A 72,089-nucleotide genomic window follows, 5' to 3' on the forward strand; every position below is an offset into this window, starting at 1 on the left:
GCATATGGTGATGATCATAGGATTCAAACCCTTTTGGTATCAAATGTAATGACCTGCGATGTGATCTGCGATGTCATGTAATTTTTCAGATGCTTGCATGCATCTTATTTGATGTTTTGAGAGGCCTGCGTGCCTCCTAAAAGGAGATGTAATTTATTTTTATTTTTATTTTACATCTGGTTGTATTTCTGTGATGTGATGTACGTCAACGATCAAGTCGAAGATGATGCATGAGATGAACAGGGGTCTAAGCGGTTGATGGCGATTGGATCAAGAGTTGGTCAAGGATCGAATCAAGAAGGCTTGGAACCAATTCAAGAGTTGAAGACCAGTTGATCGATTGACGTGCATGTGCTTGTAATACGACCTAACTAGAATCCATGATCATCACCTATTTAAAGTTTAGCTTTAATTATTGCTGCGATTATAACAGCCTGCAATGTGCCGTTTGCATGTGATGTGAATGTGAGTCGGGTAGATAGGTTTACATATGATGTATTAAACCCAATTGAGACCTAAATCAAAACCTCCTCAATCAAGTCGAGAGTGAACCGACATGAGCAAGTCATATTAGATTAATTGATCTAATTGGTGTCTAGGAAAGCATGAAAGGTGGTTACTTAATTAGGACCTTACTCTCTGAGTAAGGGGAGCCTCCCACCTGCTTACCTGGCCAATTGTTCGATTACCTCTTATGAAGAGCTCAAGTTGCAAACACTAAGACCTGATTGACCAATATTAAGTCAATAGGTCTTCCACTGTAGTAGAGCTGCCAAGGCCTTTCTGATGTTGATTTGTCTCGGCTGGACACAGTGGTCAAGTTGCATCGGAGGGCTGGACCTCTCTATAGACATGAGATGTTGTAGGGTAAAGGTGGGGTTGGGCACCAATAACTGTTAGGTGAGGACCCAATGACGACTTTATTCCTACGCTTATACGGTGGGTCTGACTTAACTAAGCGATGGGACCAATAACTGTTAGGTGAGGTCTTCATGGCTTAGAGACCGAGTTGCACTGCAACATGTTTTAGTAGCATTGTACAAGAGTTGTACACTCATCCATCTATGTGTCACCAATAACTGTTAGGTGAGGTGCCATGTAGATCGGTGGGACCGCAGTACCCACTAGAAACCCTAGTCGTGTAGGTTTTCCGTTTTCCTACCAGGGGAGTGTGAGGAATTCGAGAAAATAGTGGGAGTTACATTTGTTCTAAAAGTCCTTAGAACAGATTAGGATCAAGTACAAAAGTCTAACTAGAATCTTTACTCTCTGCAGATACAATGTCAGCTTCAAACCCTTTGACCCGTATTCTTGAGACCAACCGATTGACCGGAACTAATTACAAGGACTGGCTTAGAAATCTCAAAATTGTTTTGAGTTGTGAGAAAATAGGCTACATACTCGATTCAGATATCCCCACACTACCAGCACGTCCTACTGATGTTCAGCGACAGATGCATGAAAAATGGCTGGATGATGACATTAGAGTCAAATGCTATATGATGGCATCCATGTCTAATGAACTCCAATGCCAGCATGAGAATCTCAAGACTGCTAGGGACATACTGGCACACCTGCAAGAGTTGTATGGTGAGCAGAGTCGCACAGCTCGTTTTGAAGTGTCCAAGAGGCTCTTCAAGACAAAGATGCGCGAAGGGCAGTCTGTCCATGATCATGGTCTGAATATGATCAAGGACCTAGAGGAGCTTGAGAAGCTCGGAATGAACATGCACAAGGAATTGCAAGTGGATTTGATCCTACAGTCACTTCCTGATTCATTTGGTCAGTTTATAGTAAACTACCACATGAATAAGATTGAATGCACTAAGACTGAACTAATCAACATGTTGGTAACTGCTGAGGGAGCCTTGAAAAGTTCAAGGGGCAATGTCCTTGCTGCTGAGTTGACTTCTGGTTCCAAGAGAAAGTCTACTTGGAAGAAAAAGAAGCCTGCTAAGAAGCAGAAGAAAGACAAGAAGCCAAAGAAGGAAGTTCAAAAGAAAAAGGCTAACGACAAAGGAAAATGTTTCCACTGCAATGTCGAAGGCCACTGGAAGAGAAACTGTCCTTCATACCTCGAGAGCCTAAAGAACAAGAAAGGTGACACACCTTCAGAAGGTATAAACTTGCTCATAATTGAAACTAATCTAACGGTTTCTTCTACTTCTAGTTGGGTTATAGATTCTGGTTCTAGTGCTCATTTGTGCACTACCATGCAGGGTCTAAAGAAAAGTAGAAGGCTGGCGGAAGGTGCGGTAACCCTTCGGGTTGGCAACGGGGCAAAAGTTGCTGCTGTGGCTGTGGGCACCTACCATCTGCGACTACCGTCTGGATTAGTTTATTACTTAGAGACTGCTATTATGTACCTGCTGCTAGCAGAAATTTGATTTCTGTTTCATGTCTAGCACAGGAAGGTCATGTTTTTACTTTTGACAAAGACTGCTGTTCTATTTATTTGAGAAATAAAATAGTCGCACGTGGTTTCATGATCGACAGTCTCTATCATTTACCTATGGATGTATCTGTGAATATTACCGAGCAAGAAGTGAGTGCCAAAGGATCCAAAAGATCTAGAGATGAGATAAACCAAAGATATTTGTGGCACCTCAGGCTTGGCCATATTGGAGAGGACAGAATGAACAAAATGGATAAAGATGGGCTTTTAGGCACATTGACTTCCGAGTCATATCCAGTTTGCGAGTCCTGTCTTCAAGGAAAAATGGCTAGACTGCCCTTTGTAGGACATGGGGAGAGGACCACTGAAATACTTACCCTAGTACATACAGATGTATGTGGCCCATTCGATGTGCTAGCCAGGGGACGTTATTCTTACTTCATTACCTTTACCGATGATTATTCACGGTATGGGTATGTGTATCTTATGAGACACAAGTCTGAATCTTTTGAAAAGTTCAAAGAGTTCAAGAATGAAGTAGAAAAACAAACTGGAAAACCTCTTAAGGCTCTTCGATCAGATCGAGGAGGAGAATACCTTAGTGGGGAATTCCGGGACTATCTCAAAGAAAACGGCATAGTCTCACAATGGACACCTCCGGGTACACCTCAACTCAACGGGGTGTCAGAGAGGAGGAATCGGATCCTATTGGATATGGTCAGGTCCATGATGAGCTTCACTGATTTACCTATGTTTCTTTGGGGAGATGCCTTACTCACAGCGATTTATTTATTGAATAGAGTTCCCTCTAAATCCGTTCCTATCACACCGTATGAGATATGGCATGGTAAGAAACCAAGTCTGGGTCATCTCAAGATTTGGGGATGTCTGGCCCACGTCAAGAGACTACAGGCGGACAAGTTAGAGGCTAGGACCATAAGTGCTCGTTTTATAGGATATCCTAAAAAGTCATTAGGATACAATTTTTACGTCTCAGAGGATCACAATGTGTTTGTGAGCCGTCATGCCATCTTCTTGGAAAATCAGTTTATCTTTGATAGAGGCAGTGGGAGGAAAATTGAGCTTGAAGAGAAAGTCTCTGAAAAGCAACGAGTCATGGATCCTATCGAACCCATTCATACAGAGCCAGTACACGATGTCCCTCGACCACCTCGTAGATCTAGTAGGGTCTCCCATCCTCCCGATAGATACTTAGGTATACTAGAAGAGGATACCGAGAAAATGTTCCTAGTGGGAGATAGGGATCATACACAAGATCCCAAAACCTACGATGAGGCGATATCTGATATCGATTCTGAGAAATGGCTGGAAGCCATGAAGTCAGAGTTAGACTCCATGCATTCCAACCAAGTCTGGACCTTAGTAGATCCACCAGAAGGTATTGTACCTATTGGATGTAAATGGATCTACAAAAAGAAAATAGGTTCGGATGGAAAGGTAGAGACCTTTAAGGCAAGGCTGGTGGCGAAAGGGTATAGTCAACGCGAAGGCATTGACTATCAGGAGACCTTTTCACCTGTAGCCATGCTGAAATCCATCCGAACACTGCTTGCCATTGCAGCATTTCATGATTATGAAATCTGGCAGATGGATGTGAAAACTGCTTTTCTGAATGGATATCTTAATGAAGACATCTATATGGAACAGCCTTTGGGTTTCACTTCCAGTGATGGAGATCACAAGGTCTGCAAGCTGCAAAGGTCCATCTATGGACTAAAGCAAGCATCTCGGAGTTGGAACACTCGTTTCGATGACGCAATCAAAATGTTTGATTTCATCAAAAATGAAGAGGAACCGTGTGTTTACAAAAAGGTTAGTGGAAGTGCTGTCGTTTTTCTCGTACTGTACGTAGATGACATTCTCCTGATTGGAAATGATATTCCCATGCTAACCTCGGTCAAGGTCTGGTTGTCAAAAGAATTCTCCATGAAAGATCTTGGGGAAGCATCCTATATTTTGGGAATAAAGGTCTATAGAGATAGATCTAAAAGGATGCTTGGCCTTTCACAGAAAATGTACATAGAGGAGGTGCTGAAGAGGTTCAGCATGGAAAACTCCAAGAGGGGTCTCTTACCCCTTAGGCATGGAATTCATCTCTCCAAGAAGATGTGCCCCAACACATCTGAAGAGATTCAACGCATGAGCAAGATTCCCTATGCATCGGCAATAGGAAGCCTCATGTATGCCATGCTGTGTACACGACCTGATATAGCTCTTGCTGTGAGTGTCACAAGCAGATATCAGTCGAATCCAGGTGAAGAACACTGGACAGCTGTGAAGAATATTCTTAAGTACTTGAAAAGAACTAAAGATTTATTCTTGGTTTTTGGAGGATCATCAGAGTTAAAGGTAGAAGGGTACACAGATTCAGACTTCATGACTGATGTCGATGACAGGAAGTCAACATCTGGATATGTGTTCTTGTGCAATGGTGGTACGGTAAATTGGAAGAGTTCTAAACAACCGATCATTGCTGATTTTACTATGGAAGCTGAATACATCGCCGCCTCTGAAGCTGCTAAGGAAGGCTTCTGGTTCAAGAAATTCATTGCAGAGTTGGACGTGATGACATCAGATGCCATAACACTCTACTGCGATAATAATGGCGCCATAGCCCATGCTAAGGAGCCAAGGTCTCATCAGAAGTCTAAGCATATAGAGCGGCGCTTCCATCTCATACGCGACTATGTTGAGAAGAAATATGTAAAGATGCAGAGAGTAGACTCCGTGGATAACGTGGCGGACCCGTTCACTAAGCAGCTGAGTCAGCAAAAGACTGAAGCCCACCTTGAGAAGATGGGCCTAAGATATATGACTAATTGGCTTTAGTGCAAGTGGGAGATTGTTAGATGTATGCCCTAGAAGCCAATTTGGCTGACACATTGTTGATTCTAGGGACATAATTTTGTACTTGACTGTTTATTATTGAATAAATAAAAGACATCTTTTTCATTCATATTATTTATGTGTCTATGAATCGTCCAAGAAATTAATAAGATGATGATACATATTCTCAAGAGTTGAGAATTTGAGCCATGTATCATTGGTGATTAATTTCTAAATGCTCCTGATCAATGGATCATCACGAGGACGGTGATCGATCCGATCAGTGCACAGATCACTTTCCTTCTGGATGGACGAGACTTGAGTCCACAGTGTAGGGACACTGAAGTGATAGTGCAGGTGCTTGTTAGAGAACAAGGGTACTGAGCGTGACCAAGACAAGAAGTCACTTGGATGTCTATCCACTCGTCAGTGACTTGCTTGATGTTGCAGTAGTGTGACTGGTCCTTTGACCTGCGGTGCTTCGGCTACTCATAGTGAGGTTATTGTAGTTTGACTGCACACATACATGGTCTCTAGCCATATGGGTCCATGCAGTGTAGATTAGCTGCAGTAGGTTCACTGTAAGAGTAGGGTATGCACCTACAAGGAATCTATCGACCTTGATAGAAGAGGAGTGATCCTATGTGATTTGTTAGACTGAGTTCTAAGACCTTGGCCAGGGCAGTAATATAAAGTGGAGAAAGAGTTTTTCCACTATCGAACTCGAGTCGAATAAATCTTGACATATGACAGACGATGGGGTTTGACGAGTTGTCCATGACCTCCGTCCTGTAGGGATCCACGATAGTAGGACTGTATCACACGTTAACTGCACCTAGAGGTTCATCTTTCTATTCTACTGGGTAGCCACTACATGCTGCTAGGTGTCACTGGTGGATGGTGGGACTCATAGGAATTATCTTGATGATCGATAAACCCTAATGAGTTGAGTTGGAATCGTTCCAACCCATTGAAAGGAGTTTTCAATGATATTGTGATAGAGATCATAATATATCTCACTACCAGTCAGAGTAGAACCTATGGGGTCACACACACTAGAAGTATTGACCGATCCGATGGTTGAATAGTGATTATGAATCACGAGTAATCAATTCGATTGATATTCGGTTGAAGAAGGAACAAAGGAAATTAATTAATTGGACTTAAATACAAATCCTACTTCGGGTAGGATTTCTAGAGTCCTAATTGGATTAGGACTGGGAATCCTAGTTGGAGTAGGACTGGGATTCCTACTTGGAATAGGATTCCTGCAATCCTAATGAGATTAGGAGTTTTGAATCAAAATTGGATTCCTACTTGGAGTAGGACTCCTAGAGTCCTAATCGGATTAGGACTTCGGATTCAAATAGAGTCCTAATTGGATTAGGACTAAAATTAAATATGTCCTAATTTGGATTAGGGTTTCTTAAGTCACAATTAATTATTAATCTAATGAATCAATAAGACTCCTAATTGGATTAGGATTGAAGAGTTCAATTGAGTCAAAATTGATTTAAGTTCTAATTGGATTAGGACTTACCTAGATTGGATCCTAATTGGTTCACCCTTGGGCTAAGCCTAATTGGATTAGGGCTTGACCACATTAGGGCATTTCAAATCCTACTTAATATGGATTAGGGTTAACCATGAGGAGGGGAATATGCCCCTCCCTTTTCCATGTGGAGAAGGGAGAAGAGAAAGGTAATTACTCTAGGGCTCCTAGATTGTAGGAGCCCTAGATGGTTATAAAAAGGGGCAAAGGGGGCCGGCGCCCTAGAGGAGCTCTCCCTCTCCTCTTCCAAGCCGTGGCCACCCCTCTCCCTTCCTTGGTTCAGCCGCCATCAGCAAGGGAAAAAAGAAGAGGAGGCGTCTCCCTCCTCTTGGTCTTCTTCCTTGGCTCCAACGCAGGGAGAAAAAGAAAGGCTGCAAGGGGCTTCGTTCTTCTTCCTCTTCTTCATCCTTCTTCTTCCTCCTCTTAAGCACAATCAAGGGTTGATTGAAAGAGAGGAGATCAGCCATCAAAAGAAGTCTTTGCAAGGGAGCTAGCACCCCGGGAAGACAAGAGAGCTTTGATCGGATCACTGCTTCGTGTGGATACCCGTAGAGGCCGGGCACTTGAACGGCTCCAAGCGAACCTTCATCCTAGACCACGAACTTCAGTTTGCAGTGATCATCTACCCGCACAAGGTGAAGATCTGATCTTCTAAATGCATTTAAAAGTTTTAATTCTTATCTAACTACGAACGGTTCATGAAACAACGTTCATGCGATGAACGTCGATCCCGCTTATGCCGATTCCGCTGCCATCTGAATTTTTTTGAAATATCAGCGGCATGGGCGGGTTCCCAACAGAGTCGACTCCCAGGATTGACGAGTCGACTCGAGTGGACCAAATTCAAAAATAAATCCACGGACTCCATGGGATGAGCCGACTCCGAGAAAGCCAAGTCAGCTCCAGAAGTTGGCGAGTCGACTCTGGGTCAAGACGAGTCGACTCCCAGTCGCGAAGGCAACTTTAATTCAAATCTGGAACAGTTGCCGAGTCGACTCCGGAAAAGTATGAGTCGACTCCCGCTACAGACGAGTCGACTCCTGATCGTGCGAGTCGACTCCAACCCACCAACGGACACATTGTCAGGCTGTGCAGAGTGTGCAGAACGGGCAGAAAAAGGTGTCTAACGGCTAGTTTCCGTGGGGGTTGGTTTAAATAGCCACAGAAGACTGTAGCAAAGTAGAGAACAACCATTCCACTCCAAGTATTCAAGCATTCAATCTCTGCAACCTATTCTTCAACGAAAAAAGAGGGAAGAGCTGCATTAACTGCATCCACCTACATCTTCCCAGCAATTAAAGAATCCTCCTCCTGCATTCAAGTCGACTACACATTCAAGAGGAGACCCGAAGTTTAAGAAGCCATTCCTCTTCTCCAACTTAAAAGCGTTTGAGGGCTTCTAAACTCTTTTCAGATTATATTATTTTCCATCTGCTTTTGAGAAGCTTAGTTTTCTGTTTGTCTATTTTATTTACAACTTGTATCTGCTTGGTTCAATCGGAGGATTGAATCAAGGGTATTGAGGTTGGTTGGTGAGCCGAGTGTAAAACCAACGTGTGTAAGGGTTCGATTGTGATCCCGGAAAAACAATCGGGGTGGTTCTAGTCGGTGAGCCTGGGAAAACCGACCGAGTTCGTTGTGAGCTCGTAAAACAACAAGTTTGGTTGTGAGCTTGGAAAACAACCGGCTGTAATCCAAGGGGGTTATAGTGAATTTCCAAGTGAGACTTGGGGAGTGGACGTAGGAGCAAGGGTTAGCTCCGAACCACTATAAAACTTGGTGTTTGTGATTGATTGTCTCTCTTCTTCTTCCTCTCATATCACTCACAGCACATAGCATTTAATTAAACAACTTGCAATAGTTTTAATTAGTCCTTCACAACGTTTTAAATAGCTAAATTATTTTAAAACCCAATTCACCCCCCTCTTGGGTTGTCTATCTGGGCAACAAGTGGTATCAGAGCCTAAACTCTTCCACCCAAGAGTAAAAGATCGAAATGATAACTCCATTTGGATCTTCTCACATTGAGGATCAGTCCACCCAAAGACCCCCATTCTTTAATGGATCCGACTACTCATATTGGAAGGCTAGGATGAGAATATTCATCCAAGCCCAAGACTATGAGATGTGGACCATTATAGTAAATGGCCCCCACATCCCATCCATATATGTAGAAGGTGTCACGGTACCCAAACTAGAAAAGGATTGGGATGAACATGACATGAGAAAGGCACAACTAAATTCTAAAGCTATGAATGTGCTTTATTGTGCCTTAGATAGAAATGAATTCAATAGGGTCTCAACTTGCAATTCTGCAAAAGAGATTTGGGACAGACTTGAAGTGACCCATGAGGGCACGAATCAAGTCAAAGAATCCAAAATAAATATTTTGGTTCATAAATATGAACTATTTAAAATGGATTCTAATGAAACAATCACATGCATGTTCACTAGGTTTACTGATATTGTCAATGGCCTAAAAAGCCTTGGCAAGAACTATACTAACAGTGAGCTTGTCAGAAAAATCCTTCGGTGTCTACCAAGGTCATGGGAAGCTAAAGTGACGGCAATCCAAGAAGCCAAGGACTTGAACAAGTTACCACTTGAGGAGCTTCTTGGATCCCTAATGACGCACGAGCTAACCATGAAACAACACAACGAGGAAGAGTCCTCCCATAAGAAAAAGGTAATAGCTCTAAAATCTACTTCATCTAACAAGGACTTATCTTGCAGTAGCAGCAGTGAAGAAGAAGAACATGAGGAAGATGATGGTGAGGCACTTCTTGTGCGCAAATTCAGAAAATTCATCAACCACAAGAAGTCCTATCATCAAAGGAGAGGCCCCTCAAATTCCTACCGCAAGGACAAAGGTAAGGAAAGGAAAAATGAGGGGATTGGGTGTTACGAATGCAAGAAGTCGGGTCACATAAGAGCTGAGTGCCCTTTACTGAAGAAGAGGAGCAAGTACAAGAAGAAGAAGGCTCTTGTCACGACACTATCCGACTCGGACTCATCATCCTCTTCATCGGATGAGGAACAAGAGGAAAAGGCCAATTTCTGCTTCATGGCCAATGAAAATGAGGTAACGCTCGAATCGCCTTTAGATTTTACTTTTGATGAGCTTTATGATGCTTTTAATGAACTAATGATTGAATATAAGGCTATAAATGTTAAAAACAGAGAATTAAAAGTAACTAACCAAACTTATATCCGTAAGTATGATTCATTAGTTAAGGATAAGGATTTAATCACCAAAGAAAATATAGACCTTAAGACAAGCAACCAACTTTTAACTAAAAAGACTAATACCTTAACTAAGGATAATGAAAAACTAACTAAGGAACTTTCAGAACTTAAAAACCATAAACAAATCTTAAACAAGGATCTCACAAAAGAACTAAATGATCTAAAGGCAGAAAATCAAACACTAACCAAAGAACTTAACAAATACAAACCTTTGGTTGAAAAATTTACATGTAGTTCTAAAAAGTTAAATATGATACTCAATAGTCAACGAGCAGTATTTAATAAAGCGGGTTTAGGGTATAAACCAAGAAATAAACAAAAACTTCTTAGTAACTTCTTTGTTAAAGCTGGAAAAAGTAAAACTAAGAAAATAACCTGCTTTTGTTGTGGAACTATAGGTCATAAAGCAAATGTGTGTAATTTTAGGAAAGATAAAACAAAAAGGAAAATTAAAAGGGTATGGGTTCCAAAAGGAACCAACATGACTAACCATGAAGGACCCAAGAAAACTTGGGTACCTAAAATTATATAATCTGCTTGTGTAGGAGTGTCTTGCAGCCAAGGTCAACAAAAACTGCTGGTATTTGGATAGTGGCTGCTCAAGGCACATGACGGGTGACAAGGATCAATTTTTCACCCTTGAAGCTAAGAAGGGAGGTGCTGTGACTTTTGGAGACAACAACCAAGGTCACATCATTGGTATTGGTAAAGTTCAAATCACCCCTTCTACTTTTATCGATAATGTTAGATATGTTGATGGTCTAAAGCATAACTTATTAAGCATTAGTCAACTATGTGATAAAGGGTATGATGTTATGTTTAAACCATCACTATGCATTATAACAAACCCTAATGACAATAGTTTAGTTTTTAAAGGAATTAGACGTGGAAATGTATATGTTGTAAACCTTGAAGATCTTGCAAAACATAACCAATGTTTAGTTGTTAATGAAACTAAAGATAATGATGCTAGTTGGTTATGGCACCGCAAGTTAGGTCATGCAAGCATGGACACAATAACTAAACTAGTGAAAAGAGATTCCGTGATAGGTTTGCCAAAATTAAAATTTGAAAAGAACAAAATATGTGAAGCATGTCAATTTGGCAAACAATCTAGGAACTCATTTAAATCCATAAAATGTGTCTCTACCTCTAGGCCTCTAGAATTATTACACATGGACCTATTCGGACCAACTAGAACAACAAGCCTAGGTAGAAATAAATATGGTCTAGTTATTGTAGATGATTATTCTAGGTACACATGGGTCATGTTCCTAGCACATAAGGATCAAGCATTTTCTGTTTTTAAGAAATTCCATAAAGAAGTAACCAATGCTAGAGATACCTCTGTAATAGCTATTAGAAGTGACCATGGTACCGAATTCGAAAATCTGTCATTTGATGAGTTTTGTAGTAAAAAGGGGATAACCCATAATTTTTCTGCACCTAGGACACCACAACAAAATGGAGTTGTGGAGAGGAAAAATAGAACTCTAGAGGAAATGGCTAGAACTATATTATGTGAAAGTAACCTCCCTAAGTACTTTTGGGGAGAAGCCATTAATACCTCTTGTCATATATTAAATAGAGTTCTATTGAGACCCATCATAAAGAAAACACCTTATGAACTTTGGAAAAACAGAAAACCAAAAGTCAATTACTTTCATGTTTTTGGATGTAGGTGTTTTGTTCATAATAATGGAAAAGATAATCTAGGTAAATTTGACTCTAAATCTGATGAGGGAATATTCTTAGGTTACTCTACAACTAGTAAAGCCTATAGAGTCTTTAATAAAAGAACGTTAGTTATAGAAGAATCTATACATGTTGTATTTGATGACTCTAGTGATTTTTCCTCTAGTAAGAAAGTTAATTTTGATGATGATGTTGAAATTCTTGAAGAAAAGATAGATGAAATGGCATTACAAGATGATAATCAAAAGTTGAGTGAAGGAGCATCATCAAGCCAAGAGGCTATTGTGGATCATGGGCTAACTAAAGCTTGGAGGTATGCTCACGGGCATCCTAAGGAACTAATTCTAGATGATCCATCTCAACCGGTTAGGACTAGAGCATCCCTTAGAAATTTAAATAACCATCTAGCTTTTGTCTCACACTTTGAGCCCAAACATAGAGAAGAAGCCGAAAATGATGTAAATTGGATAAATGCAATGCAAGAAGAATTAAACCAATTTACTAGAAATAAGGTATGGAATCTAGTAGAGAGACCTTCTGAATATCCAATTATAGGTACTAAATGGATTTATAAAAATAAACTTGATGAAAATGGAATTGTTATAAGGAATAAGGCTAGACTAGTAGCAAAGGGTTATAATCAAGAAGAAGGTATAGATTTTGATGAAACCTTTGCTCCAGTAGCTAGACTTGAGGCCATTAGATTATTATTAGCGTATGCATGCTCTAAGGACTTCAAACTATTTCAAATGGATGTAAAAAGTACATTTTTAAATGGATATATTAATGAGGAGGTATATGTAGAACAACCTCCTGGTTTTGAAAATCATCAATACCCTAATCATGTATATAAACTGAACAAAGCACTTTATGGTTTAAAACAAGCACCTAGAGCATGGTATGAGAGGCTTAGCAAATTCCTATTAGAACATAAATTCTCTAGGGGAAATGTAGATACAACACTGTTTCTGAAAAAGCAAAATAAAGATATGTTATTAGTACAGATTTATGTTGATGATATCATTTTCGGTGCTACTAACAATCGCCTCTGCGAAGAATTTGCTAATTTAATGTAGAGTGAATTTGAGATGAGCATGATGGGAGAGCTGAACTACTTCCTCGGGCTTCAAATCAAACAGTCTGAAGGAGGCATCTTCATCAATCAAGCCAAATATATCAAGGAGATGCTCAAGAAGTTTGATATGGAGGGAAACAAGTCAATCAGCACCCCCATGAGCTCATCATGCAAATTAGACCAAGATGAATCAGGTAAATCTGTAGATCAGAAACTGTATAGAGGTATGATAGGATCCTTATTGTATCTTACTGCAAGTAGACCTGATATTATGTTTAGCGTTTGCATGTGTGCTAGATATCAGGCTAATCCTAAAGAATCACATCTAGTTGCAGTTAAGAGAATTTTTAAATACTTAATAGGAACTAAGAATATAGGATTATGGTACTCTAAAGAATCTAGCCTAAACTTAATAGGATACACAGATTCAGACTTCGCTGGATGTAAGCTTGATAGAAAAAGTACCAGCGGGTCTTGTCAATTTCTAGGAGAAAACCTTATCTCATGGTTTAGCAAGAAACAAAACTCGGTTGCATTGTCTACTGCTGAAGCTGAATATGTTGCAGCCGGGAGTTGTTGTGCTCAAATCTTGTGGATTAAACAACAACTAGAAGATTATGGCATTAAACAAGATAAAATTTCCATTAATTGTGATAATACAAGTGCCATTAATCTAACTAAAAATCCAATTCAGCATTCAAGAACTAAACACATTGAGATAAGACATCACTTTGGTATAAGAGATCATGTATTGAATGGTGATGTGACACTCCAATTTATTTGTACTGATGATCAATTAGCAGATATTTTTACAAAACCCCTAAGTTAAGAGAGGTTTAGTGTGCTTAGGAGGGGATTAGGAGTGATTGATCCATCCTAGTGGTAGTTTCCACTAGATTCATTGATTTTGATGATTAGATTGTGGTTAAAATAGAGTTTCTTTTCACTGATCATCAAATCAGATCATACTTTAGTGTTTTTCCCTCATTTGGCACGAATGTAGCATGATTTTTAGGTGCGTGCCAAAGTTAGAGACGACTCGAGTAAGTTTCAGAGTCGGCTCCTGAGGAAGAGTCGACTCGCGCATTTGCGGGAGTCGACTCACAGAGATGGCAGCTGAGGGGGAGTCGACTCACATATAGTCGGGAGTCGACTCGAGGTCTACAGGCGCATAAGGAGAGTCGACTCGCGCATATTCTGGAGTCGACTCGAGGTCGAGTCGACTCGCGACTCAGTGGAGTCGACTCGCAGTCGGGATCCGACTTTTTAACCCTAACTTTGTCGTTTCGAAAACACTTCTTTCTCAAGCCGCCACTGTTCACAAGCCCTAGAGCCGACTCCTAGGTCGTCCCCAAGGCTTTTTCCGTCGACCCTTCACCGTCCCCTAGGGTTTTCCTCCCTTTCTAGGTCGTCCTCGGTCGTCCCCAAGACTTTCCCGTCGGTTCTTCACCGTTCATTAGGTTTTCCTCCCATTTTAGGTCATTATGCCGCGTAAGACCGTAGTCCGGAAGAGGTCCCAACCCGAGGCCGGTCCCGAGCGACGCTCCAAGGCTCGGCACGATCCCGCGAGGCCACAACCTCCGGCTCGTTCCCCGCCTAGGGCGGTTCCCGCGAGGCCATTAGCCGGGAAGGCCGTCACCGCCGGGAGATATGTCGACTTCGACTATCTCTCCCGGGAAGGGTTCACTATAGGTGATAGACTCAGGGCCCAGGGCTTAGAGTACTTCCTCACCTTAGATCTCCCCACATATCCAGGGCTCATTAGAGAGTTCTACGGTACCGTCCATCGGGGAGATGGGGGTATCGAGGGCACAGTAGCCGGTGTCCCTCTGTTCGTTACGGAGGATCTTATTGTCCACATCCTCCACCTTCCACTAGTAGGGGTGGCTCCCACACACCCTGAGGACAGGGTTGAGGCCCTTACGGTCGTTCTAGGGCATCCACCCCAGTCACCCATAGACGAGGTATCCGCTAGCTCACTACCGATTGAGATGCGGATCCTCTTGAGTATATTGTCTAGGTCCATCTTTCCTAAGACCGGGAGATTTGACTTTGTATCTGAGAGAGACCTAGCTCTCATGTTCTATATGCTTCATGACACCCCAATCAACTTCCCCAAACTCATATATCGATACATGTGTGAGCCACTAGACAGACCTAGGCTCACCCTACCCTACGGCATGGTCTTCACATTATTATTTAGGGAGTACGAGATTCCTATCCCTGAGGGGGAACCCTTTCGCGCATTGCGATGGACTGATCGCACGCATGCAGGGACCCTACACAGGATGGGGTTTCGGAAGAGAGAGGGGATTTGGGTTAGGAAGTCATCCATCACCACACAGACCACCAGACCTTCCCCCAGTCCTGAGCCCGATTCTGACTTTCCTGACGTACCAGACTTTCCACCCACTTCTGCTCCTCCCACTTCCGCCGGACCCTCCTCCTCGGCTCCATCACCCATGGAGGTCCGCATTGATCCTGAGCAGCTCCGGGAGCTGCGGCAGGAGATAGTCCGAGATCTGAGGGATGAGTTGCTTCGGGAGCTCCGAGGTTCGATGCCTACTCCCTCTCCTACGCCCACATCTTCCGCGTTGGTTCCTTCCCTGACAGCCGTGACTGACATGACGGCTGAGGTGCGGCAAGAGATATACAACATGAGGACCTTGATGCAGGCCCAGTTCCATAGCATGGGTGAGGTCACGAGCACCACTCGACAGATGCGGGATGACATCGGCCGTGACATGTCCACCACTACCGCGGGGGCCGAGCGCTTGTCGAATGTGCTCATCGACAAGCTGGGCGGACTGCAGAAGTCGGTGCTCGAGCTGGATACGACACAGAGCAGGGCCATCCAGGCCATCATTCGCCAGCTCGAGAACGTCACCAATGCGGTCCAATCACTCGTGGAGCGCATGCCTCGAGGAGACACATCCTCGAGAGGAGGAGCCACATCCTCGAGAGGAGGAGATACATCCTCGAGAGGAGGAGCTACATCCTCGAGGAGACCATAGCTACTTTTTGTGTTTTGTTTTGACATGTATTGTTTTGCTTTACTTATTGTATTCTGAAATGTACTTACATACAAATTAATACAATGAGTAGCCGCATTTTTCTTCAATACTGTGCCTTTTGATCTATGTTTGATTGTGTGTTCTGATTACCTCCTTTTTGATATGATGACAAAAAGGGGGAGAAATATGTATAAAATATGTAAAAGGGGGAGAAATATGCATAAAATATGTAAAAGGAATCAATGGAAATCAATAAAAAGATAAACTCTTAAAACACACAAATTTGTTCTAAGTGGATTCGGTACCTCGAGGCTCATTATCTCTCTTTTGGGGCTCCTAATGGAGTAATCTCCAGAATCTATTCAAGGGATATTCGGAGATTAGCTGAATCCTACTCAAGAACAAATTGACAGATTTTCCCTCTAAAAACCAAAATTTCAGTTCAAAAACTTCAAAGCATTAAAAGGAAATTCAAAGAATCAAAACAAAGTAGAATGCATATGTTGAGGGGGAGAATCTGAAATTTTAACAAAGCTAAATCATTAAAGATATATAAGCCAAACAATTGATTGCATAATATGAAGGCTTATATAATTCCAAATGAAAGGGGGAGCTTTAACTCCGAAATTTACTGTTTCACTCCTTTCAAGCTTGGATAAATTGAATTACCAGACATTTGAATTCATTTATGGATTTTATTTCATTGTTTATTGTGCAATTCACTTTACATATACTCAATGTTTTGTCATCATCAAAAAGGGGGAGATTGTGGAGTGATTGATTAAAACCCTATTTGATTTTGATGAGCTCAAAGCATTTGAGTATATTTCTTGTTTACTAATGAATTCAATTAAGTGTTTTCAGTGAAAATCTTCTCTAAGTGTCTCTAGACTTGGTTCATAGTATTTTGGATAAGTTAAGAAGTCAGCTTGAACCAAAGTCTGAGACTCGAGTCGACTCCAGAGTATCACGAGTCGACTCCAAGCGTATCAAGTTCACTGGCATGGGCTCGAGTCGACTCCGGATCGGTACGAGTCGACTCCGACTGAGAACAGACAGACGAACAAAAAGCTTCAATTCAAAACCTGTCAGCGAGTCGACTCCCGAAGTGCGCGAGTCGACTCCAATGTTTACCGAGTCGACTCCGGAGAAGTATGAGTCGACTCCAAGGAGTCACAGGCAGAAAAGTCAGAGAGCAGTTTTCGGGTCTGAGATTCGAGTCGACTCTAGTGGAACGCGAGTCGACTCCGATGGTTGGCAAGTCGACTCCAAAGAAAGTGAGAGTCGACTCTCAGAGGAACACAAGGAAAAAGACAGAAAGCATTTTTCGGACTCTGAGATTCGAGTCGACTCCCGCAATACGCGAGTCGACTCCGAGACTCCGCGACCACAAAGAAGACAGAAGACCAAGTTACAGCCTCTGAGATTCGAGTCGACTCCCAGACAGCTAGAGTCGACTCCAAGGCAGCTTCACATCAAAAAGGCAGAAGACCAAGTTTCGGAAACTGAGAGCCGAGTCGACTCCGAGGAAGTTCGAGTCGACTCCAAGACTGGACGAGCCAAAAAGACAGAAGATAGGGAGTTCGGGCTCTGAGCGCCGAGTCGACTCCCAGGATTGACGAGTCGACTCGAGTGGACCAAATTCAAAAATAAATCCACGGACTCCATGGGATGAGCCGACTCCGAGAAAGCCAAGTCAGCTCCAGAAGTTGGCGAGTCGACTCTGGGTCAAGACGAGTCGACTCCCAGTCACGAAGGCAACTTTAATTCAAATCTGGAACAGTTGCTGAGTCGACTCCGGAAAAGTATGAGTCGACTCCCGCTACAGACGAGTCGACTCCTGATCGCGCGAGTCGACTCCAACCCACCAACGGACACATTGTCAGGCTGTGCAGAGTGTGCAGAACGGGCAGAAATAGGTGTCTAACGGCTAGTTTCCGTGGGGGTTGGTTTAAATAGCCACAGAAGACTGTAGCAAAGTAGAGAACAACCATTCCACTCCAAGTATTCAAGTATTCAATCTCTGCAACCTGTTCTTCAACGAAAAAAGAGGGAAGAGCTGCATTAACTGCATCCACCTACATCTTCCCAGCAATTAAAGAATCCTCCTCCTGCATTCAAGTCGACTACACATTCAAGAGGAGACCCGAAGTTTAAGAAGCCATTCCTCTTCTCCAACTTAAAAGCGTTTGAGGGCTTCTAAACTCTTTTCAGATTATATTGTTTTCCATCTGCTTTTGAGAAGCTTAGTTTTCTGTTTGTCTATTTTATTTACAACTTGTATCTACTTGGTTCAATCGGGGGATTGAATCAAGGGTATTGAGGTTGGTTGGTGAGCCGAGTGTAAAACCAACGTGTGTAAGGGTTCGATTGTGATCCCGGAAAAATAATCGGGGTGGTTCTAGTCGGTGAGCCTGGAAAAACCGACCGAGTTCGTTGTGAGCTCGTAAAATAACAAGTTTGGTTATGAGCTTGGAAAACAACCGGCTGTAATCCAAGAGGGTTATAGTGAATTCCCAAGTGAGACTTGGGGAGTGGACGTAGGAGCAAGGGTTAGCTCTGAACCACTATAAAACTTGGTGTTTGTGATTGATTGTCTCTCTTCTTCTTCCTCTCATATCACTCACAGCACATAGCATTTAATTAAACAACTTGCAATAGTTTTAATTAGTCCTTCACAACGTTTTAAATAGCTAAATTATTTTAAAACTCAATTCACCCCCCCTCTTGGGTTGTCTATCTGGGCAACAACCCGTCATGTGTCTTGAGCAGCCACTATCCAAGTACCAACAATTTTTGTCGACCTTGGCTGCAAGACACTCCTACACAAGCAAATCATATAATCTTAGGTACCCAAGTTTTCTTGGGTCCTTCATGGTTAGTAATGTTGGTTCCTTTTGGAACCCAAACCCTCTTAATTTTTCTTTTAGTTTTCCCTTTTCTATAATTACACACATTTGCTTTATGTCCTAAAGTTCCACAACAAAAGCAGGTTATTTTCTTAGTTTTACTTTTTCCTGCTTTAACAAAGAAGTTACTAAGAAGTTTTTGCTTATGTTTAGGTTTATACCCTAAACCCGCTCTATTGAATACCGCTCGTTGACTATTAAGTATCATATTCAATTTTTCAGAACTATATGTAAATTTTTCAACCAAGGGTTTGTATTTTTCAAGTTCTTTAGTTAGTGTTTGTTTTTCTGCTTTTAGATCATTTAGTTCTTTTGTGAGACTCTCATTTATATGTTTATTGTTTTTGGGTTCTAATATTTCTTTGTTCAGCCTTTCATTTTCTTTAGTTAAGGTATTATTCTTTTGTATCAAGATTTGGTTGCTTGTTTTAAATTCTGCATTTTTTTTTATAAGAACATCTTTATCCTTAACTAATGAATCATACTTACGGAGATGAGTTTGGTTAGTTACTTTTAGTTCTTTGTTTTTAACGTTTATTGTTTTGTATTCATCCATTAATTCATTAAAAGCATCATATAATTCATCGAAAGTAAAATCTAAATGTGGTGCGGATGTTACCTCATTTTCATTGGCCATGAAGCAGAAATTGGCCTTTTCTCCTTGTTCCTCATCCGATGATGATGATGATGTGTCGGAGTCCGATAGGGTGGTGACAAGGGCTTTCTTCTTCTTGTACTTGCTCCCCTTCTTCAGTAAAGGACACTCAGCTCTGATGTGTCCCGGCTTCTTGCACTCATAACATCCAATCCCCTCATTTTTCCTTTCCTTACCTTTATCCTTTCGATAGAAATTTGAGGGGCCTCTCCTTTGATGAAAGGACTTCTTTTGGTTGATGAATCTTCTGAACTTACGTACGAGAAGAGCCTCATCATCCTCTCCCTCGTGATCTTCTTCTTCACTGCTGCTACTGCAAGACAAGTCTTTGTTAGATGATGTAGATTTGAGAGCTATTACCTTTTTCTTATGGGAGGACTCTTCTTCGCTGTGTTGCTTCATTGTTAGCTCGTGCGTCATTAGGGATCCAAGAAGCTCCTCAAGTGGTAGCTTGTTCAAGTCCTTGGCTTCTTGGATTGCCGTCACCTTGGCTTCCCATGATCTTGGTAGACAGCGAAGAATCTTCCTGACAAGATCACTGTTAGTATAGTTTTTGCCAAGGCTTTTTAGGCCATTGACAATGTCAGTAAATCTAGTGAACATGCAAGTGATTGTTTCATTAGAATCCATCTTAAATAGTTCATACTTATGAACCAATATGTTTATTTTGGATTCTTTGACTTGATTCGTGCCCTCATGGGTCACTTCAAGTCTATCCCAAATTTCTTTTGCAGAATTGCAAGTAGAGACTCTATTGAATTCATTCCTATCTAATGCACAGTAAAGCACATTCATTGCTTTGGAATTGAGTTGTGCCTTTCTCATGTCATGGTCATCCCAATCCTTTTCGAGTTTGGGTACAGTGACACCCTCTACATAGATGGATGGGATGTATGGTCCATTTACTACAATGGTCCACATCTCATAGTCTTGGGCTTGGATAAATATTCTCATCCTAGCCTTCCAATATGAGTAGTCGGATCCATTAAAGAATGGGGGTCTTTGGGTGGACTGACCCTCAATGTGGGAAGATCCAAATGGGGTTGTCATTTTGATCTTTTACTCTTAGGGTAGAAGAGTTTAGGCTCTGATACCACTTGTTGCCCAGATAGACAACCCAAGAGGGGGGGTGAATTGGGTTTTAAAATAATTTTGCAATTAAAACGTTTGTGGATGACTAATTAATACTTTTGCAAGATGATTAATTAGTTGCTATGTGCTGTGAGTGAAATGAGAGTGAGAGAGAGAGAGACACAAGCAATCACAAACACAATGTTTATAGTGATTCGGAGCTAACCCTTGCTCCTACGTCCACTCCCCAAGTCTCACTTGGAAATTCACTATAACCCCTTGGATTACAGCCGGTTGTTTTACAAGCTCACAACCCAACTTGTTGTTTTACGAGCTCACAACGAACTCGGTCGGTTTTCCCAGGCTCACCGACTAGAACCACCCCGATTGTTTTTCCGGGATCACAATCGAACCCTTACACGTTGGTTTTACCCTCGGCTCACCAACCAACCTCTACACTCTTGATTCAATCTCCTGATTGAATCAAGCAAAGACAAGATGGAAAGAACAAGGACAAACAGAAAAACAGAGCTTCTAAAAAATAGATATACAGTAATATAAACTAGAGAGAAGTTAAGAGCCCTCAAACACGTTTGAGTTGGAGTAGAGTTGGGCTTCTTGAACTGTGAGTCTCCTCTTGAATGTCTGGTCCACTTGAAGGCAGGAGGAGACTTCTTTAAATGCTGGGAAGAGGTAGCTGGATGGAGTTAATGGCGCTCTTCCTTCTTTTCTGTTGAAAACCAGTTGGCAGAGATAGGATGCTTGATTTTTTTGAGTGGAATAGTACTTCTCTGCCTTGCTACAGTCCTTTGTGGCTATTTAAGCCATCCCCCACGGAAACTAGCCGTTAGACACCTTTTTCTGCCCGTTCTGCACACTCTGCACATCCTGACAATATGTCCGTTGGGGTCGGAGTCGACTCGCGCGATCTGGAGTCGACTCGGCTGTAGCGGGAGTCGACTCATGCTTTTCTGGAGTCGGCTCGGCAACTGTTCCGGATTTGAATTAAAGTAACCTCCGCGACTGGGAGTCGACTCGACTTAACCCGGAGTCGACTCGCCAACTTCTGAAGCTGACTTGCCATTTTCGGAGTCGGCTCATCCCATGAAGTCCATGGAGCTAATTTCTCAACTTGGCCCACTCGAGTCGACTCGACAATCCCGGAAGTCGACTCAGCGCTCAGAGCCCGAACTCCCGATCTTCTGTCTTTTGGCTCGTCCAGTCTTGGAGTCGACTCGAACTGTTCCGGAGTCGACTCGGCTCTCAGTTTCCGAAACACAGCCTTCTGCCTTTTTGATGTAGCGCTGCCTTGGAGTCGACTCGAGCTGTCTGGGAGTCAACTCGGCTCCTAGAGACAATAATTCGATCTTCTGTCTTTTTGGGGTCGCGCTGTCTCGGAGTCGACTCGCGCATTGCGGGAGTCGACTAGGATCTCAGAGTCCGAAAACTGCTCTCTGACTTTTGCCTTGTGTACCACTGAGAGTCGACCTGCCAACCATCAGAGTCGACTCGCGTTCCACAGGAGTCGACTCGAATCTCAGGGTCGAAAATCGCTCTCTGACTTTTCTGTCTGTAACTCCTTGGAGTCGACTCATACTACTCCGGAGTCGACTCGGTAATCATCGGACTCAACTCGCGCACTTCAAGAGTCGACTTGCTGACAGGTTTTGAGTTGAGTCTTTCTGTTCGTCTGTCAGTTCTCAGTCGGAGTCGACTCGTAATGATCCGGAGTCGACTCGAGCCCGTGCCAGTGATTCTGATACGCTTGGAGTCGACTCGTAATATCCCGGAGTCGACTCGAGTCTCAGACTTTGGTTCAAACTGACTTCTTAACTTATCCAAAATATCTTGAACCAAGTCTAGAAACACTTAGACAAGATTTTCACTGAAACACTCAATTGAATTCATTAGTAAACAAAAGATATACTCAAATGCTTTGAGCTCATCAAAATCAAATAGGGTTTTAATCAATCACTCCACAGTTGCTTGGTATAGAGCCCTTATTAGCGAGTTATAATAGTTGGCATGTTATTGATTACGACCCTATCATGGGTATAATGTGATGATGTTAGTATTTAATTTGAGAGAATTATTATAGATTATGATATCACAAAATTACAAAGGATTTATGACTGTATTTATAAAATTAACATGATTTATGCATACGCAAGAGCATGATTGATTTATGACTTGTTTTATGATATTGTTACATTTAAATATTCTATTTTGCAAGTATAGTTTTTTTTTTTTAAATGATGCATTGATTTATATAAGTGTAAGGCTTAATTATTGAGCTGTGTAGCTCATATCTTTTTCTATTTTCTTGTTTAGATAAATAGGATCATTAGAATGAGGAATGGTTCGGGCTTCGGAGTTCACGCTAGCAAGCTTGAAGATTTTGTAACAAAAATTTTAGATCTTTAATTGATTGTGGAATTGTAGTTGATGACTTTATGAAATTTGAGGTTATGGATTTCTAGCGTTTAAATTTGGATTTAGACACTCTATAACAATACTTATTTATTTATTTATTTAGTGGATGATAGACGTGAACCCTATGGTAGCATGGCTGCGTTATATCCCAAAGTTAGAGCATGATATTTTAGTGTTATTAGAGCATAGGCTTGATTTTGATAGTACTTAAGTTTAGGTTTATGATTTGTAAGATTAAGCATATGGATAAGTATAGAAAAATTGATTTAGATCAGAGTTACACAGTCAAAGCATGGTGGAGTATTAGATGAAGACTAAGTATTTTTATTTGCTTAAGAATGAAGATGCATTAAGTTTTTAGGATGAAACTCTTTTTTAGGGGGAGAATGAAGATACATTAAGTCTTCTTTTCATCTTTGTTTGCGAGACTCTGACTAGGAGTCGGAGACTTAGGGCCGCCGAAATCTTAAATCACCTCTATAAATAGGAACCCCCTCCCCTTCACGATCTGGCACCATCGAGTAGTGCACCGCATCTTCTCTCTTTCTCCCTTCAAGTCTATGGCTTCCTATTTTGTGCCCACTGAAAGTCGAGACCCTAGAGCGCATTGGAGCCGAGGTAAGCCCCGATCTCCCTTTTCTTTGTTTTCCATCCTTCTTTAAGGTTTGGATCATCACATCTGGCCTCAATTTCACTAGAAATCAATTGAGAAAGAGTAGCCGCTATTTATGATCATCTTCTCTCACTTTTTTTGGCCACCTACACCACTCTCCCTAGTGATGAACCTCGATAGAGCCTTGATCCAACCATGACCTTGGTAGAGACATGGCCGTCGAGGAATGAGATAACACCCAAATCTACCAAGCAATCAATCCTTGTTTGCTTTGTTTTTGGGATTCTTTTCTTCATCATCCTCCCATCACTACCGACTTCTCTCCACCAGCCTCAACTACTGCATGTTGCCACCCTTTGGACCACCACCTCCAGCCTTCCCTCCTCTTTCCAAGAAAGGTGCAATGACCCTCCCTTTCCCCTATTTTCATCCTTTTTCTCTATCTTCTTCACTCTTATTTCTCACTCTTCTCCCTCTTTCTCTCTCCAGCAAACTCATAGACCTTCAATGAAGGGTCTTATCTTTTTTTCCTAACGATCTAAGTTGATTCTAGCAAAGAAGCCCTAAACTGTCGTTGTACCTAGTCAGTATGTCGAGCCCATCACTCTTAGCCATTATTAAGTACCCCTGCAACTTGCTATTGATGATCCATATCAAACAATCTTAGCCTTAATCAAGTCTCTACTTCATGACTCATTTATCGGATCACTTAGATTTGACCCACTAGAGCCATCGAACGACATCACCCGACCAACCGCCCTCTATCTCTTTCTTGAAATGTAAATACCATTGAAGTTATTAAATATGAATTAATTGAGCTTTGCATGGTATTGAATATGTTTGAGTGGTCGCTCAGTTGAAATTTTGAAGGTTCAAAGTGAAAAAAGTTAAGTAATCTTTACACTCATTACTAGTTTTCGAATTATTAATTATTTTATTATGAAAAAACAATTGTATGTTTTTTGTTAAAAAAAATTGAGAATCAAGCATATGCAAATCATGTATTGCAATGAAAAAATTAGTTTCATAAATCATTTATTTATGAAATATGAATTCTATATTTATAAAATTTGCTTTTTTGTTATGAAAATATTGATTCCATGATTATTTCAATGTTAATAATTTATTTATAGACTATGAACTCTATAAAGCCATTTATTTTTAAATTTATTTATTTATGATATAAGAATATATATTTTAAGAAAATAAGATTTAAGAAATATTGCTGCAAGCTCTCAGATAGCTATGTATACCCCCGTTGGCAGGCTATAATAACTTGGCATATGACCCTCACTAATGGATTCTAGTAGTTAGTATACGACCCTTGCTGATGGGTTATACTACCTTGGCTTACAGCCCTCATTAGCGGGTTATAATAGTTGGCATGTATTGATTACGATCCTCTTATGGGTATAGGATGATCTTAGCATTTAATCTGAGAAAATTATTAGAAATTACGATGTGAAAAAATGACAAATAATTTATAATTTTATTTAGCATATCTACTTGTTAGTTTACCGCTAAAATTTATCTTTTTCATTAATTATTTAATTTCGGTATATTTTAGCAAAAAAAATTGAAAAATCTAATTTATCCCCTCTTAGGCTACACAGCCAGACAACACATCCCATCTCTAGATTGCCGAGAAGGTGTACCATTGCTCAATGCTTAGTCACCCCCATCCACACTCCAATTTAGATGAAATTCGTATTCTTTTCATTTATTTAATTATTGGTAGAAGGCAAAAGCCAACTACGTTTCACCTCCATGTTTTTGTACAAACTTGAACAGATGAAGCCAAAGATGACCAAAGGCAAGACAGAAGCCTTTTACTGGTCGACATTTTAGCCTTTCCCGGCTCATGATGTCAGGAGTTGGCTCTTGAACCCGCCACCAACCTTCAATTGGGTTTTGACTCGCTGGGAAGCAGACTGTCGTTTTATCTGATCCTCTCCAAGGTAGGACAACGAGCCTAACACTACTGGAATCTAATCATCCATAATATCAGCTTCCGTTCCTCATTTGCCCATTACCATCTTTGGTTGTTTTCCATTGTTTCCCCGTTGTCCCAGGCTTGCTGGATCACTAATAATAAACAATTTAAAGGATTCCACAGGACCACTCCCCCGGTCTGACGTGGAGATATTCTAGGACCATCCAGAGTTATAGGAATAAAAGAATGAAATAAAGTCCCAGCGCTGCAAAAACTCCAAAACGGCAATCTCCAGACCAGCAACAAACGTAATGCTGCTTAGATCCTGGCAGTGCAAACTTAGTACTCTGTACATTCTTGAAGCACCGGCCAGCATAGTTTGCATTCCTCTACCATAAACTGCGAGTGGCCAAAAGACAGGCTCAACGCTCAGATGACCAGACACCCATCAACGTGCCAGTTTGCTGGCAGGATCCAGAGTTTATACAAATTTTGCCTCGCTGAGTCGCAGAACATTTTCTTCCCTGCTTTGATGCAATTCTGACAACCTTCCATCAATCGTTTGGCATTCAGATCTACAGTAAACCACCTACACCAAAAAGAATGCCGAGACCCGATCCCGTAATTTCAAAATCAATAGTGAAAAAGCTTTAACTGGCACAAATTGCTTGCAAAATTATTTAATGCTTGTATCATAAAACCTCTTCTTAATGTGTGAACCACCATGTCAGCGCTTAAAATATTTTAGCCGGCGATGCAACTATAGTCACGGAGAACTTTCACAAACGAGCTTGCCCACCAGAGCCGAAACACATTAACATGCTCACCCAGAAATTACCAAATCAGCCAATTATCTGTTAACAGCAACAGCAGACTCATAAATAACATTTCCAAAACCTCAAATGCCAGGCATTTCTCATGCCAGATACAATACTGATCTCATAATAACTGGAATTTAGTACTACACTATATAAGAGTTGATCCAAGGAGTTTGATCTTACCTTTACCAATATTATATATACCTAGATCATATCCTGGCACAGACAGCATGGAATTTCTATTCAATAGAGACCTCTTTGTCTCCTACCAAACCAGGGCTTATCAAATACAGCCCCGTGCATCATTTGGACAACCAACCATAACACCATTTTCCTATGGTATGTTGCAACTCTAGCTTTATTTACAAAGCCTCCTTCCCCTATCTATCATATGGGAAATCATTATCATTCTCCGTCACTTTAAAGGGATGTGGATGTTGACCAGAGCAATGCAAATTCCACATTTTAAAGTACGCTCTCTCCAGATTCCGAACCTGAAATATCATCAGCACCATGTTAACTCATCAAAACAGGTTGAAGAAAGTCATGCAAGGGGAGGTGCACCTTGTAGCAAAATAATTTTCACGAATGTTTGAGCTGTCATGGAAACTATATTCGAGGCCACTGCCACTCATCTAGAATAAGAACTTACCCATCTTCTGGTGTCAAACAAAGGGCAGGTCATCCGAGCTTCCTTTAATTTATTGGTTAGTGCTTCAAGCTTTAAAGGATTCTGTGCCAAAGCAACTGCCTTGTCTTCATACTCTTTCATGCTATAAACAATAGAAACAGCATAAAAAATGCAATTCGATTTCCATCTTAATAGTGAATTCATAAATCTTTTTAAAAGCCAGAAAGCTAGCTAGTTACAATTACCTGCTTACAATCATCTCTTCTCCAACTCCAGTGGCCAGACACAGTGAACCAGCCACCCTAGTGGCCATTTTTTCTAGGGGTAGTGTTATCATTGGCAAACCAGCCCATAATATATCTGTGCCTGTTGTGTGCGCATTACACAGAGGCCTGGCAACATAAATCCACATCACCAGAATGCATAAATTCAATGTGAATGTGTGCATATATAAAAGGAATTTATATTGCAGCAGATCAAGCTTACGTATCAAGAAAAAGATCAGCTAAAGCACTGCGACTGATGTGTTCGTTCTTCATAGCCACATCTGTGAATATGATCTGATCTGGTTTCACTCCTTTTGCAACAGCATCTGCAGATGCCAGTATGTAGGTTATCTTTGTCATATGCAAAACCCACATATACTGAATCCAGTGCATCCATGGAGCATCCAATAAAGACAACTTGCAACATCTACTTACATGCTCGCAGTCTCATCTCACCAGCTGCTGGAAATCTTAGCAGCCACAGTGCACTGTTAGGAACACGTTTGAGAATGTTGCACCTGAAAATGGAAAAATGGATCAGCAAGAATAAGAGAGAGATTTATCTGATGCTTATGTTCAAATATGCAGGAACTGTTGGCGATGTATGGATAAACAAATATATCGGTGCATCAAGTAATTTTGTATAATATGATGTGCCTCAGGCATTAATAAAAGAGTATTACCAAGTATTAAATATTTCAGGGTCCATCTTGTACAGCTGATTAAAGCATGCAAAGATAAATTTATATTCTGGCAGTCCATAATCTGATCGTCTATGTTGACAGGCTGGATCCAGAACATTACGATTTTTCTGATAAACATGCGCAAACACAATATAAGGACAACTTCCATAAACAAGCGAGTGTAACACCTTAAACCATAATCCAGAGTACCTGCTTATAATCATTCACGAAGTAACAATGGGGCAGATGCACAAGCTTTTCTGAATAGATATGTGAGAAACGTGTAGGAGAAACAAACTGCAAAGAAGAAGAACAGTAATAAAACCATTGTGAAAGCAAGAACTTCAGGAGCTGACAGGGTAGAAAACACAGAAAAAGAGATTCATTTTGTCAAACCTCATCAGTAACCAAGTAGTCAATGTATGTTGCGCCTGTGGTTCCTGGGAACCCCATGTAAGAAACCTGGATTGGTGCTGGCTGCATGGCAAAAATTTCATTTCTTGCACCCTGTGAAATGTCAAAAAAGAAATGATTTAAAAAATGTAATCAAAGTAATCTATACGGCAAAACTGGTTAAGTTTTGAAAATATTCGCCGGACATCGGTCGATAAAGCCAAGGCCTTGGAGGCCCTTTTAGCTATTATTTAACAGTCATGTCCCGGCATAATTACAACTGACATGCTAACGGAGCTTAATATTGAGGCTGAGAAGTGCGCCAAACTAATTAGCATGACTGAATCAACCTCAAAGACATTACTGGCAGTCATAATATAAATTTTACCATCCTAAGCAAAAATCATCATAATGAGAGAAATCAATTCATCTTTTCCTGGCCAATCCATTAGACTCTAGTATTTTGCATTATTTCACAACTGTCATATGCCTGTCATCAGAATGAAAACCAAGAAGCCTAAACATATATATCATGTCTTCCCTTTCTGTTCAGGTACAGCTTTCTGGATTCTTTTATACCAATCCAAGGCCAGGTCATCTGCAATTGAACCATATGCACTGCTTTCCCTTCTCACTAAACCATGACCAACAAGCCTGTTGTTACCCATTAATCAAACTGCTATCTCACAAGATATGCCTGGTGGTTTCCTCAGAAAGTCAGTTCATGAATTTGTGGTACATTGCATGAGGTGACCAAACGAGCCTCACGCAAACTAGAAGATGGCTTTTGTTGCCTGATTGCAGCAAGCTTACTGCTGCACCTGTTCCAGAGCACAATTCTGCACCTTGTTATTTAAAAATGTCTAGGTTAAACATCAGAAACCTTAGGCATTAAATTTTGCAATTTGTGCACTTCTTTGGCATAGCACAATCTCATATGACATGCATAATCTCCACAAGAGGAACAGAATATGGTAGCACAAGAAGAAGACAATAATCAGTTATATTACTTGGGATTAAAGGACACACAAATTAGACTTATATCCAATAAGAAAATTTTACATGTTACCCATCTCTGATAGAATTCAATTAGAAGGCCTTGAGAGAGCAAAAAGAAAAAGAATTACATGGTTCAATAAGAAAATCCTACATGTTATCCCCATCTTTGTGAGAATTTGATTCATATGACTTTAAGCATAGGTAAAGTTGAAAGCCAGAAGTGTTACCTACACTGCTTGCATGATTAAGGATGCCACTTATAGACAGAATTATCTATGAGATAATTATAGGTATAATGACATATGCATCAAATATACATGGTTACCTTACAAAATTATAGAGGTATGTAACTGAGCAATTAAAGAATTTTTTTTTTTTGAATAAATCAGCAAATACCTTAGTGTAACCATTGAGGTTGATCAAGATGTGTATCTTATCCTCATTGATCATTCTGGCAATCATATCAGATGACATGGCAGACACATCGATGAAATGTTCAGCTTCAGACTGGATTCGCTGCCTCCACTCACTGCCATCATTTTGACTCAAGGCATAACAAAAGACCTGTAATTTTAACTAATATAAATATCCAGAGAAATTATAAGGTATCAAAAGACAACCTGAAAGAAAAAAGTGAGCTGAAGGAACCTCAACATTTTCTCGGTTATGCATTCCAAATACAGAGCCCATAAGATGTGAAAGAGGATGGTTACCAAAGTCGCTACTTACATATCTGCGAACATGCAAACCTTGTAAGTTAATCAAGTAACAGGTGGTTTATCATGTAGAAAATGGTAATATACTTACCCCACCCTGAGTCGCCCACATCTACCTTCACTCTTCACAGGTATCTGAGGGGGATGAGCAAATGGAGGAAGCCCATAACGAGAAGCAATCAAAGAGCAATGAGCTGCGTATTTTCGGCTGAGACAGTGACAAGCAATCAGCATACAGCTTCATTTTTTTAATAAATGAACAAGCTGGCAAAAGAAAAGAGCCTGTGTCACCTAATTTCCAGTGCAAGCATGGGATCAATTGGATATGCAATAGCATGAAATGGTTGCACACTTGGAAGAACTGACATCTGATAAGAAAGAATAGGTGGATGACTAACCAAATCCTGTCCAAATGAAAAACATGAAAATACAATTAACAATCAGTTTAATGGTTGAAGACCTTTATCTGCCTTCTAATGATTCCTTCAACTTCAACAAACTTGCTCTCCCGGTTATCCCAATCACAGACACACTGCACAAATAAATCCAAGGAAAACATTAGATTAAAAATTTTACATAAAAAGAGTAGGTAGGGTAAGGTCGAGCTTAGGATCAGAAATGCTCAACGATAAAAAGCCATGATGCTCACTTCAATTGGGAGCAGGTTACACTAGCTAATTGTACTACACACATGATTAACAGCCATTAAATGCATTGGCATGAGCCTTGGTATCCAAAATTCAGCTTTTATTTTTATTCAGTGTACTCTAAATCAGCAAACTTATCAAAAATGACATTCACTTTTTAACATGAGGGAATGAAAATGGAAATGCACACCCAAATGCAGCAAAAAAAAAACAAACGAACATAAATGAGACTTTAAACTAAACTCTGCAACCATAGTACCAAAGGGTACCTAGCCAAACCATACCAACACTTGGTACACAAATGCATACCCTTTCTGTTTTTTCAGTTTTTAATTTTTAATATTATTTTAAGATTTATGGATTTTTAAATTACGGTTTTAAGAGTGTTTTAATGAAATTTTATTTCATATTGGTCCTAAGAGACCATACAATTGCTTAATGGATGAAATTGTAATCATTAAACATAAATTTGTACCTTGAAAGCAAATGCATATCATTGTATGCCCTAGTTTTCATTATTTACATCTTTCTTCCAACTATTACCTTCTCCATGAACTCTTGCTTTTGACTTTTGTCATCCTCCCCTTACTTTCAACTCTACAATTTTTGCCTTCATTTCATTACATAGGCTGCATTATCCCAATATATAAGTGAACATGACACCCAAAGGTCTTATTATTGTCTTTCTCCTAGGCTTAAGGTTGCACCTCTCTCTCTCTTTATTGTTGCTGTCCGGTTTACAATCAACATTTACTAGAGAAACATTGATCTAACGAAACAGTCCTAAGGTTTCTTAAACATTCATTTTGTTTATGCAATCATTGCTCCCATCAAGAGTTAAACTACTATAGGTGAATCCTAAAGGTTCCTAAATGACAAAAGGCTATGATTAAGGTGTGTTTTATTCTTCAACATACTAACATATAAGAGATTGTTGTCTCCGATCACTATTCATTGAAAGTGTTTTTATTTGTTGATGGTTCAATTAAGCAATTCACGGTACAATCAATAGTGAATTGTTTTACTTAAGGGCATGGCATAGGTTATCGAAAAAGGTTATTAATGGTGGGCAAGATTTTTTTTTCAAATATTAAATATTGTGGTTGTGTATTCATAGTTTCTCTTTTAAATTTTTAAAGCAAGATTTTAGGGCAAGAATTTTAAATTTTTATTCCGAACCTAATCTTGCAGTAGAATATACAAGTTTTCCTCACCAAACCTGTCCTTCCTTTCAAAATTTTGAAGAAAAGAGAGACAAATGGCATCCTAGGGCCTTGTCTCTTTTTAGTCGAGGAATGGTTTAAACCAACCCAAACCATGCCGAACCGAGCGGAACTGAGAGGCCAAACCATCCCAGGGCTTGTCTCTTTTTAGTCGAGGAATGGTTCAAGCCAGTTCGCACCAATTCCTAAACTAAGAGGCTAAACCGACCCGATTCCACACCGATTCAGGTCGGTAGTCCCAAACCGAATGTTTGGGTCGGTTTCACAAACCATGCTTTAAACTGTGCTCCAAACAAATTGAGACCTAGTGATGTTACCTGTAAGGTGTGAAGAAGATTACAAGTCGCCTCTGGAAAATCTGGACGTAGAAGTAGTGCCTGTTTATAACTCTTTATAGCTACTTCTACATGTCCGCTGCAGATAATGACATTCGATAAAAAGGATGAAATAAATAATTATGCATCAAATACAGCAGTATCTCCAATACTGCAATATCTCAAACAGCCTAAAGCAGAAGTGGGAAACTGGAAAAAAAAAGACAAAAAAACAGAGTACCTATCCTTGTAAGCTGAAGCTAAATTTGCATGAGCTTCAGCCATATTTGGCCTGATTGTGACAGCCCGTATATAATCCTGAATGGCCTCACTAACTCTTCCAATCTCCTTGAAAGTGTTCCCCCTGTTGATCAGCCCATCAGCTGCCATAGGATCTATACGGAGAACTTCATTGTAACAAGCTATAGCATCGGCATAATTTCCCTGTCATATAAAGATAGGCATACTGTAAAACACCAGCAATACAACAAGAAATTAATAACAAAACTGCCAATAGGGAATAGTTAAGTTGATATAACATAGCATCCTGCACTTAAATAACCAAGTAAAAAGTCACTGGATGAATGGAGTTAAAGTTAGTAGTGATGAAAACCTGTTGTTTATATATTACTGCTAAATTACTGAAAGGAGCAGATAAACCAGTTGTTACAGCTAACGTTGCCTTGTAGAATGAAGCAGCTGTACCTATCATGTTCCTGCACATCCATATCTGAATTTTAGTAAACTACCCAAAGAACCGAGGTCATACCTTTCTCATTCAAACATCATTACCAAAAGCTCACCATTCCATGTATATATTTCCAAGATTTGTAAGAGCCTGTGGGTGGTTCGGTTGGAGTTGAAGGCATGACTTCACAAGGAAAAGAGATACGGTCAGATAAGAAGCAGAATCAACTAAGCACTTGTGACACACAGCAGTGTAATAAACTCACCTGATAACAATTAATAGCCTCTTCCACTCGACGAGCATCTTTCAGAGAGTTTCCCTTTAAGACACGCAAAAATTAGGTCAACCAAATCATATTAGTTTATAGGATAACAATCTAAATACATATTTGGGTGAGATTGTATGCATGAGCAATCTACCAGATTATTGAATGCCTCCACAAACCGTGGATCACAAGTTATGGCCCGAGTGTAGTGAAGGATCGCCAAATCCAGCTGGCCTTGTTCATAGTATGTACTAGCAAGATTTGCTGCATCAAAGACCCATTACTCGTCTTGTTAAGATGCATAGCTAGGTCCAGTTCAGCATATATTCAATAGCACAATATTGTTAAGCCTGATAATTGAAATTTGAGTAACTTAATTGTTGTTATGGGATATTAAAAATTAAAGTCTAAATGAAAAGATGATAAAAGTATGATTTCTCATAAAGTTTAATGAAAAAAGAGTAGCTGTGTTCTGCTCCCTTGCATGCCAGTTCAGTAAGTCCAGCTTCTTATCAAGTATTAGGCCATCTACAAGTTCACTTGTAGTTATAATCATAAAAATCTCTCACAAAAGAGAATGCTTTATACATAAAAATATGAGACATAAAATTAACTTTACAGCCTCTTGGTGAAAAGAATTACTAAAAAGAAATCATCCATCTGATTGATTGTCAGCCACTTAATGAAAAATAGAATAACATGAATTGGTTGTGCTAAAGGTTGAGGTGCTCACCATATGCCATGGCATAGTCTGGATGTACCTGAACAGCACGCTGATAGCACATTATAGCCTCTTGAGGCATGCCCATAGCCTGGAAAAACCAAGAAATATTCATTTCTGTGGAAACCAGTCCCTAGCAACTGCAGTCACCGATGCTATTGTCAAAATTCATGAAGGCTTACCTTGTAGACATTCCCTTGATTCAGATAGGCATCAGCAAAAGATGGCTTGAGTTTAACAGCTTCCTGGAAAGTCAAGATCCACAACAGTATGTTGTAATGCAGCTGTTAAATGACCATTTTATAATGGCAATGGGCTTTTGTAAGAACCCATGGACCTAACAAACCATTGATATAAGGGAATTCCAAGGGCAACCATTCAATAATGTTGGGAACACCAAAATAAGTGGCCACATAAAAGACCCATAATGCAACAACACATGCAAAATTGTCGATAATGGTTGAAGCACTAACAGTTGATAATGTTGATGGTACACATCAAAAACCAAGGATCTAGTTTTGCCTTCTCCATCATCATGATGTTGCTCGATCAACCATAAGACATTATGCTAGGAAGAGAGGGCATAGGAGAACAGGCCAGCACTGAGAGAGATCTGATACTTTGTACGTAATGAATAGCAAACATTATTGAAGACAAAAACCAAGGTTTTTTTTTTTAAGCAACAGTATATACAATGATAAGAACAGGTAAATAAAGCAAGAAGCGAAAACAGAGTTTAAAAAAAAAGGATTAATAGCTTATTACATCTTAGCAGAGAGTTAAGGCCAAAGAAACATATGTAACACAAAATGGTTCCGAGAGAGAGAGAGATTCTCCTAAGGAAACAGGACATAAAAGATCAGGCCAGCACTACGATCTGATACCTCGCACATAATGAATAGTAAATGATATTCAAGAGCCAAAAACCATGATATTTGTAAAGCAGCGGTATCAATGATTACAAGAATAGTTAAATAAAGCCAGAAAATGAAGACAGCATAAAAAAAAGGACTAACTGATGACTGGCAAGAGAGAGGGGGGGAGGGGGGAGAGAGTGTGTTAAGGCCAAAGAAACATACATAACTGCTGCCTGAGAGTCTATCTTATTTTCTACAGTAATATGAAGACCTGATATTATTGCCAGTAACCTGGTTCTTTACTTCAAAACTAAACCAACATAGAAATTATCACACAAACTTCGCCAATTTGCTGCAGTTTATACAGTTCAAAAAGCCATCTGAAGTACTATCTGTATTAAATAGTTCATTGAAGCTAACTACCTGAAATACAGAACATAGTTTAATGTTGTAGCAGGTATTAGATCCCATTTGGCATTGGTTCTTGAGAGCCAAAAAGCTCTTTTCGTGATTTTGAGATGGTTGGTAAAATTTTGACACAGTTTTCTACTTTTTCCAAAAGCTGAAAAAATATCTATACGGAAAAAGCTCCAATTTGAAGCTTTTGAATATAGGGTAGGTCAAAAATCTATCAAGCTGAACCCAACATGTTTATTAAACAGGTAAAAAATCCAGACTTGAATCGCCGAACCTGTCCAATTTATTGAACATATAACCCAACATGGCTTACAACAGGTTGAATCAAGTTAAAAGAGCTACACAGGTTAAGCACTACACCTCTACTTTTGGGCAAAACCTCTACTTGAGAGGCATCAGGAACCTATTTTCATTATAATGAAAATTCTGTAGAGATGAAAACACCCATGATAATATAAAAATAAAACAATGACAATATAATATTATTTTAATGTAATGCGATATAATAATATTATTACATCATATTACATGATTACATATATAATATAATCATTATTAATATTATATTGCATTATTACTATTTTAATATATCAATTTATATTATAATATTGTTTTATAACAATCATATTAAAATAAAAAAATATTATTATCTTATAACAATATTTTATTATAATAATAATATAATATAATCATATTATTATATTTATATTATTATTATTTATTATAAATATCAAAATAAATAATATACAAATTAAGGATACTTCATAATAATAGTTTTGATAGTATAAACAGTTAGATAATTCAAGAGACTATGCGACGCCCTTATCGTCATTTCTTGATACTAAAAGCACTTTTTTTAATTTAGTTATCAAATGGATGTTAAAAGTTTCATTGTACTTTAGAAATGCAATTACCAAACAACAAACAGCTTTTTATTAAGAATTCTACTAGCAAAAACTTTACTATCCAAAACTTTACATATAAAAGTTCTGCTGCCTAATTGAGTACAGCAGTGACTAGTGACAAGTATTCCACATTCACTTAAGAGTGAATGAGTGGGGATTGCAATATTTAGGATATAAAAAAGAATATGGATGAATTTCTGAAGAAAGGTAGTTACACACAACCATAAGAACGAACCAAGTTAACCAAAGGACAGCAACCATCTTAAAATTATTGGAGAAATAATAGGGAGAAATAAATAGAAGATGCAGCAGTTTCTTCACAACAAATGGGTTCTGCTCAAGCATATCTTTGAACTATTGAGATTTAAATAAGTGATGGTTTTCGAAACAGCAAAATAAGACCCAAAAAATCTGTTTGTACTCACGAAAGATAATCTAATCACCAAATAGACTTGCTGATGAAACACAAAAACCAGTTAAAAGGGTTCGCTACCTCTATTCAGTTTTTCATTGGGGAAGGATGGCCAAGAGACATATATGCAAAATTTTGTATATTTGCTCAAGCGAACAACTCCAAAAGCCTCAATAAGGTAGGAATTAGCTTTTGTTTCTCGGTCAATAAGGTAGGACCTAAAAATCCGAGATAAAACAATCCACAATAATTTATAGACCAAAGCCAGAGAAAATGTTAAGGCTTCTCGGTTATTATTATAGTAACATATCAAAGACATGAACATTATGTTGGCTTATTCAAACTTAAGCATTGTAATAATCCAATAGATCTATTCACTTGACAGTATTTTCACATTAAGCTTTGTTATAGTAGTAGATTTAAAACTCAATATTGTCAATGTAGGTTCTCATATTTTTGCCCAAAAGCACTCTACTAGAATGATACTAGATGACTTTAAAATGTTTATGTGGAGTAAATGATAATAACAAAGTTTCGCTAATTGAAAGTGATTTTAAAAACATTTAAATAACTCATTTTTATTTTCTAGATTTATTTGGAATTTCCACTTCACCCATAATTATTAGCAATAAGCATTATCCACCTTATATAAGGTAGTTTGACAATATTAAACATTTTGGGTGTTCTACCATTAATGCAGTGGAATTCCCTCCTTCAGAGTAACTCCCTACCAACCAGCACTTCTGAGTTACATTGATGGGCATACTCAGTCATATTGATGGATATCCTATGGCCTATAAAAACTAAACTTTACATTGTTTTGCAGTTGCATTCCCTTGTTTTAGGTAACTCCTACCAAATGGTGCTATTGAGCTAGTCATATCGAAGGACATAGTCTTAAGCCTATACTGGCTAGATTTTACATTGTTTTGGGACTGAATACCAGGTACAGACATCTGAATATCTTGGTTATGTTTGACTCGAGAATTCTACTAACTTTCCTACCAAGAATGTTTGCATACCAGATGAGAGGTTTAGGATTGATAGTTGTGCAATCTAGCTCAGCCTCTCCCAGCAGCCAACCCTAGACCATAACGAGGCAAAGTCATTTTCTGTGCACTTGTTTGCATTGACAGAGTAGCTTGACAGGACAAAGGTCTAGGACATAATTGACTTGACTTGGATTTGTACCGAGATTTAATTGATTTCCCACACCGGTTCAAGTCAAGTTTGGTCTAATTTATGGTTGGGTCTAAATATCAAGAATCAGACCATCTCTCTAAGCCTTTTCCAATATCACCATATACCAAGCACTCTAAAAGGAAAATCCAACTGCATTTTTATGCAGATATTAAGCATATATGCACATAAAAAATTAATCAGAGGTGAAAGCAATCAAAGACATATGAATGGAGATTTACAATTTTAATGAAAAATCATTAACTAAAGGAAATAAGAAATTGATTTTACTCATTATCCCTAGATGGAAAAGAATTTTAGATTCAAAGTTTATACTAAATGCAAAATCAACAATTGAAGAAAATAAGAAATCAATTTTGCACATTATCCTAAGATGGAAAAAGAGTTTTAATTTCAAAGTTTATACTACATGCCAGGCAACCTATGTTGCCCGTATTTGACTAAGAGAAGAAGGAGATATCATTTACCTTATAATACAAAAGGGCTCTGTTAAGATCCCCAGCCTCCATGAAAAGCCCAGCAAGATTGGACCAAGCAATTGCAAAATTAGGTTGTATGCGCAGGGCCTCAAGGTAGCAATTATATGCCTGCCAGACAAGAATCACTTGCATCAACCAAGCCCAGTATCGAAAATTTAAAATGCATTGGTATAACAATACATATCAAGAAACTAAAAATGCTTATAAAAAATCATTTTCTGAACAAAATTCTAGATAAAGTCTCCACATCTATAATCAATTGAGTATGGATAGTGACAACATCTATAATCACCTCTAATGAAAGATCTAGAATGCTAGGAGAAACCAAAACATAGATAATATCATTCACATTCCCAGTATTATGAGCGAAATGTTATGTTCTATCAAACAACACTTGTCAAAAGTTTCAAGCATATTCCATCAAAAGGTAAATGAAAAGAAGATATGAAATTGCACAGCCAATAGAATATCTAACATGGAAAAAACACAGAAAATACAAGCTTTAGGACTTCAAACTCAACCCCTGAACATAAGTGGCATACATTTGCATCAATTTAACAATGGGAACCAATAGGTGAGGGTTTTTGTTGCTTACCTCTTGAACTAAACCTTGGGCCTTCATTAGATTTCCAAGGTTACTATGAGCATCAACCTAGTAATATAAAGTGAAATATTGCTAAGAACTTTGTGAAATGTAAAACAAAGCCAAGAGAGCAACAAGCAAATATTAGTATTCACCGAATGAGGATTCAGGGCAAGAGCCTGGCGACAGCACTGAACAGCCTCATTCAATCTTCCTTTCCTCGTGTAAGCACTAGCCAAATTCGACCATGCATCACAGAAATTAGGTCGAAGCTACAAAAATAAAGATGGAATGAGTTACAAAGAAACATGGTGGTAAAGTGATTCTTATAACTTTCCAATTTCTCAATATAGAAACTGGAAAAAGAAGCACATACTGCAAATAAATAGGTGGACGACATAATATGTATATGTACGTATATGAATATTTGTGTGTACGTATATCTATAGGTATACGAATATGTCTATGTATATACATGTATTGTATGTATATACTGCAAATTTTGCAAATGTAAAGTAAGAGCAGGAAGATAAGGGGGAAATTTTTCAATTTTTTCTGACAATATTGATAATTACTATCATGAGCTATCCAATTCTGAACCCCCCAAAAACTTTATTGGCACTTTTTTATATCCTCCAGCATAAGGACTCTCTTCCCCAATCAATTGAACCAATTAAACTTCACGTGCTTTTAAAAAAAGTAAAGAATTTCTCCAATCATGTCCCTGAAAATGGATGATGATGATCATAATAATAATAATAATAATGGAAATAATAAAAATTATAATAATTATTAATAATAATAATGGAATACATTATTCAAAACTAACAAACCTATTTCTTCTGCAAATTTGGTTTCTTGAATTTAGCTTCTTCCAAAGAATACTGGATATTCAATAAATAAAAATCTCAACTGCCAATAAAAGAGGAAAACCCAGCAACTGCCACTGTAGGTGTTAAAAAAGTATCTCACAGCTTCAGTAAGATAGCAAGAGTAAACTACAGCTCTCAATGCGTTATGTAGTGAATAATGTGCTAAACAAATTGGTAGGCATCTTATGCATACCTCAATAGCAAATAAATAGTAACGAATAGCAAGATCAACATTGCCTTTCTCCTGCACGACAAAATGGATGTTATTTCCCATCAACCTCATTTTACTTCTTATTCTTGTCCCTACTTTATTTTTAATAAATAGCTGATCTTCTACCTTCCAAGCATTTGCCATGTTTCCATAGCACTCTGCAAAGTGTGGATCAATAGCAAGAGCTTCCTTATTCTTTGCAATGCACATGTCAAAATCGTGCAGCTGAAAACCAAGACAGGATTAGCACCATATCAGCTGAGGTAAACAAGAACAATGACAACAAAAAGAAATTTCACATATCAGACAAAATGTTATGTTTTGAAACAGGGATAACTATCCTATTCTGATTAATATTTAAAAAAAAAAAAAGGAAGTTAATCCAAGAAACCTGGTAGTAGATTGCACCAAGGAGAAGAAGATTATCAGTCCGCCGTGGGTTCTTTCCATAAACAGCATTGCTATGCTCCAAAGCCTGTTTGTAGTTCCCAGATTTATAATTCTGATGAGCGAGAGCCAGGTACATGTCCTCATCAGCTAGACCATTCAAAAATCAAAGTCACATCACTCATCGAGTTCCCAATGTCAAGAATTTTCGTTCATAGAATGTAGAAAAGACACCTTTGTCAGGGGAAAAACTCCAATTTCGACATGAATTTCAGAGCAACAAAGAATCATCCGTTTCAATTCCAACCACCACACAAAATTGGATACTTTTCCCGTGCAAGCAAGTTCCAAAAAGAAAAGCAAAGGATTCATCCACCGGAAGTACTTAAAGGAATCAAAATCGAGACAAACCTTCAAGAGGCTTTGGAGGAGGCAAGAGCTTGATATCGCCCAACGCATCAAGTGGCTGCATAAGGAACGGCGGGTCCTCGAGCTCCCCGGTCCCGAACGGATCCCTATGGAACCCTAGCACCCCGGCCCTGCCCGATCCGAACATCTGCGGCAGCGGAGGCGCCGGCGCCGGCGCCGCTGTCGCCGCCGGCTGCTTCTGATGCTGCCGCTCATCGCTCTGCAACGAGAGCATCATTCCTCCCCCCTAAAAAAAGCCCTAGCACCACCTTACTTGATCGATTCCCCGTCCACCGACCACCGATCAGAGATCGATCGATCGATTCCCAAACCCTCCCCAAAAGGAGAAGAAAATCGAAGGAAATGGGAAGAAAAGGTTTAAGCGAGGATTCTAGACGAGGTTTAAATACCTCGTGATCTCGGCTTTGCTCCAACTCCCTACTCTTCTCTCGAGCGCTCCCGCCCGCTCTCTCGGTCTCTCTCTCGCTCTCTCTCTGTGCCACCCGAAAAATAAAAAAGGCCAGCTCGTCTAAAAGGGAAGGCAATCGAATGCCGGGACGCTCCCTGATCCTGGCCGTCGATTTCCACCGCGGGCTGACACCGCAACAATCTTCGTGTCGCGCGCGGGGATCGTTACGTGTCAACGTCGGCAGTTCATTGGTTCTAGTGGGAATTTAGCTGCCAGATGCGAACAGGAAACAGTTTACTTAGCACATAAGAAGTTGATTCGTTTGAGGAATTGGAAGAAGTTGTGTACGTGGCGATCAGAGGGAGGGGTATAGGTTAATAAAGCGTGTCATAGGAATTTGGGGATCTGCGCCCGAGAACCGCCTCCAATGGGTTCTGAAAATATCCGAGCCGACTGCCGAGGAAGAAATCCCAATATTAGTGGGAAAAAGATAACTTGCCGTTCTATATTTTTGTTTCGTTGTGCCCTTTTTGACCACGTGGATCGGGATGCCAATCTTCTTTACGCCTCGCAGCGTACTGGGATATTGCCATCCATTCTATCCTTTACTATTTTATTGAGATGATAATAAAAATTAGATTATAAATAAATAAGGTTATTGTTCTTGTTGGCCGCGACAGCGTAATGTTTTGATCTGATTCGTACATCATACATGAATTGGATTTTGGATATAAACATAAATAGAGCCGCAAGGGGATACAAGCAGAGTAAAGTTGGATGTGAATGGAGAAACCAAAATCTAATCCATGCATAAATCAAATCAGACAATTGAATCCAAGCTTAATCAATTTCTGATCAAGATTGGATCACCATATGATTTCTTTCCCCTGTTCATTAGACTTTCTATGTCAAAGTGGACCAAGAACGGTCTGTATACAAATCAGAATAAGTACGATCAAATTGATAAGTCTAAATAAATCATAAATTGTATAAAACAACTGGCAAGCTTACCACGAGATGGGTCTGCCAATTGCCCCGACCATTTTGGGCCAGTGACGGGATTTAATTTTTGAGTTTTTGGTCCTAAAACCCTCAAAAGTATCCAATCTTTCATGGTTACCCTTCCAAAAATACTATTTGCAAGCATGACTAGATGGGCTGAGCTAGGTTTTGCTGTTGCCCAGGCTTGGCCTTCAAATCTTCAGGTTTCATCTCAAGCCTCGAGATTTTTTCCGAGTCTAGTCTAAACTTAATTGGAGCGCGCAACATATTAGAGCAAGTGTGAATCAGAGTTGAAGCCTACTAAGAGCATTAAGGCTAGCATGTGTGTATGAAGTCTTGAGAATGCATGTGTGTATCACAGCTTGATTTCCATTAAACTGAATAGTAATAGCCAGTTAGAGCTGAAACAAAGCACATGTTAGGGCTAGTCTAAGCTATGTGTATCAGAGCCATTAAGCATCGAAGCATTGATGCATTAAAAGCAATAAGAATTTGTATCAGAGCAACATGGAAGATTTGTGCCAGATATTGTCCTAGGGAAAGATGTATCAGAGCATTAGACCATTAGACTAGAAAATGTTATATCAGAGCAATTATAGAATTTTGTATCAAAGTATTATTTATGAAACCTTTTTGTATCTGAAAATTAGATCAAATAATTTTGCATTTGAGCAAAGTAGTGTGTATCAAGGCAACACAAGGTGCCAAATATGTAGAATCTAATTCAGATCAGCATGTATAAGAACATAATGATGCATAATAGATCATATTATGCGGCAACTTATATGTTACAATGAGAAAAATATCTTGGTTTGAGGTTGCATGCTGAGTTTGAATTTCATGGTTTAAATTTTTGAATGTTCAGATCTTTTGTCCCCCAAGACCATGTAGAAGTGTAAAAGCATAGACCATGATCTGCATATACTTAACTTATTCTCCCCATTTTTGTCATCATTGAGTGATTAAATTACGAGTGCTGAGTTGCATTAAATAAATGTCAATAAGCTTACATTCATTTCCAAAGACACATAACCAAAATAAGCATTCATTGATAAGAGTTCAAGATGTACATTCATGTCCAAAGATACTAACCAAAATTATAAATATGATGAATTACATTCTTTCCAATTATTACACAACCAAAATGATACTAATACATAACCAAACATCTGAAATAAAACATTCGAAGCATAAAAAAACATACTTGAAATCTAACACATCTAGATTTTAGAGCAAACACCAAGGCATAAAGACCCTTATCCTCATCCAAGTTCAATCCTAAGCTAGCTGAAGAGAAAGAAATCTATTGATAAAGGCTATCCCTAGTCGAAGGTCTGGCTCTCTGGCTCCTAGTCCTACTAGATGGTCCGACACTAGTGGATGGCTGAGATGACTGAGGTGTGGGCTACCTAGGAGATCTAATGATGGGTGAGGACATCCTAGGGGTTGAGGTAGACTAAGCAATAGCAAAGATAATCTCGAGCTCGCCAGCTAGCCTAAGGTTGCAACCAAAGAGGTAGTCCCTATCATGAAGGCCTCATTCAAACTCTAGGACTCCTCTCCGACATACCTGAGGCTCAACTTGATCTACCCTCTGAGACTCCCAGCCTCTGTAGCCATCTCCTAATTGTTTGAGTGTAGTGACTCATTGAGTTGCTTCATATGATCGTCCATGTTAGTCACTCTCTTGTATAGGTCGATAGTCAATATCCTAATATCAACTAAATCACACCTCAGCTCACCCATCATCCGATAGAGTGAAAGGGCATGAGGGACAAGGGTCTACTCTACCTAAGTGTTAGAAGTATGCCCTAGAAGCGAATTTGGTTAATGCATATTTGTAATCTGGGGCATAATTTTGTAATTTGACTCTTATTGATTAATAAGATTGGGTAATTTGTTATTCATTCATGTTTGTATTGTTGAGAACCCTAGTGGTCGCATGCGTATATTTTTTAAAAATTTTACAGCGAAAGCATAAATTAAACTATTTAATTCCTATGCATGCTAGAGATCATATCTCTACAACAAAAATAGATACAGAATTTTAAACATTTATCCTAAACAAGTATCTATGATTCTATGTCTAACATGCAATCATGCAGAATTTCAACAACCTAGTTGATTTCTAATCCTAACTTCTAATAAGATCAGATCTCATACCTTTTTATTTTGAGGATTTTGATGATGCCTTGATCATCTTCTGTAGCCGCACACGCGTCCAGCCTCTACGGATAGTCCACGTGAAGCTCTAGGATGATCCACAACTGCAGGTGTGTTAGCTTAAGCAGAGGTGCTGCAGTGGCTGAACTTTTCTCCTTCGAAACACTTAACTTTTGATTCTTCTTCGAGAGGATGAAGGATGGAGATGAAGGAGAAGAAAGTGAAGAGAGGAAGCTGCAAGTTTTAGAATTTTTCAGAGTCCTTAGGTCTCTCAAAAATTCAATCTCCTTAACCCTAGGCGTGGGGGTCTTTTAATAGCCAAAAAACCCCCACACGCCTCACACCTATTTTAGCCAACTTGATTGGCTGATTAAAATCCCAAAAAATTCTAGTGAACCGGCAGCCAAGAGGGAAAGATCATGCTTCCTTTTTGTGCACTTTGAATTCCTAAAAATTAGGGATTCATGCGCCCAAAGTTTAGCCGCACGCCAGCCTTTTTCATGTGCCATGCAGTCCCTACAAATTAGGGATTTGATTCCAATCTTTTTAAAAAGGTTTGAGGCACCAAATTCATAGAAAAACTAGCCCCACGCCTCCTCTTTCCTCATGCCAAAAATTGGCCAAAAATAAAGGAGGAGGCACCATGAATTTAAGGGATAAGTCAAGGTGTCAATTTCCTTCTCTAAGAAGGAAAGCTAGGGTCCTAAAATATAGGGATTCTTCTGTTAGAAACCCCCCCATGCCGCAGAAAAATTTTACAAAAATTTCAGATGCAGCGGAAGAGGCATGTGCGGGATCAACCGTTCATCGCATGAACGTTGTTTAAAACCGTTCGTAGATAAATAAGGATTAAAAACTTTTTAAAAATATTAGAAGATCAGATCTTCACCTTGTGCGGGTAGATGATCACCGCAAACTGATGATCATAGTTTTGGATGAAGGTTCGCTTGAAGCCGTTCAAGTGCCCGGCCTCTACGGGTATCCACACGAAGCAGAAAACCGATCCAAGCTTTCTATCTCCCCGGGGTGCTAGCTCCCTTGCAGAGATAACTTTGATGGCTGATCTCCTCTCTTTCTTTCAACTCTTGAATGTGCTTGAGAGGAGGAAGAAGAAGGATGAAGAATAGTAAAGGAACAAAACCCCTGCAGCCTTCTTTCTTTTCCTTGCGTTGGAAGGAGGAAGGGAGGATGAAGAGGCCACCTTTCTTTTTCTTTCTTTGCTTGCGGCTGAACCAAGGAAAGGGGAGGAGAGGGGGCCACGAATTGGAGAGGGAGAGGGCTTCAATGATGCCCTAGGTCAGCCCCCACGCCTCCTCTTAAATAGCATGTGGAGCTCCTACTTTGTAGGAGCTCCTTGATAAACTTTCAAGAGGGGCGCCGGCCCCTCTTCTTTGCCGCACCAAGCAAGGAAAAGGAGGAGGGGCGTGTGCCCCTCCTTCATGGTTAACCTAATCCTCCTTTAAGGAGGATTAGGAAGGTCACTCATGGTTAGGTCCTAATCTAATTAGGCTTGGACCAAGGGTGAACCAATTTGGGTTTAATCTAGGTAAGTCCTAATCCAATTAGAACTTAATGAACTATGACTCAATTGAACCCTTCAATCCTAATCCAATTAGGAGTCTTGTTGATTCATTAGATTAATAATTAATTAGGACTTAAGAAATTCTAATCCAATTAGGACTTATTTAATTTTGGTCCTAATCCAATTAGGACTCTAATTTGAATCCGAAGTCCTAATACGATTAGGACTCTAGGAATCCTACTCCAAGTAGGAATCTAAATTTAATTCAAAACTCCTAATCCAATTAGGATTTTAGGAATCCTACTCCAAGTAGAAATCCTAGTCCTACTCCAAATAGGATTTCCAGTCCAAGTAGGAATCCCAGTCCTAATTCAATTAGGACTCTAGAAATCCTACTCCAAGTAGGACTCTTGTTTTAAGTCCAATTAATTAATTTTCTTTGTTCCTTCTTCAACTTATTATCAATCGAATTGATTACTTGTGATTCCTAATCACGATTCAACCATCGGATCGGTCAATGCCTCTAGTGTGTGTGACCCCATAGGTTCTATTCTGACTGGTAGTGAGATATATTGCGATCTCTATCACAATATCATTGAAGACTCCTTTCAATGGGTTGGAATGATTCCAACTCTACTCATCAGGGTTTATCGATCATCGAGATAATCTCTGTGAGTCTCACCATCCACCAGTGACACCTAGCAGCATGTAGTGGCTACCCAGCAGAATAGAATGATGAACCTCTAGGTGCAGTTATCATGTGATACAGTCCTTCTATCGTGGATTCCTACAAGACGGAGGTCATGGATAACTCGTCAAACCCCTTCGTCTGTCATATGTCAAGATTTATTCGACTTAAGTTCGAGAGCGGAGAACTCTTTCTCCACTGTGCAATCTGCCCCGGCCGAGGTCTTACGAACTCAGTCTTATAAATCACATAGGATCTCTCCTTGTAGATGCATACCCTACTCCTACAATGAACCTACTGCAGCCAATCTACACTGCATGGACCCATATGGCTAGAGACCATGTATTTGTGCAGTCAAACTACAATAACCTCACTGTGAGTAGCCGAAGCATCGCAGGTCAAAGGACCAGTCACACTACTGCAACATCAAGCAAGTCACTGACGAGTGGATAGACATCCAAGTGACTTCTTGTATTGGTCACGCTCAGTACCCTTGTTCTCTAACAAGCACCTGCACTATTACTTCCGTGTCTCCACACCGTGGACTCGAGTCTCGTCCATCCATAGGGAAAGTAATGCGTGCACTGATCTCATCGGATCGATCACCGTCCTCGTGATGATCCATCGATCAGGAGCGTTTAGAAATTAATCACTAATGATACATGGCTCAAATTCTCAACTCTTGAGAATATGCATCATCATCTTATTAATTCCTTGGACGATTCATAGACACAATAACAATATGAATGAAAAAGATGCCTATTAGTTATTCAATAATAAATAGTCAAGTACAAAATTATGTTCCTAGAATTAACAATGTGTCAGCTAGATTGGTTTCTAGGGCATACATCTAACAATCTTCCACTTGCACTAAAGCCAATTGGTCATATATCTTAGGCCCATCTTCTCAAGGTGGGCTTCAGTCTTTTGTTGACTTAGCTCCTTAGTGAATGGGTCTGCCACGTTGTCCGCGGAGTCTACTCTGATGATCCTCCAAAAATCAAAAATAAATCTTTAGTTCTTCTCAAGTATTTAAGAATATTCTTCACAGCTGTCCAGTGTTCTTTACCTGGATTTGACTGATATCTGCTTGTGACACTCACAACAAGGGCTATATCAGGTCGTGTACATAGCATGGCATACATGAGGCTCCCTATTGCTGATGCATAGGGATCTTGCTCATGCGTTGAATCTCTTCAGATGTGTTGGGGCACATCTTCTTGGAGAGATGAATTCCATGCCTTAGGGGTAAGAGACCCCTTTTAGAGTTGTCCATGCTAAACCTTTTCAGCACTTCCTCTATGTACATTTTCTGTGATAGGCCAAGCATCCTTTTAGATCTATCTCTATAGACTTTTATTTCCAAAATATAGGATGCTTCCCCAAGGTCTTTCATGGAGAACTCTTTTGACAACCAGACCTTGACCGAGGTTAGCATGGGAATATCATTTCCTATCAGGAGGATGTCGTCCACATACAGTACGAGAAATACGACAGCACTCCCACTAACCTTTTTGTAAACACACGGTTCCTCTTCGTTTTTGATGAAATCAAACGTTTTGATTGCGTCATCGAAACGAGTGTTCCAACTTCGAGATGCTTGCTTTAGTCCATAGATGGACCTTTGCAGTTTGCAGACCTTGTGATCTCCATCACTGGAAGTAAAACCCAAAGGTTGTTCCATATAGATATCTTCATCAAGATATCCATTCAGAAAAGCAGTTTTCACATCCATCTGCCAGATTTCATAATCATAAAATGCTGCAATGGCAAGCAATGTTCGGATGGATTTCAGCATAGCTACAGATGAAAAGGTCTCCTGATAGTCAATGCCTTCGCGTTGACTATACCCTTTCGCCACTAGCCTTGCTTTATATGTCTCTACCTTTTCATCCGAACATATCTTCCTTTTGTAGATCCATTTGCATCCAATAGGTACAATACCTTTTGGTGGATCTACTAGGGTCCAGACTTGGTTGGAATGCATGGAGTCTAACTCTGATTTCATAACTTCTAACCATTTTTCGGAATCGATATCAGATATCGCCTCGTTGTAGGTTTTGGGATCCTGTATGTGATCTCTATCTCCCACTAGGAATATTTCCTCGGTATCCTCTTCTAGTATACCTAAGTATCTATCGGGAGGATGGGAGACCCTACTAGATCTGCGAGGTGGTTGAGGGACATCGTGTACTGGCTCTGTATGAATGGGTTCGATAGGATCCATGACTCGTTACTTTTCAGAGACTTTCTCTTCAAGCTCAATTTTCCTCCCACTGCCTCTATCAAGGATAAACTGGTTTTCCAAGAAGATGGCATGACGGCTCACAAATACATTGTGATCCTCTGAGACGTAAAAATTGTATCCTAATGACTCTTTAGGATATCCTATAAAACGAGCATTTATGGTCCTAGCCTCTAGTTTGTCCGCCTATAGTCTTTTGACGTGGGCCGGACATCCCCAAATCTTGAGATGACCAAGACTTGGTTTCTTACCATGTCATATCTCATACGGTGTGGTAGGAATGGATTTAGAGGGAACTCTATTCAGTAGATATACTGCGGTAAGTAAGGCATCTCTCCAAAGAAACATAGGTAAATCAGTGAAGCTCATCATGGACCAGACCATATCCAATAGAGTCCGATTTCTTCTCTCTAACACCCCATTGAGTTGAGGTGTACCCGGAGGAGTCCATTGTGAGACTATGCCATTGTCCTTGAGATAGTCCCGGAATTCTCCACTAAGGTATTTTCCTCCTCGATCTGATCGAAGAGCCTTAAGAGGTTTTCCAGTTTGTTTTTCTACTTCATTTCTAAACTCTTTGAACTTTTCAAAAGATTCAGATTTGTATCTCATAAGATACACATACCCATACCGTGAATAATCATCGGTAAAGGTAATGAAGTATGAATAACGTCCCCTGGCTAGCACATCGAATGGGCCACACACATCTGTGTGTATCAGGGTAAGTATTTCAGTGGTCCTCTCTCCATGTCCTACAAAGGGCAATCTAGCCATTTTTTCTTGAAGACAGGACTCGCAAACTGGATATGACTCGGAAGTCAATGAGCCGAGAAGCCCATCTTTATCCATTTTATTCATTCTGTCCTCTCCAATATGGCCAAGCCTGAGGTGCCACAAATATTTTTGGTTTATCTTATCACTGGATCTCTTGGATCCTTTGGCACTCACTTCTTGCTCAGACACATTTACAGATACATCCATATGCAAATGATAGAGACTGTCAATCATAAAACCACGTGCGACTATTTTATTTCTAAAATAAATAGAATAGCAGTCTTTGTCAAATGTAAAAACATGACCTTTCTGTGCTAGACATGAAACAAAAATCAAATTTCTGCTAGCAGCAGGTACATAATAGTAGTATCTAAGTAATAAACTAAAATCAGATGGTAGTCGCAGATAGTAGGTGCCCACAGCCACAGCAGCAACTTTTGTCCCGTTGCCAACCCGAAGGGTTACCGCACCTTCCGCCAGCCTTCTACTTTTCTTTAGATCCTGCATGGTAGTGCACAAATGAGCACTAGAACCAGAATCTATAACCCAACTAGAAGTAGAAGAAACCGTTAGATTAGTTTCAATTATGAGCAAGTCTATACCTTCTGAAGGTGTGTCACCTTTCTTGTTCTTCAGGCTCTCGAGGTATGAAGGACAGTTCCTCTTCCAGTGGCCGTCGACATTGCAGTGGAAACATTTTCCTTTGTCATTAGCCTTTTTCTTTTGAACTTTCTTCTTTGGCTTCTTGTCTTTCTTCTGCTTCTTAGCAGGCTTCTTTTTCTTCCAAGTAGACTTTCTCTTGGAACTAGAAGTCAACTCAGCAGCAAGGACATTGCCCCTTGAACTTTTCAAGGCTCCCTCAGCAGTTACCAACATATTTATCAGTTCAGTCTTAGTACATTCAATCTTATTCATGTGGTAGTTTACTATAAACTGACCAAATGAATCAGGAAGGGATTGAATGATCAGATCTACTTGCAATTCCTTGTGCATGTTCATACCGAGCTTCTCAAGCTCCTCTAGGTCCTTGATCATAGTCAGACCGTGATCATGGACGGACTGCCCCTCGTGCATCTTTGCTTTGAAGAGCCTTTTGGACACTTCAAAACGAGCTGTGCGACTCTGCTCACCATACAACTCTTGCAGGTGTGCTAGTATGTCCGTAGCAGTCTTCATATTCTCATGCTGGCATTGGAGTTTATTGGACATGGATGCCATCATATAGCACTTGACTCTAATGTCATCATCCATCCACTTTTGATGCATCTCACGCTGAACATCAGTAGCACGTGTTGGTTTTAACTCACCTAACCCATCTACACTCCTTGGCCTCTATTTACCTTGAAAATAGATCGATCAGCCAATTGAAGGGATACTGAGGTTGGTTTTAACTCACCTAACCCAAGCTTCTCATAAACTGAATAAGGTAAAAGGTTGATACTTGCTCCTAGATCTAAGAGTGCTCGATCAATGAAATTATTTCGTAAGACACAAGAGATGGTGGGAGCACCAGGATCTAATAGGTCACGTACTCTAGAACGACTCCCTTGCATACACTAGTACTTGATCAGTCAAACATGCAATAAAAGAAAAATACATCCATCCTTATATTTGTCCTAAAATCACTAGACAGCTCCTAACTGGTTTGAAGAGGGCACCTAAGCCTCCAATCCGGTCTAATGAACTGAGTTGACCAGGTAAGCTCCCAGGTAAGTGGAGGGGTCACGATGCGTTCGCAAAGGTCCCACTTAAAAACCACTTGCCTCGAACAGATGAACTGTCTTCCTTATAGGGACAAAGCTTGCCTAGACATCAACTAAGCCACAGAGCGAAATTAGTGCAACTTTCGGTGATCTTCGTCCTATTGAGCTCGAATGTCCCTAGGAGCCAACGTCTAATTGATTTTAATTAAAGTGACACTATGTGAGATTGAGTTCACCTAAGTTGGGCAAGAGTCCGGTGATGAAATCCGGCTCTTATCTTATTGGGGTGATTGCCCTTACTAAGTGCAGATTATGTTGGAAACCCGCCAATGCCGCAGAAAATTTTAAAAAAAATTCAGATGCAGCGGAAGAGGCATGCGCGGGATCAACCGTTCATCGCATGAATGTTGTTTCAAGACCATTCGTAGATAGATTAGAATTAAAAACTTTTAAAATAATTGGAAGATCAGATCTTCACCTTGTGCGGGTAGATGATCACCGCAAACTGGAGTTCGTGGTTTTAGGATGAAGGTTCGCTTGAAGCCGTTCAAGTGTCCGGCCTCTACAGGTATCCACACGAAGCAAAAATCGATCCTGGTTTCTTTGTCTCCCGGGGTGCTAGCTCCCTTGCAGAGACAACTTTAATGGCTGATCTCCTTTCTTTGAATCAACCCTTGATTATGCTTGGGAGGAGGAAGAAGAAGGAGGGATCTTGAAGAAGAACCAAAGCCTGACTGCAGCCCTTTTGTTTTCCTTGCGTTGGAAGAAGAAAGCAAGGAGGGAGGAGGGCCGCCAATCACCTTCTCTTTTCTTCCTTGCTTGCGGCTGAAGACCAAGGGGAGGAAGGGGGCCATGGCACAAGGGAGAAGAGGGCTTGAATGCCCTAGTGTGCCGCCCCTTACCCCTTGATAAAGGGAGTGGAGCTCCTAACTTTTAGGAGCTCCATGACAACCTTCCAAGAGGGGCGCCGGCCCCTCTTGTTGTGCCGCACAAAGCAAAGAAAAAGAGGAGGGGCGTGCGCCCCTCCCTCTTGGCTAACCCTAGTCCTTCTCTAAGGAGGATTAGGTGGTCTTCTTATGGCTAAGTCCTAATCTAATTAGGCTTAGTCCAAGGTTTAACCAAATTGGATCTAATCTAGGTAAGTCCTAATCTAATTAGAACTCAAATCAATTATGACTCAATTGAACTCTTCAATCCTAATCCAATTAGGAGTCTTGTTAATTCATTAGATTAATAATTAATTAGGACTTAAGAAACCCTAATTCAATTAGGATTTATTTAATTTTAGTCCTAATCCAATTAGGACTCTAATTTGAATTCGAAGTCCTAATCCAATTAGGATTTCTAGGAATCCTATTCTAAGTAGGAATCCAAAATAAATTCAAAATACTAATTTAATTAGGATTGTGGGAATCCTACTTCAAGTAGGAATCACAGTCCTACTCCAATTAGGACTCTAGGAATCCTACTCCAAGTAGGATTCGTGTTTAAGTCTAATTAATTAATTTCCATTGTTCCTTCTTCAACTGATCATCAATCAAATTGATTACTCATGATTCATAATCACATTTCAATCATCGGATCGGTCAATACTTCTAGTGTGTGTGACCCCATAGGTTCTATTCTGACTGGTAGTGAGATATATTGCGATCTCTATCACAATATCATTGAAGACTCCTTTCAATGGGTTGGAATGATTCCAACTCTACTCATCAGGGTTTATCGATCATCGAGATAATCTCTGTGAGTCTCACCATCCACCAGTGACACCTAGCAGCATGTAGTGGCTACCCAGCAGAATAGAATGATGAACCTCTAGGTGCAGTTATCATGTGATACAGTCCTTCTATCGTGGATTCCTACAAGACGGAGGTCATGGATAACTCGTCAAACCCCTTCGTCTGTCATATGTCAAGATTTATTCGACTTAAGTTCGAGAGCGGAAAACTCTTTTTCCACTGTGCATACTGCCCCGGCCGAGGTCTTACGAACTCAGTCTTATAAATCACATACACTACAGGGAAAAGAGGATTTAACGACATATTTTTGCCGACGCTTGCTGCAAGCGTCGGCAATGTCCCGCAGAGCGCCAAAAATAGCCGACGGATTTTAAAAGCGTCGGCAATAAACGACGCTTGTTAGCGTTGTGGTAGAGTTGGCCTAAAACGACGCTTATTAGCGTCGTTGAAAACCAAACCCGCGTCCGCCCTCCTCCTCCATGCTCGATCGACATATCAAGCCCTCCTCTGCCTCCTCCTCCCTCCCCTCCGGCCTTCTTCTGTTGCAAGAAACCGGTTCTTCCTCTCCCTCCGCCCGCACCCATCCCGCCTCCTCTCTCTCTCTCTCTCTCTCGCTCTCTCGCCCTCTCTCGTTTCTTCTTCGCCCCGATTCTTCTCCCTTCCCCCCTCCCGTCGCCTCGATTCTTCTTCATCCTCTCCCTCCGAACCCCGCATTGCCTCCCATAAAAAATGACCGACGCCGAGCCCTCCTCCCCCTCCTCCGCCGCCTCCGCCGACTTTTCATGCGCCGCCGTCTGCTCCACCTCCGCCACCGCGGCCGAGGCCAGCCCGCCGCCGTCGTCGGTGTGCTCCGCCTGTGGCGGCCCCACCGCCTCCATCTCCTCTGCCGCCGGCCGCCACTTCCTTGGCTTCGTCGCCGATCTCTCCCACTCTGTCCGCGGCCGCAAGATCTCCGCCACTTTCCTTCTTTCAATATTCTGTGCCTTTATCATGAATGAGGTCTGATTCAGAAGAATTACTAACGTGATCTTGTTCTGGACCATGTTAATGCAGTGCAAATGCTTTTATTGTTTCCAAAAGATTAATTCCATTCGTTTGATGGATTTTCCTGAAATATTAGGTTTATGACAAAATTTTACACATAGAGTGTGACTTCTATGACTGTGTGGCGAAATTGTTGTCTAATTAGTAGGATTTTCTAATGACCAAATTATGCAACGCACTGTGATGGTCCCTTTCTACAAAAATCAGTTTTGTTATTTTAAAAATTTTTGGAGGACTTTGCAAGGAGATCATTTTTTATCATGCATCTGCAAATTTGTCTCCAGAGTTATGTGTTGAAGATCATAGTACACTTGGAAGCCTTGGATTGTCTATTGAAAGGTCCTTTGAAGCATTCCGTCCACTTCAAATAGGTAATATCAGTTCTAATAACATCATTTCAGATGGTGAAGCTGTGGCTGCCGCATCTCGGAGACCAGCTTCCTTGCCTTTAGAACCTACTCATGTAAGAGCGGGAGGTGATCTGAAGTCATGTGATCCTGCCGTTCTTATTTTAGATGAAAATAAGGTATGCGAGTACGCCGCACCGATGTAGCAGGATTGTAATGTATTCCACAATTTGTTTTCTTTGCTAATTCTGAGTCGTTATATCTTTATGTTAATTTTTATGTCTTGAGTTGGTTATCCAAGATAAAAAAATACGTAGAACTTCTTATAATTTATACAGAATTTATTTATTTATTATGTCTGAAGGATGTGGAAGAGCCCTCAAAAGCCAAGGAACAACTTGAGAATATTTTTGTTCCTGATGACTCTCATATTCCTGTTTCTACAGCAATGAAGCATGATGGTATGTTCTCATTCTGGACAACGAGTACAGTTTTTAACCAAATGACATCCACTTCTGCAAATGAATCCTTATCTGCATTTCATCATATTAACGCAGGTCCCTTCTTATATTGATCAAGGGCCGAAGAGACCATCACCCCCATACGAAGCCAATCCTGTTCGAAGATGGCTGGAATTACTCAAGTATTTCTATAAAATCCTACACCAATGCAATTCAGAGATAAATGCTTGATTTGGCTTTTGCTTGTGAATAATCCAGTTCATAGAATCGCAATGAGAGAGATGACTGGCTATTGTTTTTTTAGTGGCTTGCCCTATTATACATCTTCTGTGCTTCAGCTATGTATATGTTATTTGCTTTCTCTTGGTATTTCAGTAGTCAGCTGCAGCCTCCAAATCTTTCAGATAATTTGAAGGTTAGGATTGATGGTCTTGTAGTTTGTTGTAAATTATTGTATCAGGTCCATGCCTTTATTTGTTGGCAAATCATTGGATTTCTGATTACATTCAGTAATCAAACCAGCAATAGTTTCTTATCACTTAATGTAGCAAGTTTGAGTTGCCTATGATTTGCTATTTTATTTGGAGTGGGCTTATTATGGTGATGTGTTTTCCCTTACAGTTAATCTGTTTTCTTCGACTGTGATTATATATACTTCTGCATGTTTGATTCACACCTATGATCAATGGTGAATACACATGAGTAGTGTTTCTATTGATGCGGTAGATATTATGTTGCTGGAGAAATGCACTCGAAGCTGAAACGAAATTGCTATATGCTATATGCAACCTCTCTTCCAGCAGAAAAACCTATATGCAACCTCTCTTCTAGCAGTTTTATTTAGCAACCTCTCTTCAAGAATAACAGGGGCCAGGTACCAGGCGACCTCTTGTTTCTTCTGTGTCTAATGGAATAGTTCTCCTCCATCGTACCCAGTTTCGTGATCTAACGCATCCAAGGCTCGTCAGCATTTAAGGAATGTAGGCTTATTATTACTACATTTGGTATTGGCTAATTGTCAGGGGTTTATATAATGCTGTGTTTTTATAATTTACATTCGTATTTTTATTTTTTTTAAAAAATAGCAATCCCGACGCTTTAAAGCGTTGGTAAATAAAAGTTGTGGCACCCCTACGCCGACGCTAGAAAAGCGTCGGCAAAAATACATTTACCGACGCTATAAAGCGTCGGCAAAAACAAGGATTTCCCGACGCAAATGAGAGCGTCGGCAAAAATGATATTTACCGACGCTTTAAAGCGTCGGCAAAAACACAGAATGTCATTTTTGCCGACGCTTTCCTTAGCGTCGGGAAAGCCTTGTTTTTGCCGACGCTTTCTCTTAGCGTCGGCAAAAACTTTTGCCACTCTAGTATCGCCAACGCTTTTGCGACGCTTCTGTTTGCATTGCGGGAACTTTAGCCGACGCTTATAAGCGTCGGTAAAGATTAGAAAAAGCGTCGGGAAAGATGAGTTTTCTTGTAGTGATAGGATCTCTCCTTATCTATCAAGGTCGATAGATTCCTTATAGGTGCATACCCTACTTCTACAGTGAACCTATTGCAGCCAATCTACACTGCATGGACACATATGGCTAGAGACCATGCATGTGTGTAGTCAAACTACAATAACCTTACTGTGAGTGGCCGAAGCACCGTAGGTCAAGGGACCAGTCACACTACTGCAACATCAAGCAAGTCACTGACGAGTGGATAGACATCCAAGTGATTTCTTGTCTTGGTCATGCTCAGTACCCTTGTTCTCTAACAAGCACCTGCACTATTACTTTAGTGTCTCCACACCGTGAACTCGAGTCTCGTCCATCTATAGAGAAAGTAATGTGTGCACTGATCTCATCGGATCAATCACTGTCCTCGTGATGATCCATCGATCAGGAGCATTTAGAAATTAATTACCAATGATACATGGCTCAAATTTTCAACTCTTGAGAACATGCATCATCATCTTATTAATTCCTTGGACGATTCATAGACACAATAACAATATGAATGAAAAAGATGCCTTTCATTTATTCAATAATAATAAAGTCAAGTATAAATTATGTCCCAGAATTAATAATGTGTCAGCCAAAATTGGCTTCTAGGGCATATATCTAACAATCTCCCACTTGCACTAAAGCCAATCAGTCATATATCTTAGTCCCATCTTCTCAAGGTGGGCTTCAGTCTTTTGCTAACTTAGCTGCTTAGTGAACGGGTCTGCCACGTTGTCCGCGGAGTCTACTCTCTGCACCTCGACATACTTCTTCTCAACATAGTCGCGTATGAGGTGGAAGCGCCGCTCTATATGCTTGGACTTCTGATGAGACCTTGGCTCCTTAGCAAGAGCTATGGCGCCATTATTATCGCAGTAGAATGTTATGGCATCTGATGACATTACATCCAATTCCGCAATGAATTTCTTGAACCAGAAGCCTTCTTTAGCAGCTTCAGAGGCGGCGATGTATTCAGCTTCCATAGTAGAATCAGCAATGATCAGTTGTTTAGAACTTTTCCAATTCACCGTACCACCATTGCACAAGAACACATATCCAGATGTTGACTTTCTATCATCGACATCAGTCATGAAGTCTGAATCTATGTACCCTTCTACCTTTAACTCTGATGATCCTCCAAAGACCAAAAATAAATCTTTAGTTCTTCTCAAGTACTTAAGAATATTCTTCACAGCTGTCCAGTGTTCTTCACCTGGATTTGACTGATATCTGCTTGTGACACTCACAGCAAGGGCTATATTAGGTCGTGTACATAGCATGGCATACATGAGGCTCCCTATTGCCGATGCATAAGGGATCTTGCTCATGCATTGAATCTCTTCAGATGTGTTGGGGCACATCTTCTTGGAGAGATGAATTCCATGCCTTAGGGGTAAGAGACCCCTTTTAGAGTTTTCCATGCTGAACCTTTTCAGTACTTCCTCTATATACATTTTCTGTGATAGGCCAAGCATCCTTTTGGATCTATCTCTATAGACTTTTATTTCCAAAATATAGGATGCTTCCCCAAGGTCTTTCATGGAGAACTCTTTTGACAACCAGACCTTGACCGAGGTTAGCATGGGAATATCATTCCCTATCAGGAGGATGTCGTCCACGTACAGTACGAGAAACACGACAGCACTCCCACTAACCTTTTTGTAGACACACGGTTCCTCTTCATTTTTAATGAAATCAAACATTTTGATTGCGTCATCGAAACGAGTGTTCCAACTCCGAGATGCTTGCTTTAGTCCATAGATGGACTTTTGCAGTTTGCAGACCTTGTGATCTCCATCACTGGAAGTGAAACCCAAAGGCTGTTCTATATATATATCTTCATCAAGATATCCATTCAGGAAAGCAGTTTTCACATTCATCTGCCAGATTTCATAATCATGAAATGCTGCAATGGCAAGCAATGTTCGGATGGATTTTAGCATGGCTACAGGTGAAAAGGTTTTCGGATAGTCAATGCCTTCGTGCTGACTATACCCTTTTGCCACCAGCCTTTCCTTATAGGTCTCTACCTTTCCATCCGAACCTATATTTTTTTTGCAGATCCATTTGCATCCAATAGGTACAATACCTTCTGGTGGATCCACTAAAGTCCAGACTTGGTTGGAATGCATGGAGTCTAACTCTGACTTCATAGCTTCTAGCCATTTCTCGGAATCGATATCAGATATCGCCTCATCATAGGTTTTGGGATCCTATATGTGATCCCTATCTCCCATGAGGAACATTTCCTTAGTATCCTCTTGTAGCATACCTAAGTATCTATCGGAAGGATGGGAGACCCTACTAGATCTGCGAGGTGGTTGAGGGACATCGTGTACTGGCTCTGTATTAATAGGTTCGATAGGATCCATGACTCGTTGCTTTTCAGAGACTTTCTCTTCAAGCTCAATTTTCCTCCCACTGCCTCTATCAAGGATAAACTGATTTTTCAAGAAGATGGCATGACGGCTCACCAACACATTGTGATCCTTTGAGACGTAAAAATTGTATCCTAATGACTCTTTAGGATATCCTATAAAACGAGCACTTATGGTCCTAGTGTTAGAAGTATGCCCTAGAAGCCAATTTGGCTAATGCATTATTTTATTCTGGAACATAAATTTGTACTTGACCTAATTATGAATTTATTAAGGTGGGCATTCTTTTCATTCATGTTCTTATGTGTCCATGAATCGTCCAAGGAATTAATAAGATGATGACGCATATTCTCAAGAGTTGAGAATTTGAGGCATGTGTCATTTGTGATTAATTTCTGAATTGCTCCTCATCGATGGATCATCACGAGGACGGTGATCGATCCGATGAGATTAGTGCACACATTACTTTTCCTGTGGATGGACGAGACTCGAGTCCACGGTGTAGGAACACTGAAGTAATAGTGCAGGTGCTTGTTAGAGAACAAGGGTACTGAGCGTGACCAATACAAGAAGTCACTTGGATGTTTATCCACTCGTCAGTGACTTGCTTGATGTTGCAGTAGTGTGACTGGTCCTTTGATCTGCGGTGCTTCGGCTACTCACAGTGAGGTTATTGTAGTTTGACTGCACATACACATGGCCTCTAGATATATGGAACCATGCAGTGTAGATTGCTGCAGTAGGTTCACTATAGGAGTAGGGTATGCACCTATATGGAATCTATCGACCTTGTGATTTATAAGACTGAGTTCGTAAGACCTCGGCCGGGGCAGTATGCACAGTGGAGAAAGAGTTTTCCACTCTCAAACTTAAGTTGAATAAATCTTCACATACGACAGACGATGGGGTTTGACGAGTTGTCTATGACCTCCGTCTTGTAGGGATCCACGATAGTAGGACTGTATCATACGATAACTGCACCTAGAGGTTCATCATTCCATTCTGCTGGGTAGCCACTACATGCTGCTAGGTGTCACTGGTGGATGGTGAGACTCACAGGGAATATCATGATGATCGATAAATCCTAATGAGTTGAGTTGGAACTGTTCCAACCCATTGAAAGGAGTTTTCAATGATGTTGTGATAGAGATCGCAATATATCTCACTACCAGTCAGAATATAACCCATGGGGTCACACACACTAAAAGTATTGACCGATCCGATGGTTGAAATGTGATTATGAATCACGAGTAATCAATCCGATTGATAATCAGTTGAAGAAGGAACAATGGAAATTAATTAATTGGACTTAAACACAAATCCTACTTGGAGTAGGATTCCTAGAGTCCTAATTGGATTAGGACTGGGAGTCCTACTTGGAGTAGGATTCCTACAATCCTAATTGAACTAGGATTTTGAATTCAATTTGGATTCCTACTTAGAATAGGATTCCTAGAAGTCCTAATTGGATTAGGACTAAAATTGAACAAATCCTAATTAGATTAGGATTTCTTAAGTCCTAATTAATTATTAATTTAATGAATTATGATGACTCCTAATTTGATTAGGATTGAAGGATTCAATTGAGTCATGGTTCAATCAAATCTTAATTGGATTAGGATTTGAAGGGAAAGCAAATTGGTACACCTAATCCTCTTTGGAAGAGGACTAGACCACCTTGCATTAGACCCCACGCCCCACTTGATTGGATCCAGTAGGGCATGCGTGATGAGGAGAACCCCCTCCCTTGGCCGAAATCAAAGAGAAGAGAAGAGGGGCGTGCGCCCCTCTTCTTGGCTCCAAAAGGAAAAACGTAAAGCTCCTAAAATGTAGGAGCTTCATGTGTCTTTATAAGGAGCCGCCATCAGCAAGGGACAAGAAGAGGAGGCGTGCACCTCCTCTTGATCTTCTTCCTAAGGTCCCAACGCATGCAAAAAGGAAAAGGCTGCTAGGGTTTCTCCTTCTTCTTCCTTTCTGCATTCTTCTTCTTCCTCCTCCCTCTGGGATTCAAGAGTTAAATGAAAGGGAGGAAATCAGCCATCCAAAGTTGTCTCTGCAAGGGAGCTAGTACCCCGGGGAGACAAGGAAGCTTTGATCGCATCTCTACTTCGTGTGGATACCCGTAGAGGCCGGACACGTGAACGGCTTCAAGCGAACCTTCATCCTAAACCACGAACTTCAGTTTGCGGTGATCATCTACCCGCACAAGGTGAAGATCTGATCTTCCAAATATTTTAAAAGGCTTTAATCCTAATCTATCTACGAACGGTCTTTGAACAACGTTCATGTGATGAACGTATGATCCCGCGCATGCCTCTTCCGCTGCATCTGAATTTTTTTTAAAATTTTCTGCGGCATGGGCGGGTTTCCAACAGTGGTATCAGAGCCTAGGCCTCGTAGATTACGATTAGGATTAATAGAATTAAGGCATATTAGATCTGAAAATTAAAGGATTATGCCTGCTGATTTTTATGCATGCAGATTTTCAGGTTGCAGAATTTTTCTGCATGCTGAATTTTGGTATGCATTGATTAATGATTCTGTTATGTAATTAATATGATTAAAATTATTTAGAATCATCCCTTACATGATCAGCGACTCATGAGACGAGGTAATCAATTAAGTTTCAGATCTGTAAATTATAATGCATGTGATGCGAATGGTGATGATCATGGATGACCCTTTGTGAATGTGCTGATATGATCTGTGATGTAATCTGTGATGTTATGTGATGACATGTAAATCAATTTTTCAGATGCCTGTGAGCATCTGAAATTTACTTCCAATAGAAATAATTTGTCCCATTGAAGAGTGGAGGTCTATTGGTAGCCTGCCCCTCAGCAGGAACATTGTTGAAGGGTGTTGCCATCTTGATCTTTGGCAAAGACGGTTAGGTCTTCAAGAATACACAGAGTACCTGCTCTGATACCACTTGTTGCCCAGAGATGGTCACCCAAGAGAGGGGTGAATTGGGTGTTTTAAAACTTTTTGTCTAATTAAACAAAACACACAAGTGTATGTGCAAAAGTAAAATTAAAGTTGTAAGCACAGTCAATCGCAAACGCAAAGGTTTATAGTGGTTCGGAGCTTCCACTGCTCCTACATCCACTCCCCAAACACCTTTGGAAATTTTTCACTATAATCAGCGATTACAGTCCGGTAGTTTTTCGAGTGAACTACCCAACTCGTTGTTTTACCCCGGGCTAACAACGAACCCTACAATCCCCCAATTTAACCTAGGCTTGGGACGCCTATCCCTTGTTCCAAGTCCCTTGACTGGAACAAGCACAATATTCAAGTGTTTTACAAGGATTTAAAAGCTCTTATGAAAGCAAATAGAACAATGAAGAACAACAAAATCGGAAGAACCCTCTTTGCCGTTGAAAGCGTGGGTGATGGTGGTTCTTCCGATGTGGATCACGTTGGTTTGAATGCGAGCTTTGACTGCCGAGTGGGAGTGAGTAGATGAGCACGAAATCAGATGAAGAAGACTTGAATGCACTTGATTTCTCCTCTTGAAAGCACCAACTCCCTTGAACCTCTTTCTCTTTCTTCTCTCTTGAATGATCTTATGTTTGGTTGGTGAGAAGTTCTTTAAAGCCACTTAAAAGCTCCTTTTTATACTCCTACAAGCAATAGATCCGTTAGACACAAAAATATAGCCGTTTGAAATTCAAACAAACCTGCAAAAGTGTGTCAGTCGCGTCCCAGGCGTTCCGGAGACGTCTCCGCTTGAACGAGAGACGTCTCGGCTGTATAAAAAATTCTTTTGATGATGTTGGAGTCGACTCGGCGCTTTCTGGGGACGACTCGAAGAAGAACAGCTCGATTTCTTGTTTTTCTGTTTTTCTGAGAGAGTCGGCTCGGCGCTTTCTGGGGACGTCTCGGGATGTTTGTGCTTTATGCGTGGGGACGACTCCGCGACGTCGGGGACGACTCCGACGTTTTCTCAACGAAAAAACAAGTCCTATGGAATTCCTGAGAGAGTCGACTCCGCGTCCTTCGGAGACGACTCGCGCGCATCCCCTAAAATCGGCCTTTCTGCCGTCTCTGAGAGAGTCGACTCCGGAAAGCCGGGAGTCGACTCCGACCCTGCGAGACGCCTCGGCAGGTGCCGGGGACGTCTCCAGATGTGCCAGTTTCTCCTCTATGTGTCAGAGACGTCTCTGGAACAAACCGGAGACGTCTCGGCTGCCCCTGATCCGTTTTCTTCATCTCAAAAAAATCTTCAATAAATCCTCGAAAAATATGGGAACATGCCTTGACAATTCTTAACAATATTCTTAGTTAAACACCTGAAATGCTCAAGTAAATTATTAATATAAGGGGAATTTTACTCTAGTGTTTTGTATTCATCAAAATCCATTAGGGGGTCAACAATCTCCCCCTTTTTGATGATGACAAAACACTGAGTATATGCAAAATTTAAAATTTAAACATATACACAGTATTTGATCAGATGTACAAGTATTGTGTTTTGGTTAGAGCTAGATACAGTATGCATAATTCAATATAGTCAACTGTCAGTTCTATCCTTATGCATAAGTATTGATCTTAGTAGCTCTTTGAGCAATTTTGGCATCTCATTCATCACTTTTAGATTTGAATCAAGTTAAAGTGTAAATTAATGAAATATTGATGCTAACAACAATTAAAAACCAAATACTTTTGACTCCCCCTTTCTTTTCCAGAAGGACAATTGTCTTAAAGCCAATATTCTTCAATTTTATCTTTTCATTTTGTTGATTCTAATTAAACTTTCAACTATGAGTTTAAATTTTGCATTTTGCATTCCATATTGGTTCTACTCCCCCTTTTTGTCATCAACAATGAAGGGGACAAATTTTTCTTAGGTGCCTAAAACACGATGCCTATTAGAATTCAGCATTCATATTACCATGCAATATCCAATGACTTGGGAAGGTGAAATCTACTCCCCCTTTGTTTTGGAATTCATTTCAGACTTTTTAAATGTAGTTATTACAAGTTGTGCTCCCCCTGTTTCATATGCATTGTCAAGTTGGGAAAATAGTGAAATGGTTGAGTTTGAACATTCAAGGTATGTTATGGCATTTCCATGGCACATCACAGAATTAGAAACATACTCCAAGATTCAAAAAGAAGGGTTATGACATTCATATAGCATTACAATCATTTGAAGCCATTACAAGGATAAAAAGCCATTACAAGGATTGATTGCTAATACAAAAGAAAGAGTTTCATATAAGCCTAGAGTTTTACAAAAAGATGAATCTTAGATGTCCACAAACTGTGCCTCACCGGCGACCACGCTCAATAGCCCCAGCAGCAGCCTCTACAAATCTATTTATTGCATCCATTAGACTTCTAAAGTTGTCTCCCTGAGATTGATTGAGTGCTGTCACTAATGCTTCAAACTCATGGGTTGCCCTGTTGTTGCCCAGATAGACAACCCAAGAGGGGGGGTGAATTGGGTTTTAAAATAATTTTACAATTAAAACTTTTGTAGATGACTAATTAATACTTTTGCAAGGTGATTAATTAGTTGCTATGTGCTGTGAGTGAAATGAGAATGAGAGAAAGAGAGACAAGCAATCACAAACACGATGTTTATAGTGGTTCGGAGCTAACCCTTGCTCCTACGTCCACTCCCCAAGTCTCACTTAGGAATTCACTATAACCCCTTGGATTACAGCCGGTTGTTTTCCAAGCTCACAACCAAACTTGTTGTTTTACGAGCTCACAACGAACTCGGTCGGTTTTCCCAGGCTCACCGACTAGAACCAACCCCGATTGTTTTTCTGGGATCACAATCGAACCCTTACACGTTGGTTTTACACTCGGCTCACCAACCAACCTCTACACCCTTGATTCAATCCCCCGATTGAATCAAGCAAAGACAATATGGAAATAATAAGAAACAAACAGAAAAACTGAGCTTCTTAAAAAGCAGATTTGCTACAATATAAACTAGAGAGAAGTTAAGAGCCCTCAAACACTTTTGCGTTGGAGTAGAATAAGGCTTCTTGAACTTTGAGTCTCCTCTGGAACGTCTGATCGACTTGAATGCAGGAGGAGACTTCTTTCAATGCTGGGAAGAGGTTGTTGGATTGAGTTAATGGCGCTCTTTCTTCTTTTTCGTTGAAAGCAAGTTTGCAGAGAATAAATGCTTGATCTTTTTGAATGGAATGGTAGTTCTCTGCCTTGCTACAGTCCTCTGTGGCTATTTAAGCCATCCCCCACGGAAACTAGCCGTTAGACACCTATTTCTGCCCGTTCTGCACACTCTGCACAACCTGACAATGTGTCCGTTGGGGTCGGAGTCGACTCGCGCGATCAGGAGTCGACTCGGCTGTAGCGGGAGTCGACTCATGCTTTTTTGGAGTCGACTCGGCAACTGTTCTGGATTTGAATTAAAGTAGCTTCTTCGACTGGGAGTCGACTAGTCTTGACCCGGAGTCGACTCGCCAACTTCTGGAGCTGACTTGGCATTTTCGGAGTCGGCTCCTCCCATGAAATCCGTAGATCAACTTTTCAATTTGGTCCGCTCGAGTCGACTCGACAGTCCTGGGAGTCGACTCGGCGCTCAGAGCCCGAACTCCCGATCTTCTGTCTTTTGGCTCGTCCAGTCTTGGAGTCGACTCGAACTTCCCCGGAGTCGACTCGGCTCTCAGTTTCCGAAACTTAGTCTTCTGCCTTTTTGGTGTACCGCTGCCTTGGAGTCGACTCGAGCTGTCTGGGAGTCGACTCGGCTCTCAGAGACAACAAATTGATCTTCTGTCTTTTTGGGTCGCGCTGTCTTGGAGTCGACTCGCGTATTGCGGGAGTCGACTCGAATCTCAGAGTCCGAAAACGGTTCTCTGACTTTTGCCTTGTGCTCCACTGAGAGTCGACTCTCACTTTCTTTGGAGTCGACCTGCCAACCATCGGAGTCGACTCGCATTCCACAGGAGTCGACTCGAATCTCAGGGTCGAAAAAACGCTCTCTGACTTTTTTGTCTGTAGCTTCTTGGAGTCGACTCATATTACTCCGGAGTCGACTCGGTAAGCATCGGAGTCGACTCGCGCACTTCAGAAGTCGACTCGCTGACAGGTTTTGAGTTGATGCTTTCTGTTCGTCTGTCTGTTCTCAGTCGGAGTCGACTCGTACTGGTCTGGAGTCGACTTGAGCCCGTGCCAGTGATTCTGATACGCTTGGAGTCGACTCGTAATATCCTGGAGTCGACTCAAGTCTCAGACTTTGGTTCAAACTGACTTCATACCTTATCCAAAATATCTTGAACCAAGTCTAGAAACACTTAGACACGATTTTCACTGAAACACTTAATTGAATTCATCAGTAAACATAAGATATACTCAAACGCTTTGAGCTCATCAAAATCAAATAGGGGTTTTAATCAATCACTCCACAATCTCTCCCTTTTTGATGATGACAAAACTTTGAGTATATGTAAAGTGAATTGCTTAATAAACAAGGAAATAAAATCCATAAATGAATTCAAATGTCTGGTTATTTGATTTATCCAATCTTGAAAGGTGTGAAACAATAAATTTTGGAGTTAAAGCTCCCCCTTTCATTTGGAATTATATAAGCCTTCATATCATGCAATCAATTGTTTGGCTTATATATATTTAATGATTTAGCTTTCTTAAAAATTCAGATTCTCCCCCTCAACATACGCATTCTACTTTGTTTTGATTCTCTGAATTTTCTTTTAATGCATTGAAGTTTTTGAACTGAAATTTTTGGTTTTTAGAGGGAAAATCTGTCAATTTGTTCTTGAGTAGGTGATAAGTGCTAAATAATGCATAAATTAATATCTTATTCATAGCACTTATCATTATTTTAATTCATATATTTTGTAAATTCAACTAAAAATTTGTGTTACCTTCATCATTGCATTTTAATTAGAAATAATTCAAGTTTGATTATTTATTGGTCGAGTCTAATGTGTGCAGATCGAGCCGAACTAATTGGGATGATGTTTGAACTAATGTGTGTAGGTCGCATTTGCAGCTGAACCCGTGTCCACATCAACCTCTAAGTGCTTAGCGGTTAATGCTCCAAGTTTGATCTCAGCCGTCCCATGTTGATCTCCCAATACCCCAACTCACAGATCCGTTTCATTACTTTCCCACATTACAACATCTGTCCGGATTATTTCCTAGCCGACCCAAATTCATCTCTTCCAAAGTCCCCTTAAATTTAGTGTCTTCCCTCTTCCGAACTAACCCAAATGAACATGTTCCCAGTGACCATTTGTGATTCCCTGCACCTCACGAATCCAGAATTCCCAGCTTCCGACCACTTCTTCCTTCAAAACAGAATATCAATCTATATCCTCTTCTTCTTGGATCGCTTCCCGGCGTCCGTGATTCATGAGAATCTTACAGCCGTATCCTTCTTCCTCCCAACTTCCGAATCCAAACGTCCTCCTATGTGGATCAATTGACCATGGAAGAATCCCCTGTTTCAACTTCCATGTCTTCGTATTCATCCACCCATGCCTCCCCTGTTTCACGCGTAATCTGTTCGTGATCCATCCTTATCCCGTATCCAGCTTAATGCCCATGCTTCCTGCATCCGCATCTCACGTTCGGCCGTCCACATTAGCTCTCAGCTTCATGGATCGTATTCCACCTCTCAACCGGATCCCCAACTTCTTCCCAGCAGAAGGATTCTTCAGCAGATTTCTTCCCAACTGCCAGCCAAACTTCATCTCTTTGCCGATGGATTATCACCTACTTCATACGATCCAGATCCCCTGTTTCACGCAGCCGTGAATAGCATCCCAGTAAATTTCTGAATCACAGGACGTGAACCGATGTTCGATCCCGAACTCCTCGCAGAAGTCTCGGAAATGCTTGTTATCAAACTGTCGACCGTTATCCGAGATGAGGACCCGAGGTACCCCAAATTGGACAATGATGTTCTTCTTTACGAACTTCCGGACTTGCGCCTCCGTGATGGTGGCCAGTGGCTCTGCCTCCACCCACTTGGTGAAGTAGTCGATGGCGACAATCAAAAATTTCCGCTGGGCCGAAGCGATGGGGAATGGTCCGAGGATATCCATTCCCCACTGTGCAAAGGGCCAGGGGGCGGTGATTGGCGCCAAGGGAACAGAGGGGACTCTCTGGATGTTGGCGTGGCGCTGGCAGGCGTCGCATTTCCGTACGTGATCCTTTGAGTCTTCCAATAAGGTCGGCCAATAGTAGCCTTGCCTCATGATCTTATGTGCCAGGGACCTAGCCCCCAGGTGCGATCCGCAGATGCCTTCGTGGACTTCGCCGAGGGCGTAAGCCGCTTCCGAAGGACGGAGGCACCTTAAGAGGGGGGCGGTGAACGAGGTCCGGTACAGCCTTCCTTCGTAGAGTACGTAGTGGGCGGACTTCATAACAAGTCGCCGAGCTTGATCTTCATCTTCGGGGAGGATCCCTTCGGCGAGGTAAGCTACAAGCGGGTCCATCCAAGATGGTTCCGGATCAATTGCCATTACCGCTTCAGCTTCGCCGATGCTCGGGGCATCTAGGGTCTCCAGGTATATCGCCCTTGACAAGTTGTGTGCCTCAGCGCCCACCAAGCGGGACAACCTGTCGGCCCTAGCATTTTCGCTCCTTGGGACCTGCTGAATGTCAATACTGCCGAGGTCGGGAATGAGTGCTTGCACCTTCCGGACGTAGCTCTGCATGGTCGGGCTCCGTGCCTCGAACTCCCCTCGAACCTGCCCGACCACCAGCTGGGAGTCGGTGAAGACCTTCAGACGCCGGATGCCGAGCTCCTTGGCGAGTTTGAGTCTCGTGACTAGGGCCTCGTACTCCGCCTCATTGTTGGTCACTGAAAATCCGAACCTCAAGGCATACTCGGCTATCACTCCATCGGGATTGGTAAGGACCAGCCCAGCCCCTCCACCTTCAGGGTTCGACGACCCATCAATGTGGAGCATCCAGATCGGGAGATCGAGGCTGGGTGTTTCCGGCGGCCTAGGTTCCGCCTCCTGCACAGTGCACTCAGCGAGAAAGTCCGCGAGCACCTGGGCCTTGATGGCGGGCCGGGGCTGGTAGCGGATGTCGAACTCACCAAGTTCTACTGCCCACTTCACCAGCCGTCCCGCATTCTCAGGATTGCTGAGGATCTGCCGCAGTGGTTGATCGGTCAAAAGGGTGACAGAATGAGCCTGGAAATAGGGGCGAAGCCTCCTGGTCGCAGTCAGCAGCGCGAAGGCGATCTTTTCAGCCTTCGTGTACCGCATCTCGGCATCCCGGAGGACTCGGCTGGTGTAGTACACGGGCTTCTGAAGTTTTGCCTCTTCCCGAACCAGTACTGCGCTGACTGCGGTTGGGGAGACCGCCAGGTAAAGGTAGAGCATCTCCCCCTCTTGCGGCTTGGACAGCAGGGGAGGAGACGCCATGTACTCCTTGAGCTGGTCGAACGCCACTTGACATTCAGCCGTCCAGAGGAAGTCTTTCGGGCGCTTCAACACCTTGAAGAACGGTTGGCAGCGTTCGGCCGATTTTGCCACAAATCGTCCGAGCGCGGCGACCCTCCCAGCGAGCTCCTGAACCTCCTTCACTTTGGTCGGAGGGGACATATCTTGGATGGCCTTGATTTTGTCCGGGTTGGCCTCGATCCCCCGCTGGTTGACAATGAAGCCGAGGAACCTCCCGGCCGAAGCACCAAAGGCGCACTTCGCTGGGTTTAGCTTCATACGAAACTTCCGCAAGGTGGCGAAGGTCTCCTCCAGATCCGCAATGTGCTGATCCGCATGGCGGCTCTTTACCAGCATATCGTCCACGTACACCTCCATGTTCCGGCCGATCTGCTCCTTGAAGATTTTATTGACGAGGCGCTGGTAAGTAGCGCCAGCGTTCTTCAGACCGAAGGGCATTACCTTGTAACAGTACAGCCCCCTGTCTGTTATGAAGGCCGTTTTCTCCTCGTCCTGTGGAGCCATCATTATTTGGTTGTAGCCGGAGAAGGCGTCCATGAAAGACAGCAGCTGATATCCGGAAGTCGCGTCGACCAGTTGGTCTATTCGCGGAAGCGGAAAGCTATCCTTGGGGCACGCCTTGTTCAGGTCGGTGTAGTCGACGCACATCCTCCACTTCCCGCTCGCCTTCCGGACAAGTACGACGTTTGCCAGCCACTCGGGGTAGCTCACTTCCCTTATGAAACCTGCCTCTAAGAGTTTGTCTACCTCCTGGTCGACCACCCGGATCCGATCCGGGGCACAGTGTCTCTTCTTTTGCTTTACTGGTCGGTGGGTCGGGTCGACGTTGAGGGCGTGAGAAATGACCTCAGGGTCGATCCCAGGTACATCGGCCGCCGACCAGGCAAACACATCAGCATTGGCTCGGAGGAATTCCACTAATCGGAGCCGAGCTTCCAAGTCGAGGTTGGCACCGACTCGGACCGTGCGGTCCGGGCGGCCTTCTTCGAGGGGAACTTCGATTACGCCCTCGGCCGGCTCCCCGTGCCGCAAGGCCACTTCGTCTCTGGCGTCAAGGGACTCGACGCTTAGGGCCTCTATGGGCTTCTTCCCTTTGAGAGTTGCTAGGAAACACTGCCGTGCGGTTGGTTGGTCACCTCGGACCTCTCCAATCCCGGCCGCCGTGGGGAACCGCATGAGCAAATGGTAGGTAGAAACCACCGCGCGAAGGGCGTTCAGTCCGGGTCGTCCGAGGATAGCGTTGTAGGCCGAGGGGACACGGACGACCAAGAACCCGAGTCGCACCGTGGCTTCTGCGGGTGCAACGCCCGCAGTCACAGGCAGCTCAATGACACCTTCGGCCGAGATAGCGTCTCCAGTGAATCCTATGAGGGGGGTGGATGTTTTGTGCAACAATTGTCGGGACAAGCTCATCTTTTGGAAGGCCTCGTAATACAAAATATCAGCTGAGCTTCCACTATCCACAAGAACACGCCTTACATCATAGTTCGCCATAGTGAGAGAGATCACCATGGCGTCATCGTGGGGAGTCTGAACCCCCTTTACATCTTCATCACAAAAAGTGATTACATTTCCGACCCGCTGCCTCTTCGCGACGGCCACTCCTGATGCTTCCGCCGAGCCCCCTGCGTTCCTCACGGGCCGAGAGCAGCCCCCAGTGATGGTGTGGATCACTCCCGCAACGGGTCGATTCTGCTCCCGAGGCTCCTGAGGGGCCGGGTCGACCGGACGCGGGTCTGCCGGGGGACGTCGGTCGTTTACATATCGACCGAGATGCCCTCGGCGAATGAGAGCCTCGATCTCGTCCCGAAGCTGGAAGCAGTCTTCGGTATCGTGGCCGTGGTCTCGGTGGTACTCACAGTACGCCCGAGAAGGCCTCCTCCCAGGGATCTTCTTCATCTGCCTCGGGACCGGGAGGTCCTCCCGCCCCTTGACCTCCATGAGGATCTGGGCCCGGGGGGCCAGGAGTGGGGTGTACCGGTTGAAGCGTCGGTGCGGAGAACGAGGGCGTGTGGCGCCGTGGTTCCTTGCTGGTGACGGGCTTCTGCGCCGACGTTGAGGCGTCGGGCTCCTCCTCTGGGGTGCCTCTTTTCGCCTTTTCTTCCCGGGCTTTAGAGGGGCCTCGGCGGCCTCCTTGTTCCGGTGGGAGGCTGCCTCCTCGGCGTCTGCATACTGGTTTGCCCGAGATAACAGCTCCGGGAAGCTCCGCGGCAGGCGTTTGTCCAGGGAGAAGGTGAGTCTGCCCTTCCGGAAGCCACGCTTCAGGGCTGAGAGAGCCACTTCCTGGCTCAGGTTCCGGACCTCCAGTGTAGCCTTGTTGAAGCGGGTGAGATAATCCCGCAGGCTTTCTCCCTCGTTTTGCCGGACATCAAAGAGGGAGTCGGAGACCAGTCGCCGCCTGCTACTGATGGCGAAATGGCTGATGAAGAAGCGGGTGAACTGGTCGAAGGACTGGATGGAGTTAGCCTCCAGGCCGGCGAACCATGCCCTTGCCGGGCCACGGAGGGTCGCCGGGAAGGCCTTGCAGAGGAGCGGATCCGATGCTCCATGGAGGAGCATAAGAGTCCTGAAACTCTCCACGTGGTCCCGCGGGTCCGCCGCCCCGTCGTAGGGTTCGATCGCCGGCATTTTGAACCCCGGCGGGTTCGGGGTCCGCAGGATCCTCGAGGCAAGCGCCGGCTGGGAGGAGATCTCCAAGTCAGCGAAGGGATCTTTGGAGTGGCCCTTCAGGACCTGGAGTTGTCTGTGGAGATCGTCCACCCGCCGGTCCAGGGAGCGCGACCGGTGGGTGGGGGACAAGGAGCGGCGCGAGGGGGACCGACTGGAGTGCGGGCCCCTCGAGGACTGGGGTGTCTGAGAACGCGCCCGGGTCCGCCTCTCGTACCCCGCACAGCTCCGATGAGAAGGTCCTGGCAGAATGGACCGCACTCGAGAATCCTCCTCGCACCGGCGCTCCTCTCCATGGGAGAGGAAGGAGCGCGGGTTGTGAGGAAGAGGCGAGTGCTCGGGGGGCAGCGGCTCCTGAGCCCGTTGCGGCACCCGAGAGATCACGCCCTGCAGATTCTGCACTGCCTCCGCGAGGGTGCGAACCTGCTGGGCTAGCTGGTCGAACTGGGCAGCTTCGACCGTCTGAATGGGAGAAGGGGCGGTGGAGTGCTGCTG

At 41.7% G+C, this 72,089-nt stretch overlaps 2 protein-coding genes across 11 annotated transcripts; one reads left to right on the forward strand and one right to left on the reverse strand.

Annotated features, from left to right (window-relative positions):
• Positions 1–25,198: 25,198 nt before the first annotated feature.
• LOC103697437 (putative UDP-N-acetylglucosamine--peptide N-acetylglucosaminyltransferase SEC) lies at positions 25,199–41,032 on the reverse strand. Of its 9 annotated transcripts, none has more exons than XR_015972642.2 (31): positions 40,944–41,032; positions 40,537–40,753; positions 40,130–40,275; positions 39,865–39,963; positions 39,721–39,771; positions 38,811–38,927; positions 38,668–38,724; positions 38,061–38,180; positions 33,985–34,047; positions 33,815–33,893; positions 33,236–33,345; positions 33,082–33,135; positions 32,932–32,999; positions 32,742–32,844; positions 32,370–32,572; positions 32,132–32,228; positions 30,405–30,476; positions 30,236–30,312; positions 30,036–30,152; positions 29,877–29,961; positions 29,625–29,792; positions 28,233–28,343; positions 28,047–28,133; positions 27,837–27,964; positions 27,589–27,671; positions 27,374–27,479; positions 27,133–27,279; positions 26,909–27,029; positions 26,440–26,750; positions 26,140–26,292; positions 25,199–26,027 (listed from the first exon to the last, which is right to left on the reverse strand). XR_015972642.2 is itself a non-coding variant. In XM_088709793.1 (29 exons), the coding sequence occupies exons 2-29, from the start codon at positions 40,679–40,681 to the stop codon at positions 26,637–26,639; spliced, it is 2,928 nt and encodes a 975-aa protein (XP_088565919.1). In that variant the 5' UTR covers positions 40,682–40,753; positions 40,944–41,032; the 3' UTR covers positions 26,289–26,636. The 9 variants fall into 9 exon arrangements, 3 of the variants coding, with proteins under 3 accessions (XP_088565919.1, XP_088565918.1, XP_088565920.1); XR_015972640.2 differs by having other exon boundaries at positions 40,537–40,780; XR_015972641.2 differs by having other exon boundaries at positions 25,199–26,292.
• Positions 41,033–53,272: 12,240 nt separating this feature from the next.
• LOC120105374 (uncharacterized) lies at positions 53,273–55,198 on the forward strand. 2 transcript variants are annotated; one of them, XM_088710128.2, is made up of 4 exons: positions 53,273–53,777; positions 54,224–54,348; positions 54,534–54,630; positions 54,727–55,198. In XM_088710128.2, the coding sequence occupies exons 1-2, from the start codon at positions 53,508–53,510 to the stop codon at positions 54,272–54,274; spliced, it is 321 nt and encodes a 106-aa protein (XP_088566254.1). In that variant the 5' UTR covers positions 53,273–53,507; the 3' UTR covers positions 54,275–54,348; positions 54,534–54,630; positions 54,727–55,198. The 2 variants fall into 2 exon arrangements, with proteins under 2 accessions (XP_088566254.1, XP_089783197.1); XM_089927071.1 differs by having other exon boundaries at positions 54,224–54,630.
• The last annotated feature ends 16,891 nt before the right edge of the window (positions 55,199–72,089 follow it).

Source organism: Phoenix dactylifera, chromosome 13 (genome assembly GCF_051530095.1).
Source record: "Phoenix dactylifera cultivar Ajwa chromosome 13, Ajwa_hap1_PhDact_Kaust_v1.1, whole genome shotgun sequence".
NCBI classification, from domain to species: domain Eukaryota; kingdom Viridiplantae; phylum Streptophyta; class Magnoliopsida; order Arecales; family Arecaceae; genus Phoenix; species Phoenix dactylifera.

Coding starts and splice junctions, on each gene's coding strand:
- LOC103697437 (XM_088709792.1), bottom strand. CDS start 40,771: ATGATGCTCTCGTTGCAGAGCGATGAGCGGCAGCATCAGAAGCAGCCG. Junction 33,894..33,984: donor ATCAAGGGAATGTCTACAAG/GTAAGCCTTCAT, acceptor TGGTTTTTCCAG/GCTATGGGCATGCCTCAAGA. Junction 28,134..28,232: donor ACTACTTGGTTACTGATGAG/GTTTGACAAAAT, acceptor TCTTCTTTGCAG/TTTGTTTCTCCTACACGTTT.
- LOC120105374 (XM_089927071.1), top strand. CDS start 53,508: ATGACCGACGCCGAGCCCTCCTCCCCCTCCTCCGCCGCCTCCGCCGAC. Junction 53,778..54,223: donor GTGCCTTTATCATGAATGAG/GTCTGATTCAGA, acceptor ACATCATTTCAG/ATGGTGAAGCTGTGGCTGCC.